General features: G+C 44.0%; 5 protein-coding genes across 13 annotated transcripts in view; 3 read left to right on the top strand and 2 right to left on the bottom strand.

The window, feature by feature from the left end:
* Window positions 1-9464, top strand: part of LOC119433031 (uncharacterized) — a 78923-nt gene extending 69459 nt beyond the window's left edge. For 4 of the 5 annotated variants that reach the window (XM_049658559.1, XM_049658558.1, XM_037700182.2 and 1 more), the window contains 2 exons: window positions 3187-3272; window positions 5827-9464. In XM_049658559.1, coding sequence (XP_049514516.1) covers window positions 3187-3272; window positions 5827-5869 — 129 coding nt within the window. In that variant the 3' untranslated portion in view covers window positions 5870-9464. The remainder of the gene's footprint in view (window positions 1-3186; window positions 3273-5826) is intronic. The other variant, XR_007464243.1, reaches the window with a different exon arrangement.
* A 6524-nt stretch (window positions 9465-15988) lies between these two features.
* On the bottom strand, window positions 15989-27389 carry LOC119432336 (uncharacterized). Its single transcript, XM_037699499.2, has 4 exons — window positions 27214-27389; window positions 24598-24999; window positions 23237-23603; window positions 15989-21242 (listed from the first exon to the last, which is right to left on the bottom strand). The coding sequence occupies exons 1-4, from the start codon at window positions 27216-27218 to the stop codon at window positions 20511-20513; spliced, it is 1506 nt and encodes a 501-aa protein (XP_037555427.1). The 5' UTR covers window positions 27219-27389; the 3' UTR covers window positions 15989-20510.
* Window positions 27390-30391: 3002 nt separating this feature from the next.
* Window positions 30392-41444, bottom strand: LOC119432920 (28S ribosomal protein S35, mitochondrial). The gene is made up of 6 exons (XM_037700068.2): window positions 41192-41444; window positions 36027-36166; window positions 34652-34761; window positions 33801-33870; window positions 32262-32387; window positions 30392-30787 (listed from the first exon to the last, which is right to left on the bottom strand). Exons 1-6 carry the CDS (start codon window positions 41391-41393, stop codon window positions 30563-30565), a joined length of 873 nt encoding a protein of 290 aa, XP_037555996.1. The 5' UTR covers window positions 41394-41444; the 3' UTR covers window positions 30392-30562.
* Window positions 41445-53212: 11768 nt separating this feature from the next.
* Window positions 53213-62458, top strand: LOC119432918 (isocitrate dehydrogenase [NAD] subunit gamma, mitochondrial). The gene is made up of 3 exons (XM_037700066.2): window positions 53213-53911; window positions 61203-61486; window positions 62029-62458. The coding sequence occupies exons 1-3, from the start codon at window positions 53428-53430 to the stop codon at window positions 62446-62448; spliced, it is 1188 nt and encodes a 395-aa protein (XP_037555994.1). The 5' UTR covers window positions 53213-53427; the 3' UTR covers window positions 62449-62458.
* Window positions 62459-66820: 4362 nt separating this feature from the next.
* Window positions 66821-70855, top strand: part of LOC119432919 (putative hydroxypyruvate isomerase) — a 45225-nt gene continuing 41190 nt past the window's right edge. The window contains exons 1-10 of one of the 5 annotated variants that reach the window (XM_049658584.1): window positions 67014-67052; window positions 67127-67202; window positions 67289-67509; window positions 68370-68481; window positions 69002-69101; window positions 69164-69239; window positions 69311-69360; window positions 69440-69509; window positions 69582-69716; window positions 69815-69962. In XM_049658584.1, the coding sequence (XP_049514541.1) occupies window positions 67049-67052; window positions 67127-67202; window positions 67289-67509; window positions 68370-68481; window positions 69002-69101; window positions 69164-69239; window positions 69311-69360; window positions 69440-69509; window positions 69582-69716; window positions 69815-69867 (897 nt within the window). In that variant the 5' untranslated portion in view covers window positions 67014-67048 and the 3' untranslated portion in view covers window positions 69868-69962. The other 4 variants (XM_037700067.2, XM_049658583.1, XM_049658580.1 and 1 more) reach the window with 4 other exon arrangements.

Here is a 70855-nt window from a genome sequence, read left to right as displayed (position 1 = left end):
GCACTGCGAAACGTGTGGAGCGGAATTTCTATGGCTGCATTACTTGTGTGGCATCTATAACATTGCCTGCTAAGTTTGAAACAGACTATAGATAACAGAAATGCAAATGAAGCAGTATGAGCATAGCACCAATAGTTTAAAAATGTTGTGTCTGACGTAGCTTAAATAACAGCTTGGATAATTTTAAATTCCCATCTGCAGCGAGGCCACTGTGCAAATGAAAACTAACCGTGGTATTGCTTGACCTGCCTCATTCATAATCTTATTTTGCACCTTGGATATCAGTCCGAGACAACAAATCGAAGAGGCCCAGTGTTTTTTAAGTATTTGATCTATTTGTGCTAGACTAGCACCACAGGTCCTAGCTATAGCATGTGTAGCCATTGTTTAAAGTAGCAAGTACTGACAATGTTTAACTGATTACAGAGTGCACTGTGACATTGCTACGAGGCGCTGCAGTAACGAACAATGATAACAGGACTGATGAAGACGACGATCGCCGTTAGTCGCGCGCACAGGCTTCATCTTGTATGCCTGTCTCCTGCCTGTTGTATATATTTTGTAAATATATTGTCAAGCGTCTTTTCTCCCCGTAACATTTTGGTGGAGGTGCGGGAAACTCTGAAACTTGCATCTTGAAAGCTGCTGAGATATTATGTGCTTATATAGTATTTGTTTTGTTTATGTCTGCATGCTGGCCATTTATTTAGCATGTTTCATTTAAAGTAGATACATACATTCTGTGTTTACTTTTAGCACTTCAGTTTCCTAACTTTTTTTTTATCAGTTCTTCCAATGTTTTGTAGGCATTCAAGGTAAATGGCAGATATTTAACATTACAGCAGCTTTTTATGGTATTTAAAATGTAGCTGAAAACTTTTTTTTTTTTTTCGGTGCACATTATGGTCTGGAAACTAAGTAATATATAGCAACAGAAGGAGGCTTTTTGTATCGCTTACTCATCAAGATTTAATTGTTTAAACTTAAACATTATAGGTATTTATTACTCTTTATTATAACCAAGGTTCTAACCTTGTTTATGTGTACCTTTTACAGTACAGTGTATTCCACGTAAGTAGGACTATATTTTGGAACATTATGGCATGTTTTATACGATCTAAGTTACACATTTGTCAGGCTTTTTCAAAACACTATACAGTCTAACCTCTATATAGCCAATGATCAGATATAACAAAGTAAATCTAAAAGCCTTTTTTGGCGATGTTGTCAGTGTAACTAATGTGTACAACAAATATTGGATACTATATAATGATTTTCGTGTCAATGCGACTTTATTATGAGGAGATTCGACTGTGCAGCATTTTTGTTTGCCATTTAGTAAATACCGTATAAACCGGAATAAAGGTCAACCCCTTACCTTGAAGTGAAAGAAAAAGAGAGAGAGAGAGAACAAAAGAAGGACAACAACAAAAAATTGCCGACACGCGTTTATTTTCGCAACGACACTGCAGTGTGGCAGTGAATTGACTGCACTGTCACCAGTAGCGAGCATGCGCGAAGCTCCATGCACAATGTCCGCAAGTGCGTCCACAAGCTGTGTATGCACTGCACAATGGCCACGAAATAACGCTTTACGAGGGTTGCACGCCATCAGCTTTCCTATTTCTGCTGGCCAATGTCGCCCGCTTTTTTCAGAAACTCCAAACTGGCGCTGAGCCGTCATGTTGCCGTTCACTTCGGCGAAGTCTACAACTTTATCTTGAATGCCGCTAAAGTGTCTCCGCATGGACGCTAGTCCGTGCTTACCAGACAAATACATAGTCACAAACAAGGTCGATTGGAAGCACACGAAGAAACAGCGACAAAAAAACAAAAATGCGAGCAACTACATTTGGATATTGATACAGTTTTGGCTATGCGTTCGCCAACATGCCTGACGACGACTCACATTCTGCTAAAGGCCATTATATAAGACGAGGGGTGATATTAGCCTGCTTTCTTCAAGAAAATATCTCTACTTATATTCCCGTTTATACGGTATTCAAAGGCAGCTGAAGGCAGCTGCAGTGGCCTGCTACTTACTAGCTACTGGTTGTGGGAACATCCAGTAAATGTGAATGATTTCTGCTAGTTCGGCTTAAATTAGGTAAATATTTCAAACTAAGTGATATTGTTTTTAATTACCACGAAAATAGTTCAGAATGCGCTTTAGTTTCTCAGCTTTAATACCGTGCCAAAAGGTGATGTCACAGTTGAAGGCAGTGAAGTTTCACTGCCTGTTTCATTGAAATTGTAAGAGTACAGTTTAAGAGGAAGCTTACTCTGAACCCAACTTTAGTTTTTCCATCTAAATGCATGAGGAACACAAAAGTAATACAAAGGTGCCGTACTAAACAACTGCTTCACCTATTTGAATTGGTCACTTTGTGATGTATGATGGAACTTGTATTATGCTCTCAAGTTATTAAACATGTAAGAAAGTAATGAAATTTAAATATTTAGATTGACCAAGTGTACAGCACTGTATTTATGCAATAAAAAATGTGTGTTGACATGATAAAATATACAGACTACGTTAATGTGTGCGGTGTATAAAATTTTGTTATCTGCTTCTGCTGAAGAGGCATAAAGTCGTCATAAACATGGTGTTTCACAATGTTAAACTTCTGTAATTTCCAGCAGTTCATATAGAAACACTAAATGTATATTGCCTAATCGAAAATTTTACTTGTATGAGTCGTTAGAATGTATCCAGTTCTCAGCTTGCTAAATTTCATCCAAGTATGTGTAGTGACTGCCAATGAGCACTTGTGCGTTTTTCATACATCTGGTCTGGAAAATATGAGTTGAGTCCCAGGCAAAGATTCGTCCCAAATTAACTTTTTACTTAAATGGTCTGCAAAAGCCACATTTAACTTCCTCTCTTTCCTTATTTTCATTCTCTTTTAGCTTCATGTGGTTTTTCCTGTACTTAGGTTGTAATTTATTTTTAGTCATATCTGCTGTATACTTCAAATGTTGCCAGTGGGCCTGATGGGCCACTGCTAATTAATGCAGTCTCGAGGTTGCAATTTAGAACAAAACCTGGCCACTTAGTCTTGGTGATAGTGTCACATTGTCTACAGAAGAAGCTTATACACTTATGTCTTCAGAAGAAGGCCATTGTGTTGCTTGGATTGCATGACATTAACTGCTGCTGATGCCCTGGTCCGGTTTTCTTCTCAGTACTCTTCTTTGAGAATGCGCAAACGCCCTTCGCCAAGGTCAACGCCTCCCCCAAGCCGCCCGTCCAGGACACCTCCTCCTCCTAGGTAAGCAATTGCAACTCCAGAATTTGTTGCCGGTGCTGGCAAGTACTGTCTGCATAAACAGAGAGGGCTGTGAAATGAAGGTTCACAGCAGCTCTTTCGCTTGGTGCTGTTGCTCACGTTTCTTATTCATGGCAGTGAATTGAGGTGTTTCGTGGAAGCCGAAAGGGTCTTTGAGATCGAATCGGTCTCAAGGATTTCAGCAACGAAACAGCAGAAATAGTTGCACTGTGCGTGCAAACGTCTGGCCTGCCTACTGAGCCGCATCAGTCTTTTGTATGTGCATATGTGTATCAGTGTATGTACGTAGCGGGCCTCCAAAAGGTGCAAGCACTTGTTCGCAGCGTTGCTCCGCTGCTACAGATAACATACTTGACTGTTTTTGACCTTCATATAAGAAACTCTACACTGCGACTTGTGTTGCAATATATCGCATAGCGTCTCACAATCTATCGGCAGTAACATCTGTCGTACCTTCAGAAGCTAAATACAGATATTATGCACTGATAGAACTAGGCTAAAAACTGTAAAGGTACCTTGTCAGTGTGTCTTGGGATAAAAACAAACAAGGGTTTAGTTTGTGAGTTGGGGTGCACCTTTCTCTTTCTAGTTAGCTGATCTGTGTGATAAAGTAGTACGCAGTGTTGAGATAAGGTCCAGGCTTGGGAACACAGTAGACACCTGCCACCCGTAGAAATTATCAAACCCCGGTAAAATGTGAGAAGTAAATAACAACCAATAGGACCAAGCTGTGGTTCTTCCAAAAGGTTTCAGAAATTTTGCGAGGGTTTTCTTTTGAGCAATGTCTCTTGTATTAGTGTAAATGCATGTTATGAAAACGAATTGAACCTAGTTGTAACGGAATTTAGCTGTGTGCACAGTGTCGAATAGCTCGCGGCGCTGTGGCCAGGCCGAATGCTCTAAATCTGGAACGAGCGCTGTTTGCAGTTGCTTCTAAATTTCTTGAGAGCAAATAAACTGGCAACTCACCACGCTGAGTGAGAAAACAGCATCTTCTGCTTACACCAGTAAACTAAAGCATGCTATCAGAACGATGTGTCGCCTCACGGCATAACATGTGTCATGATCAACTTCAGACATTCCAAGCTAGTTATCGTTCCTGCTACGCCTATGGACAAAAGTACATTAGCCAGAATATTTCTGCTGCTTTAGGCATTATAGTAACACTAATGCAGGGGCAGAAAAATAACAAAACCAAATAAAGCTTAAGCATACATCACTAATTTATTAAAGTGCCTGCCTAAACAAAGTACACTCCGTAATTTGAAACGCCAGCAACATACTTAAAATATATAAAAAGAAAGCAATGGTATACTTGTCGGGAATAAGAAATCGTCCCGAGTTAAGTGTTTAAAATAAACCAGCATAGTATGGATCACTTTTTCTCAATGCGTAAAATTCTTATCCATGTCAGTCTTCGATGCGCATCGTCTGCTTCTATAGGGAAACGATGAAATCATACATTGCTAGTCTTTCCACCATGATGACACACATAATAGTACCCAGCAAAATTCATTCGACATCCTTCTTTTTCTCTTCTTTCTTTTCTCCTTCGGGCTTGTGTGATTAACGCGCACAAGCCCTTGTTCTAAAATGAGCGTAGTTCTCAAATGACGCTTTGAGAACTGCGAGGCAACGTTGCAGCGTACGCTGTAATGCGAGAGCGTGAGGCTGAACCTAAATCGGCTGGTTCTCGGCTCGACCGCTAGGTAGCGATAATTTAGTTGTAGTCTTGTATACTTCCTGTGCTGTCAGTACGGTTAGCATAGTGTGAGTCATCACTGTTGATAACCATCGAGATCTATTACCACTGGCGCTTGTGAATGTGAATTCTGGCAGCCGAGACACCTACCAGATAGGCGGCCAAAGCTTACAGTGCAGTTAAAGGTTGCTACCAGTTGGTTCTTCACCATGAAAAGCAAGTCATGCTGTGCAGCATAAAAAAAAAAGAAATAAAAAGGCACCAAGCATACTATGTGTGGGGTCCTGTTTCCCAGCTCTGTGTCTTGTTAAAACTAAACAGCAAAATTTGCTTTTTGTCAACTTATAGTACAGTCACAGATGCTTACACTTCATACAAACTTCTGTGTTAATTGATAGCTTGATTATTTTGCAGTAGGACTGCTGCCCCTATTGGTGCCTGACACTGTGTCTCAAGAAAAAGCTTCCTATCCAGTCATCAAATTCAGAAATGGCAATACCCTGTTCGCAAACACTGCATTAATTCTTTAACTTTTTCAAGCTAAGCAGGCATTGTGTCAGATACGTACTTGCAGCGCAACACTCAGTCACAAACCAATTCAACTCCGTAACTAAACAAATATTATTGTAGACTAATTTCATGTTCAATTTGTAGGAGCAAGGTGGTGTAGGTAGGATGACACTTCTTACGGAACTTCATTCCATGTGCTTAAAGTTTCATACTTCGAATGACCTAATTGTTTCAAAGCTGCACTGTGTTCTGTGTTCTTTACATGATATGATAATTCTATTGGTCGACTTTTTTCTTTTTCCTTTGTTTTCTTTTTCCATGAAGCCCTGCACGGTCAAGACGAACGTCTACCTCTACTGTCAACTGACACCAAGATTGCAAGTCTTCAATCGAACCGTTGTCTCTTTAACTTCGGGTTTAGTGTGCACAATACAGCGCACAGTGTCATCAATGCTGCCAACAGAACCACAACATGAATCTCACCTTGAGCATGGCCCGAGATTCCATCGCACAGAAACCTTGGATCTTTTGTGCCTATTATTTCGCGTGTATTAGGTGGTCCTTATTTTTTTGCCCCCTGTCATTTGAAGGCGCACTTACTTCTATGATAACACTTTCGTTTGCTCATTTGATATACGCTGCAGCCATCTCGCCTGGTCTCGTTAGTACCCAGGTGCTAGTTGAGATGCTGGAAAGCGATTTCTTAGCTATGACCCAGAATATTACTTGAGAGCTATTTGATGCTTTGATGCTCTTTACATTGAGAATTAACGAACGGCGGATCCTTAAATTAATTTTTGGCATGCTGTTTTCATAGTGCACATTATAGGAAGTTGATGTTATTTTGCACGGAATTACTTTCTTTAATATATACATTCCAGCCTGCAGCTAGGCAACAGGAATGGGGTGTCAGACATGTCAGTTCCCTTGTGACAGCTTGTTTCTGGCTTTCAAGTAAACATCCTACGTGCATGATTGGCTGTTTACCAGGTTGTGATAGAACAAACTTCGTGCCTTAACAAACCAAGAGCCAGATTTCAAGGTCATATATTTTCGCTAACGAAATTTTCGAAAATATTTGGAAGGCTAAGCAGAGTTTAATAAATGTTGTACTACTCTTGTACTTGTCATTTTCCTAATGTGATGTGTTCAAAGCTGTTTAAAGGCATCTTAGACAAAATTTTCTGCTTGCAGTCTTCAGCATTGGATAGACTTTGATAGTGTTTGGCTTTTGAGCTTGTCACAAGCATCGTTTTTTGTATCCCGTTGATCAAGTGGCTGTTGTGAGGGTTGATGTCTCCAGGGCCGTTATTGTTACTGTGCAGCTTCCATGCATTTGACGTTCGTGCGTTGAGACATGAGCTCTGTGAAAACATGTATATTAAATGGGTTGTCATGTGATTTTAAAGAAGTACTGACTTGACATTTCTGGCTTATTATTATTATTATTTCAAACCCTCTAAACCCTAGACAAATATACTGGCAAGCAACAGAATGGCCTAAAAAATTTACCATAATACTTGTTTCTATGAGCAAGTTTCAACTTTCAATACTGAGGAGGTGTTTGTGTCATGACATCATGATTCATTATCTTGCTCTGTTCCTGCAGTAGCTGTGGCTACCACATGCAAATGCTGCTCGAACAAATGTGCGCAGTGTGCTGGTTGATTTTTTTTTACAAACAATGGCGTCGTACTTAGCCTTATCGCTATGCGACGTCAGCAAATTTCGCTCTGGGTCATGATGTCGTAATAATCTTGCTGACACCACGTACGGCGTTTCAATGCCAATTTTAATATCAAATCAAAATGTATGTGTTTGCCAACAGTCACACTAGCTAAATGTCATCCCCTTGCAAGCAAGAAGCACTTGATAGGGTTTTTATGAGGGCGATTCAGAAAGTAATGCCTCCAAGCCCACTACTTTTCCAATAGTACTGCAAACATTTTGAACTCTTTATCGTTGATGCACTGATGTTTAAACTATGGAATATCACTTGCCTCACCTTCCTATTTCTTCTCGTTCCAGAGTAATCGAGCAATCTATGGCATCCAGCGGTGACATCGCATAAACAGCGAGCTGTAATTGAATATCTGACTGTGGAAGGTTGTGGCTTGTGTGGAGATTTGATGCGACTGGATTTTGCTCTTTCACAGTCCTTGCCCACCTCCGCACAGTGCTGACTTCAACACAGGCATCCCCGTAAACTGCAGTCGGACTGCAATGAATATTGATCGGCGCACAACCTTCCGCAGTCAGAAATTCAATTACAGTCCGCTGTTTCAACTGGACGAGAATAGATAGGAAGGTGAGGCAAGTGACGTTCTATAGCTTAAACACCAGTGCATTAACGATAAAGAGTTTGAAATGTTTGCAATACTATTGGCAAAGTAGTGGGCTTGGAGGCATTACTTTCTGAATCACCCTCGTATAACTTGAAAAAAAAAAATGTCAGTAATCTTTTAAAAGGGGGAAAAAAGCAGATTGAACAATTATAGAAGGTGCTTTTTGATCAACCTAGAGTCGCCAAGTTAGCAGGGTGTAGAAGTGTTGTTTGTTGTATGATCCATGATTAATGTTAGAATGCCTCACAAATTTTAAGAAAGTCTGCTTGTGATTGGTGCAATTGGTGTCATAGGTGTTCCTTGTCCACAAACGCAAAGAATGATCCACCTGTGACATCATAATGTGTTAGCTGAGCATAGCAGTGTAGAAGTTCTGTGTCCAGGAAAGGAAAAAGAAGCATGTTGAGATGATTCGGTCGCTTATTGGGGCAGGCACATACATGTGTAACTTCAGGGTAATACAATGCACTTGAAATATATTAATGTTTGTGGTAAGGGCTGTATGATTGCTTCACGTAGAAGTTGTGCTTGAATGTCAACAATGCAGCTTAACGTTGAAAAACTGAGATAGCAGAAGATAAATGGATTGTGATAACAACTTATCTGTTTAGCAGCTGGCAAGATTTACCTTTTGTGCACTCGTGTTCTAATCATTAGTGAGCTCTAATCAAAATGCGGTTAGCAATTAGAGCAGTCTGTGTGTGGCATTGACTTTCTTTCTGCATGTTCATTGTGATTTCCGATCAGAAAGAAAGGTGCAAGTTGGTACACCACAGATGTCTACGCTAGTGAAATGTTTTTAAATCTCAATTTATCTACCATGGATGAGTAATATATTCATGATGCACATTGTTATCTGTGTGGAATTTAGACAAAGAAATCTACCCACACTGAGTTAAGCTCTTTTGCATTCCATTACTACATGAATGCACGCAAGAGTTTTGTTTTGAGGCGGGTGCTCTGCAGAACCGCAGCTTTTGCGACATGTGTAGCCGCTTGCTTGTTCTTTCCGTGTAATTTCCTTTTTTTTTCCTATGTGGTTCTAGCTATTCAAGTGTGTGTTCAAGATGCTGTAGAAAGCTTATCTTTTTTTTATATATAATTGTGTGATACGCATTAATGCTTATAAGCTATATTTATCATACACTACGATATGTACATGCACTGACTTCTTGATATGTTCAGTTGATGCACTGCAAAAGTTCCAACAGGGTGCTTTTGCTATTTTTGTGCAAGTTTCTAGTTGTTTTAGTCTGTTTACAATGCCACCAAGCGATTGTCTTTTATGGCCTTTGTAGCTTTTTATTGGTAATGTTGTGGGTGTATATGTTGCTAGCCTTATAGGCATGCCTGCATGTTGTAGTTTGAGGAAAGCATTTTAGTTAGCTCATTTTTGGTGTGCTAGAGGCTTTTTCCATGCCAGCTTTGCCATTCTTGGGCACATGTTCTCACCCATCACTGGTTGCATTGATTAGCTTGTTTTTATTTGTTCGTCAATGTGTAAACAATACTTAAGAGTGACCTGCTTGGAAACTGTTTAAACAAGGACACAAAAAACACCACTGTTCTGCATTTCGTCACCTTATTTTTTGAAATAAATGAGCTTTAACTTTTCTATTCGTGGCTTGATGCTTCTGTGTGTGTGCATGTGTAGCACTGACTTCTGGCCAGTTGAATGGAGTAATAAAAACTGATAGGCTGTTTCCAAAGTGCCTTCATTATACATGAGCTACGTATCCATTTCATACAACTCTACAGAGTGTTTCACTTAACTTGGGCCAAACTTTAAAAATATGCAAATGGCTACATAGCTGGGCAGAAACAAGGTAATGTTGTTTGCTGTCGCTTGGAAATACTCAGATTGTTTCTTGCATTCTGCCTAATTAGATAGTTAGTCTTAATTATTAACTTCTAAATTATTATAATCAGATGAAAAGTGTCAATGAGAAAACTGAAGAGCAACATGAAAAAAAAAAATCAACGCCCAAGCACTCCATACAGATGGTTAACCAGCGAAGCTGAAACGTGCGTCCCCGGTGTTTATCACTGGGTTAATCCCAACGGTTCATTAAAGTATTTCTCAATTATTGGCTACGTCTTTGTATTTCTTAATGAGGTTACAAACACGTTCGGCTGTGACGGAGAGAACGACGTCACTGACGGTTTGCCCGCAGTCCGCCATTGTCGCTTGCATCCGATGTCTCGGGGGTTTACTCGGCGGCCTGGTTAGCAGCATGCGCCTGCCATTGCCGCTTGCGATTCTTCAAAATTAAATTGCTTCAAAATTAAATCTGTTCTTTATATTAAGACAACTGAATGGCTCATACCCCCGTACGCGGCCTCTCCATTGCGATGACAGAAGAGAAGTGAAATTCTACGCTGGAATGATTAGCAGCAACAAAGCCAGCTGTGGAAGCAGACGACGACAACGATGAATGCGGGAGCAGTGGCACGAGCACACTGTAACGAGCACCTACCGAGCACGAGCACGAGCGCAACCCGAGGGGTGCCAACGAACCAGCTGCGGAAGAAGACGACGATGAACGATGCTGGAGCCAATGCTGATGATGATAGTTTTCTGTGGACAGGTGACGGACAGGCGCTTTCTTGTTTCGCCTAGCCATATAAAGCTTCGCTTTAAAACTCCCGATTCAGCTTTCTGTTGCTCAGTACGTGCTACATACAAGTGTTTTTCCGAGCGTGAAAGAAGCAACGTGCCTCGAGCGTCCAGTCGCACGGCAATTTTTGGCAATACCTCCAGTGGCACGTATTGAGCAACAGTAATTAGCTGTATCTGGAGTTTCTCATGTTGTTCTACAATTTTCTCATTGACACTTTTCTTCTAAATTACAATAATTGAGAAGTTGAAAGGTTAATAGGGTTAATTATGTGATTAGGTGAAATGGAAAAAGAAAATCTGAGTATATCCAAGCGACGGCAAACAACATTACCTTGGTTCTGTCCAGCTACGTAGCATTTGCATATTTTAAAAGTTTGGCCCAAGTGAAATACCCTGTGTAGTGAGAACATCAAGCACATTTTCTTCGTCACAACATTTTAGTATTTTCAGAAATGGTAGGTTACTCTCATTAAGCTGCTTGATGAAGATGTTCACTAGGCACAAATTCAGTGTAAGTCCAGTTAAACAGCTGCTCAATTGTTGCAAGCAGTAACACTGCATGCATCCACTTTTCCTGATAAGGAGTCTTGATGCTATGTAGATATTGGAATGCTGTATGTCACACTATCTATGGTGTGCGCAAATCGCAGTACTACAAGTGATACTACTTTCATGATCTTGCAGCAGATCCAGATTTTTCTAAATTTTTTTAATGCTTTGAGCAGTCGTACTCTCAAGATAGCACTATTCTGTGGATTTAAATTAAGTACATTCGACTTACGTTATTAATTCGAGCCTGAAGGGAGCGACGAAATTGTTCAAATTATCAGACTGCTCGAATTAAACAAAATGCAGAAAAAACGCCAAGACACACTGCTGATTAATTTGGAAGTATTTGCTCAAATATTCTAACACGCCCCCGAATCGAACGCGCACTTACCATATGTAAGTTCAAAGTAGAAAACTAATATAGAAATATCAATAAAGCTTCTAATCAGAGTAGAAATGTAACGTGCAGCCGATAATTTTTTTTTTTCCCTTTTTGACTAAAAATGGGTAAGAAGCAAAAATGGCGGCCGGCTACCTAAAGCAATGCCTCCTTTACTAGCTTCACCGCAATACTTACGTGTTAAGCGGTATACGAATGCCACGAAGACGGTTTTGGTTTCGTATCCGTCACCGTGCCGACAATTTTCGGCCCAATTTCCGTGGGGGGGGGGGGGGGGGGGGGGGTTAGAATCGAGAAATACCGCAATCAGACATTGGTACCTACGGTTATTACTTAAAAATCTTCCCAGGGCTGGCCGAAATAGGCGTCTTTGGCGAGAGATTACGTGTAGTCGAGGCCGGGTTCTGACGAAGGAAGAGCACAGTAGAAAGAAGCGTGTACTGGCCAGTTAAAAGAAAACCAAATAAATGCACAGCAACAGCGATTACGCATTCGTTTTGTGATCAAGGCACCCACTACGGGCTCTGAAATACCTGTAGATGTTTTATACACGGTGTAAGAACAATTAATCCGGCCGTGGTTTTATATGATTTCACGATCGAGTGTACGTACGTACGTGCGCTTCCTTCTACTAAGATGGCGTGTGTTCAAAATATTCACTGTCCTCTAAGCTGATCATGTTCGAATTATCGGACGAAGGCCAATGTTAGAATCGAAATAACGAGTACCGAGCATGCACCCATGCAAGTCCCACGGGCACTTTCGATCGGGCTCGATCGCGATCAAAAATGCCTCGTGTAAAAAACAGCAAAGATATCAAGCGCCCACTCCCGTATCTTAGGCAAACTGAAAGAAAGTTCTGCGCGTGTGGAGGCCAGTAACAACGTTTATCCATGCTAGCAGGTTCAATAAACGTTGGCCGGTAGGTCGTGGTGGAGGCAAAGGTCGTGGTGGAAGCATATATGTGGAATATATTCTGTGGTACAATCCTACGACACAAAGCAGCCGCGAAAGAGTGGCTTACATTTAACTGTAATTACGTTACAGTGTCAATGTACAGTACATACTAAATTTTACTAATACACATTCACGACGATCTGCGAAGACGGGCTGGCCAAGAGCGCGAAACTGCCGCCATTTTCATTTCTGTTGTCGGACCGAGCAATAACCACAACAATCAGATGCTCCTGAATTTTCTCCTTCTAGCCGAACAAGCGCCAACCTCTTAATTACTTTCTTTTTCGCGTTTATCTCCAAATTTTCATTGGCCTCTTGCTCAGTAAATTACCGGACGTATATGCTGGCAGCACTGGTCAGGTTAACAAATATCTACATGTTGCCGGTGGCGGGAGCAGAGCAGGCGGGAGTTTCGCTTGGTGGAGCACAAGCGAAACTATTCCGCCACTGTCCGCGTGTTCTTGCTCTGAAGTTGTGGTGCTGTGTTGTGGTGCTGTGCCGCTGTAACCATTTCGTCGAAGCCGAAATGGCTACCGCGGACGCGAGTTGTGATACCACGCAAGACGCGCTTGACATGGAAACATCGAGGTTGGCGCACCAGACGTTGCTGAGCGGCATCTCCAACCAGCCCGAGGTGGAAGAAGGTGAGTGCACGTTAGTTGCAGACGTTCAAGAAAGAAAGAAAACATGCAAGCAGCTTTGCACAGTGGCGATTCACTATGCTTTAGTACTTCTGGCCTAACGAACTGACACAAACGGCCTTCGCCCGTTTGTGTTGCGTTGTGCTGCTGAAGTTTGCAGCTGGTAAATTTAATGGCACTGAAATCATAACTCGAGATTAGTCGGACTGGCTACGCAAACTGTAGACACAGAAGTAGTGAATGACGGCTGTATCGCGGAGATCGCACAACTCCTTTATAGCTGCTTTGTGTCTTAGAATTGTACCGCAGAATATATTCCACATATTATGAGAAATGCAGAGTCAATATTTTAAGAAATTTAAACGTGCCAAATGAATTGACTTCGTGAATGTCTGTCATTGCCGTGTGGCCACTCCACGCTTAAAGCAAGACCTAGAGCAGTTGCACACTATCGACACACGATGAGTGGCGTGTCGAATAAACAGCGAATGTCACCGTTAAAGTTCATTTCTTGAGGAGTGAATAGAGCAGAATGAACCGGTGGTCGGCTTGTAGTGGTGCATCTCTTGGTGCCGTTAATGCGAGAGCGCAGTAGTGTGCTTATTTAGACCTTGTGTACAGAGCTTAAACAGACTGGGATGCGAACTCGCGATGCGGAGCAAACTAAGCGCAGCTGCAAACGTGTGAAAACAAACAAAAGAAAAGGCAGTGCAAGAAAGCAAGCTAGCAGAGCTGCTGTAGCTTATAAACTGAAACCAGTTAGAGACATCACAGCTGTGATGTCTACTTCATACTGTGTGCTGTTTTCTGCTTTCGTAGGTTCCGGTCATTCAATGTGCGAACAAAATTACACAGCTATGATATTACACAGCTTCCACTGCATATTGCCTAGCAATTCACACTCCAATTTTGTAGCAGATTGTAGTAGCCTAGTTAAGGATTATATTTGTTTCATACACAGTACGCAACACTAAAAGAAAAGGCTGGAGAGACTGCTCCCACTGCTTGCATTCAGGACTAAAAATAGTGCGCCACATTTGAAAGAAAGATGCAGGTATGCATTATGTAATTTGATGTAACATTGTCTCATACTGTTATGTCGCAGTATGTGACCTATTTATTACATGGAAAGCATTATAGATTTTACTAGTGAATGAGCGGAGTAACATGCCTCTGCAACCAGCAGCCGCAGCCTACTGCTTGCTACCGAAACATAGTTTTCACATATTGGAAGCAAGAAGGTGTGGAAACAATATATCATTTGCGACAACCTTTTGTCCACAAGTTGTAGTTGCAATATGTGAAGTGGTTATAAAGAGTCGCAGATTTAAAAAACTGAACTAGCAAAACATTACAGAGGGAGACTGAGCTACTCTGCCTTCTTTTTTCACTCTCCAAGCATGCAGCAACTATGGGGAGGGGGGGGGGGACTTATTGTTTGCCGCTGTTACAACATGGAATAGCACATCGGCTCTTGGAACAACTTCATGAAACAAAAGGTGCTCACATGGTGGCAGGACATTACAGTGTTATGGTACTCACTCTGGGTAGCTCGTTTGCCTGCTGTGCTGCTACTCTTGTTTTTTTTCCCCCTTTATTCGGGAAGATTTGCCACAAGGCATAAAAATATAAGAAAGTTAAATAACAGCTACCAACCCTGCATCGTGCAAGAACTGCAGCAGTGTCTTTGCAAACTTGTCCATCACCCAACGGTCATAGTTATCAGGTAGGTGTGGCTTCAGTCCAGCTTTTATTTAATTCTCAAGTCTGATCGTCCGCCGTTTCAGGACACATTCAAAACTGGTGTTGAGCATTAACCAAGTACTGACATTAACCAAGTACTTGGGACACGTTCCTTGCCTCTAGCACAGCTGACCTACTAATCGCATTGCGACCAAATGTAGTCGCATGACAGACAACCTGGCAAGTCAAGCAGTGAGTGCCAAAAGGTCGCAATGTCCTGCTCTCACGTGATCACTTTCTGTGTCATGACGTCATAACACACACAGCTCCTGGGATTGGCACTGAAAGTGGTTCAAAGAAAGCTATTATAGTAAATTATTTGGGGCACTTCAAGCCTTGCCAGTATTTTTCTAGGGTTTAGAAGTCCAGAACCTTCATTGAACACATACTTAAAATATTAAATGTTGATTGCTTTGATAGCATGTAGTGTGCACATGGAACAAATTTATTTAAGTGAAATTCCTTTGCAGTTAGCCTTTAACATGCACACTGTGTGTTTTTACAGCCCAATGTTTTTACGTACTTCCTTCGGTCAGTACTACAACCTTACAATGTAAGCAGTGCAATAGGCACTGGTCAATGCAGATGCGAAGAAAGTGCTTAAATGGTAACATGGAACTCGACACAAAAATGCTTTTTGCTGTTGAGGCCGTGCTATTCCTTTAGCAGAGAAAATGGTTTATCCTAAACTTCAGTATTACTGGCAAGTAATCGGTGCCACTGTGGTGCCTGGTACTGATCAGTAAAATAGTAAAAACGAGTAACACAGTAGAAGTGGAGGCAAATTTTTACAGCAACCTTAACTAATAAATATTCCATGCAGATAAACGGTCACCCTTAACTCTTTTTTTCATTACCACGCCTATTCAAATCAAATGCCGATGATCGATGGTTTGGTTCCCAAGTTTCAAGATGTTGCAATTGTTGCTCAGATGCATAGTGCTACCCAGTAGGTAGCCCAGGATGTCAGCTTCGCAAATGTTTAAAAATTATTTATTAAAGATTTTATTTTGCAACTTATGCACCCAGAAACACCAATTAGTTTTCTACAATTTATAGAGCTGCATTTTGTGCTAAAGCATTGTTTATAGTGAAACAGTTTTTTTTCTTAAACCCCTGAAATATCGTCATTTTCCTGTGCTAACAAAGAATTAAACTTAAGTGCATGGTTGGTGCTGCAGTAAAATCCTTGACAATCGGTTCCAAAACAACAACAAAACAACAGCACAAGTGTGTAAACACGTACGTCTATTCAAAAGGTGCATAAATTTTTACATACACTGCTTGTTTCAACAAGAACCAAAAAGGCAACATAAATCACTTTTGCTAAAAGTGCATTAAAAGGCGATTACAACTACACATATGAGATTCATTCGCCATGAGATACACACAAGCATGAAAAGGCATGCCATTAAAAAAGTAAAAAACATGGCCAAGTAAACAGATACAATACACATCATGACATAGACTTGGTTGTAGATCTATACTTACTCTCTACACAAACACTGGTATTAACACTGCTCCCATACATCAGTAAGGCACTTCATAGAGCTCCATGGCCATGGGTAAAAAATATTTGCACTGTAGAAGAGATTTAAAATAGCTGCCCAGGGCATCCACACAATTATGACTTAACAATCATAAAGTCCATTGTAAAAATCATTTCTGCTAGTGCGAGCGAATAATGGCACATGTCAGATGGAGTTTGTTCATGATATTATCACTCTGACAGTTACAGTAAAAAATAAACTAATATGCCAAATTTTAGATTCTGACTCAATGCTGAGCCTGTATAGAGTCACCGGGATGAGTCTGCTGATGTATACAGGTGACTTTGCATTCTTTAACATGATGGAGAACTCGGAAGCAAGAAAAGACAAAGGTACACAGGGAGAACTACAGGAGTGGGTTGAACAAGTGATGTCTCTGGAACCAAAGTTTCAGCAAGGGGACTTGTTGGTACTTGAGCATATTCAGACAAGGGAACATAGTTTTCTGTGGGAGCAAACAAGCCCACCGGGTTGACGGCAGTTTACGTGTGAAGATTGTTTTCTGTGTTGTTCACCCCTACTCCTCGAAGGAATCAGCCCCCCCCCCCCCCCCCCTTTATTTTTAATTCTTTAATTGTGAAAGCGTCGAATGGCCAATGAGCAAAAAAGCCGCCGTCTGTCATCTGTAGGAGCAAAACGGTGCCTTATTTCCCATTGGCTGTGACACCATGCACGAGTGCGCCTCGACGGAACAGAACGAGCAAAAAGGAAGCACCTGCTGCTCTGGTAGCACACCAGGTGTTGCGTGAGGGGGAGGGCATTGCTATAATTCCACGTCACCCTCGCTCTCGTCTGCATTCTGACTGTGCCTCGGAAAGGCCAAATCAAAACACACCAAGCATCTCAGTGTGCTTGCTTGCCCACGAGGAGTTCACAACTCAAAGGACTGCTGAGCGGCGTTCAGCTGGACATTAATGCTTTTGCATTCACAACTCATAAGAAATCCTTAGGTGTTCTTGGATTTTTTGAACATTTGTACACCATTCACACGAGACACTTTCAATCATGATCGCATTTCTCAATCATGATTGGTTCCTTTGTGCAAGCTGTGGAAGGGGGCGAATTGCGGTTGACGATGGCAGTTTATATGTTAAGATTATTTTCCGTATTGTTCACTCCTTCACCCCCTTTCTTTTTTTTTTTTGAACATTTGTACCCTATTCACACAGGGCATTTTTCAACAGTGATCACATTTCAACAGTGATCGGCCACCTTGGAGCCAATCATGATTGGCTCTTGAGAAAATTGTTCTTGATCGGGCTCGATCACAATCTTAAGTGTCCAGTGTGACCGGGGTATTAGATTTCCCTCACCCTACTCGATGCTACCGCTTATCCTTCCCCATTGAGGGTTGGGGAGAGCAAGCTGTGCAACCGCTGTCAAAGAAAAGCAGTTGTTGTCATGATGATGACAAATCCCCTTGTCAAAAGGTTGGGGCCTAAGGCATCTCTTCCTTGTCAACCACTGTTGATGAATTCAGAAAGAAATAAAGCATCTGAACAATTTACCCAAGCCAAGAAAGGCCTGGGTGAATTCATGTCACTCAAGTTGTAGAAACGTGAGTGCAGAATGCGAGACACTGCAGTGACTGATAAACTGCTATCTTGGTTGAGGTTGTAGCCATCGCTGTGGCATGAACTTGAAGCTCTGTCTTGAACCTAACTCTGGTTTTCCTGTCTGAACACATGGAGAATGTAGGACTTCTCCCCTTGCACAGCTGGCTTTACATGAAAATGATGAAAAACTTGGCATTTTACTTTTATATCAGTCTCTAGAATTCAATTGCAACTAGGGTTTTTTTGAATTAGCGTTGTTTGTCTAATGAGAGGCTCTTATTACTTTTTCTATGTATTGGCATGAACTGGCAATATATTCTTGCTTTTTCTTACAAATTATGCACTATGCTAGTGTTCTGTTGTGATGACTTCTTTCTCACAAACTTGCATTCTCACATGCATGGAGCACTGAAATTAGCACCTATGAAAATGGAATTAAGAACTAAGCTCACTGTTATGACTGAGATATCATAAGTGGAGTGTGTATTTAAGAAAAGCTTGATGCCTTGTCACTGCCTCAAGTCTTTAGCTGCACCAGGACTATCAAATCTGCAATTCACTATCACAGAAAGTCTGACTCCTAATTCTGTGACTCGGATAACATTGCAAAAAAAATTTCAAGCTTCTGTCACAAAGCCGGATTGGATGAAAAGCAAACTTTGTGACAGAGCTTTTAGGCACCATTTTTGAAGTGCTACCCTAATGATAAGTTGCCGTTAACAAAGTGACAAGAGCAAAACATTCCCCGTTTTTTAAAGGCCAACTGGCAACAAAATTTTGGACTGCGTAAGAAAAGCCTAATTTGAGATAGCATTGGTTTAAAGCAGCCTATGTGCAAAATTGTACATTTGGAACACAAGTGGATGCGTCACAATAAAGCTAGTGAAAATATACATTTTTGATGCCGAAACTAAGAAAAATGCCACCAACCCTGAACGTTGAGAACAAGCGTGGCTAACTGGCATGACCTTCAAGATTGTGTGGCATTTGCGGTATGCTGAACATCCTTGAGGCCTTGGTCTTGGATTTGTGTCATATCTGCTAATCATTAAGCGCACGTCTGCTTAGGTGCTTTTTGATGGCTGTTAATAAGGAAATTATACAGCTACCAGCCCTTCAGCTTTGCCAAAATTGCTTTATATAGTAGTGACTCAATTATAACCAATTTAGCCTAAGTGAAATTTCATTGCAGTTGGCCTTTGAATAAAAAGCGTGGTCATTGACCAAGTTAAATTATGACTCTGGTGTTTCAGATTCCTCGTGGGACCTTTGTTCACAATCTTGCTAACGTGGGTACAATACTGAAACGGACACACCAAAAGCATAAAATGGCTTTTTCTGCTGTTTCAGGTTCTGTGCAGAACTTTTGCTTGTAATCTTGTGAACAAGGGTTTTCTATGGAAGTTGGAAACGCAGTGTTGGAACAGCTGCGCCTATTGTGCCAAGTGCGGTCCTTTGGGCCTTCCTGCTCCAAAACGCAATTCTAGCGGAAATTGCACCAAATGGAGCATAAGAATGAGAGCCTCCTTCCATTGATGCTGCCTCCGCAGTAAAACTGAATTCAAAACCTAAAGCACGCTGTCATTGGTCATCATTATCGCCATCCTGGAATTCAGCGGAGCGTAGGTTCTCCATTCGCAGTTTCCGTGCTTTTGTTCGAATGCACTGCTGCTGTGCGGTCTTTTTGTCTGCGTTGTAGATCAGTATTTCTTCTACCAGTGTGGCCCAGAGCATGCTCAAGGAGGTTGTATCAAAAGGAGCCTCAGATAATATCCAGTAGCACATTCTTTAGCAACTAGTGGTGCAATTTTAAAAATATCTTGTAATACTTCTTTTAAACTGCTGACATATGCATAATGTGCTTATGAGTCAAGACCTTTGCAACTCTGCAGGATTGGAAGGGCAGATTTCGTGGTTATAATTTTAGCTTTCACATGTTCCATGGCACTGCTATACTTGGTGTCTCAGCTAACGTTAGCCAAGCTGTTACAAGAGAGGAAAAAAAAAAAAAGAGCACGGTGCAAGATACGATTATAACACCGTAGGTCTTATAATCGTATCTTACATTGTGCTTTTTTTACCCTTTAATTAACATCTTCGCTTATGTTAGCTGGGACACTCTATAGATGTATGCTGGAGAGATTTGGCACATTAGAAAAACCTGTACAAGTCTTCACTGTAACTTCGGTTTAGTTGCACGCATACTAGGGCATGGTCTTGTTGCTTGTTTGAAGCGTGCTAAATGAATGCACATCTGATGTAAGTCTAAATCGTGGAAGCAGCGTTATAACGCAATATATGCACATGGAAAGCCATGCTATTGAAAATAGTGGAACCTCTTCGGTAATTTTCAGTCCGAATGCCTCCATGATGCGCATAACATTGGTTCCGCTATATCTACTCACTACTATTTCGGTTAAAATTGAGACAATATCTGGTATATAGGTGCATTTTGAACACTGTATCAAGATGCTTGTTGTTGCTCTAAATCTGATTTTTGCCTGTGCCAAAAGGTCAAGTAGCTGTCCCACCACTGGAAACGTCGAGAGTATAATTTGACTTGGTTAGTGCCCAACTTTTTGACAAATGCTTAATTACACCACTTCTGCATTGCAGAAGTTAAGCTAACCAGTACCTTTCGATGGCATCACGTGCCCTCTTTTCCAACGTGAACAAGAAACTTTGTTCTCAGACCTTCCTTTGTTTCTCGCACTTTACTCATAAACTTGCTCTCCAGCTTCCACAACATCTTGTCCTTCACAGTAAAACGGAAATAGTCATCCTTACAAAAAACTTCCATTTCAAAAGGGCACTTAGCCCTGTAGTGGTTTAACTGAACATCCTTCTTGTTCAAGAGGACAGTTCGCTGGAGCTTCCCATAGAGCGGGACCAGAGTGTAGTGGTTAAACACGGCCAGGGAAGAGTTTGTGGTGAAGAAACTTTTCACCGCAAACCCTGGTCGTGTGAAGTTGGCTGACCTTGTAACACGACTCAGGAACCAAGACCAGCTCTTCTCACGCTCAAAGTGGTCAAAAAAGTAAACGTTGGGCACTGCCAAGGAGGCGTATGTTGCCAGCATGTTGGGCGATGCAGAGACAATGTCGTCAAGCAGCTCCTGCCACGTTGCATGTCGGCGCGGCAAAACAACTTCGTCTATGTCAACAAGTAGGACAAACTCGTGGGTTGGGATGTGCCGGTAATAGCAGTCGTTGTAAGGGACCAGTTCATGTCGGCGCTTCTGCCACGTGTTGTTGGCAAGGTACTGCCTCCGCTTGGCTGGAATGTGCGGCTCATCCAAACCTGGCAGCTGGATCCTTTCGAATTGGACCCGACGAAACCGGCGGTAGTAACGTAAGATAAGGTCAACTTTAGGATGGACCTGCAATGTAAAGTCCCAATTTAGCTCTTACCTTTCAAACGCTTAGATGCATGAAAATTTGGATTGTGAATTATTTGTGCACATCACAAGGCAGCTGCAGGAATCCTATAAAATACTTAACACTGATTACAATATTGTTTCATAAATAATTAGTCGATCATCACAACATTCAGTGCTATTTGAAATAACAATTAAGCAGCCTTCAAATTCCGTAATGAGAATAGTAATACAGTTAAACCTGGATAAAACGAAATTGACAAATTCCCGAAAAACTTCGTTATAAAAAGGATTTCGTTATATGCAGGTTTGGCACGAAAATTCGAAAAAGAAACACTTATTGTATTTACTCGATTCTAACGCACCCTCGATTGGAACGCGCACCTGTTTTCCGTGACCAAAAGAGAGGAAAAAAATCCTATACAGTACCGCGCACCTCATGCTTTCATACAGAAATACAACTATCGCTCAAGATTTACTCCCAATACACTAAAGTTGCGATGAACAAAAAAGTCCCAGTTTCGCCGAAAAGGCGAAGCATCGATTGTGACAGCAAATTAGCAGACCGCTATACAAGGGACTATGGCTATACGAAGTAAGGATAGTAGTTTTATCGGCCGTATAAACATATAAAATTGGTAGACTAATGCCTAAGCACACGTACTACAGCACATGGTCGAAGCTACGGGAGCTAGGCTCGAAGTACGTAGGAGGCGGCCATATTGAAATGCCGATGGCGATATGGTAGCGCAAATTTAGGGCCGTACTCGAGCTGCAGCAAGTGGCAGGATCAGGTTTGAATGAAGGGAGGGGAAAAGGTAACGCCGGCGGCGGCAAGATCGCCTTGCAGTCGCCGTGAATTCGTGCACGCCAAGCGCGCCGCCGCCGCTTCGCATTCCGTCGCGGCGGAGAAGGTGCTTCCGGTTGCTGCTAGCGCAAAAATGAAAAAATTTGGGGCGAAATCTCTAGGTTGTCGGCTGGGAAAATTCGTTATTTCGAGGGGGTCTCCCGCTGCCACTTAGTTACGTAGAGGTCTCAAATACATGTGCTTCTATGGAGTAACGGCGGGGAATAGAAAAACTTCGTTATATCCAGGAATTCGTTATATGGAGGTTCGTTATAAGCAGGTTTAACTCTACAAGCTTTTTAACCAAACCTCCTGGAGCACTCAAAAGAGACCCACCTCCAATTGACATCTTCACTTACACTCTATGTGAAACTGCCATGTTGAGGATTATGAACATTAAAAAGGTTGTATTCTTGAACTAGGATTGAATCAATCATACACTGAAATGGGGGATATTATTTCTGCCATTTTGTGTACTCGATAGCTCTCATTTATAAAATGTTGATAGTTGTAAATGTGTTTTTTTGCAGTCTCAAACTGTCGTGTTCTTCAACATTCTTGTACAAAATATTGCAGAACGAAATAAACACTTCACTTCGTCAGTCGCTACAATTTTGTTTTCGTTTAGTTGCTATAAATTCAATTCTAAACTGTTCAGTGATTATCCAATGATAGCACTTCTGTATTACCTAAGTATTTGAAAAAAGATATTGTAGTTAAGACACGAGGTATAAAGCTTTGTCAATACTCTTAAAAATGTATGAGGTCTATTTGAACACACAAGATGAGCCATTTGTGTGAAGCACTAGAAAAGTTCTGTGTTAACAAGTAGACAGCTGACTTTCTTTAAAGAATGTTTTCAGAAGCAAAGTGAAAAAGAAAAAAAAGTTGCCTTATTGTTGCCGTATCACCCACATGTTGCATACTATTGGCTTTCAAGGTTTACAAGGGACAGGATTTGTGCAAAGGATTAATTTATCAAAACCTTGGCATGTAGCCCGGAATGCAATGTTGCAACCAGCAGCAGTATGTGTGACAAAACGTTGGATTTCATTCACTTTGATGCTACATGCCCGAACCAAGCATAACAGCCTTATTTACAGAATCTGCACCCCTGTAAAATTCTAAATAGAGAGGTGGCACATGTTACCTGAAAGATGTAGAAGAACACAGTGTCAGCGCCTAAGAGGAACTGGAGCTCGAGCCATTCCACCAGTCTGGCAGAGATGTCTTCTGGAAAGTCCAGTCCCTTCACACACACCGCGATACCACGTTTTGGGTCTTTTTCGGGAGTTTTTGGAAGAGCCAAAGAATTGGGTGGACAGGCACACGGCTCGGCAACAAGTGACACGTTGGCTGGACCACTGCCGAGAGGACTAGAGACATTGAACGGCACGGGACAGGAAAAGATGAAAGGCCGGTAGTAGCGGCCAGGCGGTGCACGCCCGTCCCACGCTGGAAGCCATATCTCTGTGCGATCGGACTCAACCACTATAGGATGTGGCAGCTCCTGGTACCTGCAGGCAAGTCACAAGCACAGAAATGGCATTCACTGAATGCACCACCACGGCTACAAGACAAATCTCTCCACGTTCGTAATATGATGCTTTCAGCAGTGGTTAAGTTGTTGCTATGGGCCAATACCCAAGAAAGTTGATGGCAGAATGGGTGCTAGAGTAGCTTAAAGGGGCCCCGAACCACCCCTTGGGCTTGGTGAAAAAAGACAGTCTGCGGATAGCATACGCTGCCGTGAACATCACAGCCAAATTTTGCAGTCGTGCGCAGCATGTGGAGCTCGCAAGCGGGGCGCGAAGTCACATATCTCTCAAACACTCTCTTTTCAACAGAAGCCTTCTCCTCACTTTTTTACGGTTGCTATATTTCGTCATATAGCATATTCCTATACCCAGCTGCTATTGGCCAATCGCTGCCATCAGTCAAGAAGGGTGTTTAGATTAGTCCACTTCTTTCTACTTATTACTGTCTATATTTATTGACTCAGTTTAATAAACAGGCTGAAGTAAGCAAACATCTGCGGTTCGAAATTCGATATAAATTGCATACTTCCGGAAGAAGCCGACCATCGTTTGCTCACGCTCGACCGCGGCCACCTGCGTAAGAATTAAACTCTGACTGCCTTGTTTATTGCTGTCGTAGCCGTTTGGTCTTGCTAATTTCAACTAGTTTTGAGAACTCAACTAGCCTAAAACCACGTGAAAGTTAAAGTCAGACAAAAAAAAAAAAAAAATCTAGCCCTTGGTTACCCTTATTCTTCTCACTCTTTTCTAAATTTCGTCCTGTAACCATGAAAAAGGTCTTGTCAGTTTCACAGCCACCAAACATTAAGTAGAGGGCAACTGCATAAAAATCAAGCGACGTACGACTGATAGGCATCTAATGTAAAGGCTGGTATTGTAAGTTTACGTTTCATTCAATATAGCAACTCGTCTTGGAGCTAGGGGTCAACACTGCTTGTTGCACAAACACAAAAATGGCAGTAAAAGTGCTCACCACATCTGGCAGAAGAAGCGAAGAGAGTCTGCGTCCTCCGATTTGATGACACCGAGGAGCCTGACATGGTGCCGATTCTTTCCGCCATGCACCCACACCCGGGTGTCATAGTGTGCCGAGAGCAGGTGCAGGTCGGGCACGCCTGGGATTCCTCCCTGCCATCCAGAAGCAGGTGTGAACTCGATGCGTGGGCATTGTGTTGTGTGTGTGTCGCAGAAGAATGTGTGCACTTCGGCTTCGCCTTCGTAGGCTAGCAGCACTGGAATTCTTCGGCGTGGTGATCGAACCAGGCGTTGCTCAAACGATCGTGGCAGATAGATGAACAGCACTAGTCCGAAGCCAAGCAGTACCAGAAAGAGGGTGAGGGTGCGCGGTGTTGGCACGACCCTCCGCCAGCTGCCACTGGAAGACATTATCAAGTCACACTGCGTATGTGATCAAGCCTATGTGAGCTACTTACATGTTACCATTTCATAATGTAGCACCTTGCCTATCTGCTTTACCTTGAAAAGTTCGATCCTGCCCCCATCTCTTCCATGTTTTTTTTTTTTTTTTCCACTGATACTCTAGACATACCTTGCTTATCTCAATTGCTGATTAGGTAACGGGCCCATCATCTTTGAACTTCAGGGCATCTGGAAGGCCGAGGTTCCCTACAGTTCTGACTGGCTGAATATTGGCATTCCTTTAAAATGCGCTGTGTCAGCACTGTGGAGTCCTGCACAGTCCCCCCTCGCTTTTTTTTTTTTTTTTTTCGAAGACGTCGAAAAAAGATGCTGACATCATGACAGGAATGCAAAGAATGGCCAGAGCTAACAGATTGGGGAGCGTGCACATAAATGTTTGAAATTTATCTGTTAAAAATAAAACTGCACAACTATGTCATGCCATTTGGTGCACATAAACAAACCACCCAGTAGAATGTACATTACAAATCTTGTGGAAATAAATAAAGGTCGTCGAAAAACTGCTGCCAGATGCGTTTCGCTGATAAAACTTCAGCGTCCATGACTTTGTGATCGGCCGCGTCACAGTTTCATGAGCCAAACTGGAACCGAACCAGAAAAGTTGTTTTTTCGTGAACCAGAACATTGTTTTTTCCAGCGCGGAACAAACACGGAAGGAAAAAGAAAAAAAATTTTGGGGGCTCAGGTGGCTCACCTTCTCTGGAACTTTTCATGCATGCATTGTATGTTGCCTGCACTTGTATCTTGATCGTACTATTTAATTTGTGAGCGCACAAGGGCTTGTTGTCACTTTAGAAGTGGCACCACATTTATTGCGGTTTTTAACATGGTTTGTCGGAAGGCAGGTATCGCGAGTGTTTGAAATGTCCTAGCTAGGCGGCCGCTTTTTATCACATCTAGTGCACAACTAAGTGCGGTAGAAATTATGTATTGCTTTATAAGTGTGCATCTGCAATGTGTTTTTGCAGCGTAGCTGCAAGAGGAGTTCTGCAATGGATTTCGTGGGGCATGCTGGTCATTATCAAATGTAAATTCAACGCAGTTTGAAATATGAAATGAAATATGAAAAAAAGAAAAGTTGGCTTGTGTATATTGCACTTGAATAGATAACTTATGCGCGCATTTTTAATTTTTTCTTAACAAGCAATCCGTAATTTTCGTTTCTCACGTCGCATAATACCGTGTCTGGAGTTTGTACGACAGTGGATGGCAGACACCGCGGTGCTGCAACGCAGCCTGTGTGGGAGCCGTCACCAAGAAGAACCAACCGCGGCCGCGCTTGAACTGCTGCTGCTTTGAGCGTAGCCGTGAGTCGGCCAACACACTCCTCTTACTTCAGGAGGGTGTGGGAACTCGCTTATAGAGCTTTGCTGTCTTTAATGTATCGGTTGTCAGATGGGCATACTTCTGTGTAACTACTTGCTACTTGCGGCATGAAGACCTGCAGCACGCGTTTCGTAGTTCAATCTTTTCGTACAGACCAGGTGCGCTGTCGGGTTTTTGTAGAAAAGAAACTTATGGCTGTATTATGAAATTCAAATATTCAGATGAACAGAAACGGGTTCGACGCGGTACGAACCGCTAGTTTCTCACTCCAGAGAACTTAAACGAAAACCGAAACAAAAGAAAATTCGGTTCGGCATTCTGATTATGAGTGGCAGGCTCTCGAAATCAGGATAATGAGAAAACGCTCGTACATTAGACAAGTTTCGTGGACCCGGACTCTGTTATTCAGGCGATTTCACAAGGAGCACGCGCTCGAATTCACTCTCGAGCTGCAATCGCACGTGCGTAATATTAACGCATAACATTTGTACAAATAGACACTTTACCACATGGGTGCTGGGGATATTTAAATTCAGCCGTACATTTTACCAACAGAAAATGGCTCTACGGCGTCAGCTTACTAAAGCTTCTCTCGAAAAAACTTCTCCGAAACATCTCTCGCATTTGGGCTTCCCTCCTCGCTCGAGCGAGTTACTTTGATTGGTACTGTTAAGTCATCCCCAAGCAAATGCGTGAAATATAGCGCCAGTGCAAACGCTGCTAGACTCCCTGCGACCTACTAAACGCTGGCAGGAGTGCGACCCTGCGGTACCTCGCAGTCTGTTTCGAGAAGTACAAATCGAGATCTGGAGTTTGTACTAACCTCATCTCGGTTCCATCAAGTTCCGTTGACAATATTTCACGCCGCTGCGACTTTTGGCATTCACATCACGCCTGCCACCGTCTGGTGCAAAGCTAGCAAGGCCATGAAGCGATCTAGACAAGAATTTTGACTTAAGGGCGCGGCCATGACGGTCGCCCCGGTTGCCTGAACAAATTTTGTACCACGCCAACAAAAGGTTCTCCCACACCATGAGTATTTTTACGTAAGAAGTAACAACGAAACTACCCTAGCTCGATATCTTGTGTGCGCTTTTCTCATCTACTTTTTTTAAGGTTGTGTTATTCAGCAAGTTAGCTTACAAACCGCGGCATGGGCGGCGCACTACTGGACGCACAGTCTTTAGAAATGTCCTTTTTTATTTATTTATTCATTCATTCGTTCATTCATTCTGCGTTAAATGGAGCTACAAACTACAATTAAAAAAAAAAATACAGCAGTTGGCAGCAAAGGCACACTGACCGCGCGGGGTTGTGTTACTCCGCCAGCCAATCACAGCAGCAAACAAAATCGTCGTCATGCGACCTTTTCAAAATGGCGTCGTACTTGATACGACTGTACTTGTCGTTTGTACGTTCCACTTTAACAGATGAGTTCAAACGTATAAAATTACGCGCTTATAATCTTATTTTTGTGGTTACCGCTTTATTTAGGTAACAGGGAAAGTTTGAAGTACGAACTATTTGCAGCCTCGCGGAGGAACAGTGGCTAGCGGTTATGAGGACGTGGGCGGGGCTTCACTGCAGACTTAATTAAGGTGTATCCGACTATAACAAAAGTACTGGCAAGCGTCAGATCATAGCTTCAGGAGGCTATGGTCAGATCGACCTAAAAATGGTACTATGATGTCTGTTTCTACGAATCAGTTTTGGGTTTGTTATCTAGGCGGTGGACTAGTGATGCAGAACTATCGATAGTTGAGTCACTATCAGACTATCGATGATAAAAAAAACTATAGTAATTTCGATAGTACTATCGATAGTATAAAATCAACCGCGCGAACTCATTGCATCATAAACTTGGTTCCCCGCGTGCGTGGTATATGGTGGTGGTGGTGGTAACTATCACAGGACTTTTCGTTATCGCAGTCTACCCGTCACTAAGCTCTGCAGGTGCACCCTACATACAGTTGCTAGATAAAGCGTTAGTGTCACATATGTCCCAGTTGAACCATCTAGACAGCAGGCGGTTCGAAACGAAGCTGCGGCAGGAAGCCGAATTCTGCAGTTCCTTGAGGGACAGCAACAGGAGCGCTCAACCGCAACCTTGAACGCAGAGCTAATGGTTCACTAGAATCTGGAGTCACATCCGGTGGAAAGGAAGAGCAACCCTTTAGCATTCTGGAAGTCTTGGCAATGCTCCACAACGCTGCTCTCTGAAGTGGCTAAGAAGTACTTGTGCATTCCAGCAATGTCGGCACCCGCGGAGAGCGTATTCTCAGCGGCTGGACAGATAATTTCAGATAGGAGGAGCAGGCTGAAGGGCAAGAAAGTGTACATGCTTGTGTTCCTTCACCAGAATGCTCGACTGACAATTAAGTTGGACTGTTCAGCTGTAGCTGAAAGGAAGCTGTTACATATGGCGGAACTGCGCTGCTTCAAATTTATATTGCATTTTGTGATTTAAAAATAAAAATATCAGAACTAAGTTCAGAACTAAGCGGCTGCTACACGCAAGCTCAGCCATAGAAAAGCAAGCAGCACTTGTGTTTATCATTTTTTATAAGCAATGTCATACTTCGTAATTGTTACACAACCATCAAATTTTGCTGTCGTGACAGTATCAGTGACCCGAGGTCCGACATATTGAGACCAACTTTAGTAACATATTAAGATATCTTATGTTTCCCAACCTTCGCACTTGCTTGAGTGTCATCATTTTAGGCGCAAGAAGTCTGTGGTAGTTCCTACAACTTCAAAAATTATGTCATTGCTCCTTTGAAAGGGTTGCATGTGTCCTGTGGCTAAAAACATGCGGTTAAAATATTTTCTACATGGACTCTGACCCATGTCTGAGTCATTTGTGTTGTTTTGGACAAAAGAAAGTAATGAGCAGTGATGTTTGAAAAGATTTGCAGTACATGTGCTGCATATGCCATAGAGAGCGCCCGTGTTTAAAATTTTTCTCTTAAACATTGTTTGAATGGCGCGCACAGGTATCTTGCAGCACAGTTTTTAACTATATATGTGCATAGGGGTGAATGCATGTTTCTTCCCAATAAGCGAGATACACATGAACTTGTCGCTAATCATTCAACTTTGCAGGCTACACAGCATCCTAGCTATTAGTGGCGCCGGTGCAGACTTGTATGAAGCCGAAGTCTGAATTTTATTCAGTGCTTCTAAAGTCTGCATATTGGTGCCTTGGAGTTGATACGCACATTCTGTAGTGTGTACTTGTGAGCAAACATTTATGCAGTTTAATAATTAGTTGTAGACTTGACATATTGAACATACGGAACTTAGGGAAGATGACAAAAGGGGCACTGTGTGGGTGCAGGAAAGGAAAGAACAGAGGCCATGTTGTCATCTTCCGTAAGTCCCATTTATCTGCACTGTTTGTTCAATATGTCGATGTTCGACCAACTAGCCCAAATTAGCACTCTTGTAGACCTGAGTTTGCTTCTGGGTGCAGCTTTAAAAAAAGTAGAGTGAAAGTGGTAGCATCAGCAAAAGACAAATGACCTTTCCACCTTTTTGGCTATTAATTTTTTGCATTAAATGAAGGTCCCGGACATTGAAACCCTTGAAAATATGACAAGCATTACTACTATTACTAATTACTGCTTACTTACTGTTATTAATTACTAATTACTACTATTATACTGCTACATATGAGCCATGCAGTGAGTGGCACCATAGCACACTACCAAGCGAGCAGGAGCAAGTGTCAAAACATGGCAACGCCCTGCTCCCACATGTCCGTCTCCTGCGTCATGACACATGTACTTCATGAGAAACGAAACCAAAACTGGTTTGTTGAATAGCTATCATAGAAAATTATTTAAGATGCTCCGAGGCATGCAAGTATTTTTTCTAGGGTCTCGAGTGTGCATGGCCTTTATTTAATGGCATAATGAAAAGTTGAAAATGTCATTTTTAGTCCTCCTGTAAGGACATGCAAGTGTTTAAGAAAACCAGCCAACTCTTGACAACATACGTAACAACTCAAGATATTTTATTATTCTACAGTGACAAGCAGCAGTGTCCATACGATTTTTGAGAGCTGACCTCGGATACCGAGCACTGGCTTTTTTACAGTGCAGCTCCTTTACTATGCCATTCAAAAGCCTTGCAGCCACATTTAATTGCAATGTCCACACACACACAGCTCATGATGCGTGCACTTCTCCCGCCAGTGGACTGAGCTCGGTGTGCTTTAAGCCTAACAGCGAGCACACTGAGCGTTTGTATTTGTCCCACGACTGCAGGCTTTCTCCTCCGTTGTGAATCTCACACACGGCCTCTGCATAGTCCTTCACTTGAGTGACACCCTTTACATCGTCATCTGTGCATTCTGGAGGCAGGTGCTGCACATGGGGGTGAGTAATTTCCTCCTGTAAAAGAGAAACACGGCTCTGCTGCAGGTCTGAAACATTTATGAGGAAGGTTTAGCTCACGGCCAACTCCAATTTCCCCATTCAAAAACAGTATGTGTAAAATGCAGAAATGCTTTTACAAGACAACCACATGAATGATTTGAATGAAATTTGTTCTATTTGAGAAAGTTAAATTATAGTGAGTATAGGAAGCAGATTTTGTATATAGGGCGTGGAATATTGCGATAAGAATTAATATAATTGAAGCACAAAGTTTACAAACCCATAACTCAGCACCAAAACAGATATTGCAGTTCTGTAAACTGCATCTATTAGAGTACCTAAAGGGGACAAATTTGGTACATGAATTTACAGCTTGTGTGAAACAGTGTTTACGAGGATTCTTCAAAAGTGGTACTTCAGTGGTACCACGGCTGCTGATGTATCAATAGATCTATTGATATATAAAATTTTCTGCTGATTCAGTGATAAGGCATTTGAATCTACTGATTTTTTGCCTTTTCTACAGAAGCGAAAGCAATAGCTGCTACTTTTCCAGCACTGAGTTTATTTTAATGCAGTGCCACTTGGTGAACGAAGAAAAAAAAAAGAAAGGTCTCAGAGATGAGCATGTTTTTGCATTTCCAGATTCTCAAACCCTGGAGCTACCTATGTTTCATGAGCAAAGATGGGGAAAGGGCAAGAGGGTGAATCGGTGGAATTTGTGCACTACCGTGCCCCACACCTATGAAACCACAACCAATGACTCTTTTTCCTGTGGCGCTATAAGCGCCTGCCCTGTGCTAAAAGGAATAGGAACCCGCACTTGCTTACTCACTTACTTACTTCAGGTAGTCAGTTGCTGCTCGTGCACTGCACGTGCCACATGTGACAGGGCACATCACCCTTTGCATCGCATCAATTCACACATTAACCGGAAAACTTCAGCATGCGCGCTTCATTTATAGCTCACCAACACTAAAGCTTTCAGGTGCTAACTACCATCTGACGCCTTTGAATAGGCCATTGTGAGGTAGTGAACATTTTTTTAAATCCGTGCTTCATTATGGCTTTCGGGAACCCCGGGTTTCTCAAGAGCATCACCAAAAATCTCGAGGTCATTTTCGTACAATGTCTTATAAGCTACAACACTACAATAAAGTACTAATGTCAGCGCTGAGGGTCCAAAAACTGGCTAACACAAGTATGCATATATACTTCTGTACCTGGGAGATATGAGGGTCCACAGACCATGCTCAGTTTATCCGCTGAACTCAGCGGCCAGGTTGAGTACATAACAAACGTAATGAATATATGCTTATAATAAATACTGTATATAATGAAGGTATTTTCATGTTGGACGCAACTTTATTAAACAAGGTGCAGCTGTAATAGGAATATAAAACTAAGTTCCCACTGTTTTGCTGCCCCACATGACAAGTGACATACTAAGGTTGCATGCTCTGGCTAATGATCCTGACGAGAGCCTTACCTGGCCAGCCAGTGACTGCTGCATACGTCTGACAAAACCAACTGCATTGGTTTCTGACCGGCTCTTCTCCCAAAAGAAGCACTCCATGTCGGACTCGGCCTTGTCTGCTTCCCAAGGCTCTGTTTTCTGGGTTTGCAAAAGAATGAGCTTTTGAGTTAATCTCATGTGAGCAAGTAACATAGTCGCTGGTGTGAGCATCAAAGTCTCTGTTAAATTTTCACATTTCATAGGCTGTGAAAGATTCCACATTACTTGAACAACTTCACAGAGAAGCCTTTGCATTTGTGTTACATTTGTGTCACGTTTCTTCCTCTCGGCATGAAGCAAACAATTGAAAACTGAGATGCAAGGCAGCTTGCTCACCTGTGCAGTTTGGTATCTGAACGCAATACACAGGTACTTCATGTGTATAAAAATGCATACAAATATCAATGATTTGTTCAAAGAAAAAATTTGCACAAAACCGCACTAAACTCGCGGACAACTTTCTGTGGCAATGAAGGGAAAGCTACGGGCGCGTGGCTGCTGCACATGTGTTACCGTGCCAAATAGTCCGGCAGCATTGGACAGTGCATTTGGTTGCTCGTAGCACACACTGAATCGACGCAGCTTCCACGTGCGACGGTTTCGCGTTTTCCCAGAAGCGGAAGGGAAAAGCCGCAAAATAAGTAAACTTTTACACTCGGTGGTGCATTCTGTCATATTTAACTGTTGCTAATAAGGTGTTTATGTTTTCTCTTCCCCAGCCTAAACTAACGTGGATTAAAATGCGGGACTCTTTTCAGAAGCGCTCTCACTTGTGCGCGCTTTGGCTCCGTAGCTTTCCCTTCATTGCCACAGAAAGTTGTCCGCGAGTATAGAAGTGCGTCAATGCAGTTATGTCCTATGCTGATGCCACAACTATATTTGTACCAATATTAAAACAAGGCTGTGCTTCCATTTTGGCAGTTAAACAATTTAAAGATTTAAGTAAAACCTAAATTGGCATTATTTAAGCGAGTTGAAACATGATCTAACAAAGGTCAGGCACAAAGTTGATTCCTTTTAGGGCTGCAGAGACAGTGCTGCCAGTAGGCAGTGTTGCTCACATGCTCCATAGCTAGTCTACCATGTGATGACTTATCTTAAAACACCAGAGGTTTGGCTTACCCCTAAACATATTACCATTTCAAGAGCATCAAATTACCGGAGAAGTGTGTGGCAGGAACATATTGCGACACACAATTTAACCAGAGAGCATACAAAGCTAATACTGCACTGAGCTATCATATTCGGATGTAAAGCGTCAGTAGTGACGTAATCATTAACACACAGCCCTTATATGATTTTCCTTCGACAATAACACTCAAACACAAAAATGTTTCGAATACATTGCAGCTGGACAAAGTGTCACGAGTTATCGCTACCAGCGTTGCTAATGCCATTCATGGCTCCGGTAACCTAGAAATCTATAAACAGTAACAAGCTTAAGGACAAGCTAAAACTCTATGTATTTGAATAATAATGGACATGACAAATCACAAGATTATATACACTCACCCAAGATTCATGGTACACAGCAGTAAGAAGGTAATGGGCGTAGTCATAGTTCTGTTTCTTCAGCGGACACCTAGGGCACAGAAGAAAGGATGGTAAAAAAAAAAAAAGAAGAAAAAAACAACAAACAACACAAGCCACATGAGTCTCAAAGGTACAATGGAACAACTGTGTTGCACATAATATAGTATACACATATTCAAAAGTGGCTATGCAAAATATAGATATCACAATTTGCCATGCAATAATAATTTTAGCTGCAGTGTAAAAGCACAGCAAATCTGCAAGACATCTGCAGATTTGCTTTCCTCTTGCGCATATGTCTGTTGCATGTCTGCAGTTGTAGGCACATAAGTGCTGCACACTGGCAATGCATTAAAACTCGGACAGCCAATTTCTGTGTGCTCTTCCTCGGTACGAGCATGTCAATGTGAAACTGTCAATGTGAAACTGTCAATCTGAAACGTATCAACAATACGTTAGATGATGGCAAAGTGAAAAGTAGCTAATGGCATATTTGGCTAGTCATTTCAGACTACTTTGCCACTGCTAATCAGACCACAAAAGACTGCTTTAGGCATGTATTAAAAGAACAAGTGGGTGAAATAGTGTTAGTCATGCTTTATCATTGCCATTTCTGCCCACTTATGTACACAGTAAAGCTTAGTTGCTGTTTTACATGATCCTCGAAGCACTGCTGGAGTGCTCTGCAACTTCCAGCTTAATGTACCTTTAGTAAATTGAAACAGCTTGTCACTATGATAGCAGATAGAAAAAGAGTAATGTTGCCGTTGACACATCAAGAAATGTGTACCATGTAAGAAATGAAGCAGTTTTCAGCCTATATGACTTACCTGTCGGTGACAATAGTGAGGACGTCAGTTGCAGGGTCATAACGGTCACCAGCCAACCGAAGGAGCTTATCCCTCGCATGGTAGTCAAGCTCCAAGTCTGACAGTTTTACCTGTAGAGGCATAATAGATGTAAAGAAGGTGCAGAATGGATGTCCAGAAGCATGCCATGCGTGCAATCAGATATGCTACTTTGCAATGCCTGTAATAAAGCCAGATTTCAAATACACCTTTCGTTACGAAGGTGATGGTTCGTAGCGCAAGTACACGGGGAAGAAAAAGGAACAGTCAAGACAGTGCGCTAGCTTCCACCAGCATCTTAAGTACACATTTCAGCGACCACCTGCCACATGCATGCTTGCATCAGCTTCTAGGGAATTCAAACTATTTATCACTAAAAACACTCTGACCGAAGTCCTGAAATCATATCACCTTCAATGATTTCGCGTATTAGCCTGTTGTGGTCCTTGCTTACAAAATACAAGCATTGAATGATGGGGCTTACAACCACAGCTGTCACAATGATGCGCAAACCAGCCATCACATGCATTTTTAAAATTATCTGCACGTTCATTGATGCAGTGACTTGTGTGACCTATGTACTGCTTCCCACATGATAGATATCTTATACATAGTGTTACAGAAACAGCCAACGAACTACACTTTGTTCTGCGCATCTCCTTAATAATCGCTTACCAACAAGCCCAAATTTTAACGATGGTCATCTTTAATTAGCAACCAGCAACTCCTCTCATTGGAAAGGTAATATGGCCTGTCATGTTCTTGCTTATGCCACTTTATGTGCTAAAAGATATGTACACCCGTGAGCAAAAGTATACGGACCAGGGGTTACGCGACGAAAAAGCAGATTTCTTCCTCTGCCTATGAACGCAGCTTGAAATTGAGGACTGCACTCCAAACTTGGCATTGCGAACTTTTCAGCGTACTCATCAATTTCAGTTTATGCTTGGTAAATACGAAGAAATTCACTTTTTTCGGCGATCCTGTGGCCCGTATACTTTTGCTCACGGGTGTACATGTTTGAGATGGCCATTATAGCATACTCAGCAAAATTTGTGTTTTTCGCTGTATATGCTCTGAAATTACAGTAAATTTTTTGGTAGAGTGTCCAGCATGACATGTGATAGTAATGCACCAAATGTCTTCCCCCCCCCCCCCCCCCACCCCTTTTCTTTGTCAGCTTACCCAGGAAACTTCATAAATCCAATTCTCCGAATCAAAAGCGCTGCAACTTCCTCTATTCGTATCTGACTGAAAATTTTCCATGCAAAATGTGCAACAGCACATTACATGCCAAAATCCAAACATACTAAAAGAAAGGGGGGAACATGACAGTTAAATACACGCTGTGTCATACCCTCAGCGTAACAATCCGGGACCTGGGGTCTCTGATTGATGGGCTGGCATGGCAGTAGTCACTGTCAATCACTTCCACTGGAAAATGCTCTTCGCACTTTTCGTCAGTCTCCAGACCAGCTGGCCATGGGGTGCAAAATTCTGTGCATAGAGAATTTATGATAACTAAATAAGGACACCGACCACAGAAGAAAATGAAGGAAACACATTTTGGTTTCTCTGATTGGAAAGGCTCACAATGAAATCGAGAGCACAATAAACAAAGCCATATGGGTTTCAAGATATGGCATAAATGATGAGCGTACATGTGGGTAAAAGTTCTGTCATTCCAACTGAAGCGTGCATTCTGTAGTTTAGATGATAAGTGATTCCAGGTGATGTCACGAGGCCAAGTTATTTCCCTTTTCAGCACCTTCGTGTTATCCGCATTAATGTGGCGCCGTGTGTTCTGCAAGAGTATTCAATGCGATTGTTTTCTTTTTTAGATAATTTATATGCTGCTTTAGCCATTGCTCAAAATTTTTTGTTTTTCTAGTTATACGCAATTGCAGTCCTGGCAGGAAATATGGTATACATATACCAGGAATCTTTTTTGGGGTATTGGCACTCTTTGGCCATACTTGGCCCTTGCGCCAGTAAACACTATACATCATCATTTTTTGGGGGTAGCTTTCAAAAGAAATTTTATCAGCTAAGACCGTTTCATCACACTGAAAAACGAACTTGTTCCGTACTTGAAACACGTGCCCTATTTGCACAAATATGACATCATCATCATCAGCCTATATTTATGTCCACTGCAGGACGAAAACCTCTCTCTGTGCTCTCCAATTACCCCTGTCTTGCGCTAGCTGATTCCAACTTGCGCCTGCAAATTTCCTAACTTCATCACCCCACCTAGTTGACATATATGACAAATATATGACATAGCCCCCCCCCCCCCCCCTCCAAATGTATCATGGTGACATACTTTTTGTGGCTGGGTTGGAAGAATTATTGAAGGGACACCAGAGGAACACATTCAAACTTCAATATAATGATAAGAGATATAACAAGGTTCAATTTATACTAAGATCAGTTCGTAATTAATACACAATTATAGCAAAGACACTGTTGTGTCCTATGTGACTTCGTTATAACAAGGTTTGATGCGACTCTGTTATAACAAAGTTTTACTTTGTTAAGCAAAGTAAAGCTTTGCACTTATGCAAAGCATAAGTGCAAAGTGCAAATATTAGACTTATGCAATAGCAATGCAGCCACTCTTAATGCGAGAGGAGGCTTGCTAAGCCAAAAAAATAAACGAAACATGGGTCGTGACGCCAGTGAAGCTCCAGCATTGTTCGCCCTGACGTCACAGTTTTTGACAGTTCTTGGGTCTAGTTGACTGTCTAGTGGTAAAGAAGGAATACGTTGCATTCTGGAGCATGCACATACTACTCAACCTAGCAAGTTTCTTTAACTTTTCCTGCACCACACTGGCCCATAGACGAGAAGATACATTGAAATGAGTGATGTCACTTGACATGCTGGCAGTGAATTAATGGTGCGAAATTAAAAATATAAGACAAACTTTGGCCTTCATTTTCTTGAATAGTAATGAACAGTTTTCTGCCTAATAATTGAAAAACACTGTTTTGACAGAATGCAATACCAGTCTAAACTGACTTAGTGTGGTTTTTTTGTATCTCTTTAAGATTACATGTGCTGGTACAACATAAAACCAAGAAATGCTGGCTCTCCCTTAATCGAGAGTAGATGTAAGCATGAAATGACTACCATATGACGTCTCTGGCTGCCTGTGGTGCCGCCGCCTTCAACTGCTGTTCATCTTCCAACAGTGCAGCGCGCTCAGCGTCTGCCTGTCGCTACTTTCCCTTCTTGTCGCAAACCGCTCACGACTCACGGACCACTGGTGTTCAAAAGAGCACAGGCAACCTTTCTATCTAACTTTTGAACGCCGCTACTGGAAATGCCAAATAAAACTTCGGCATACTAGAAGTTACAGCTTGAGTGATATTGTGAACAAACATTAGGAAGAAATCGGAAGCAATATTTTTTGTAACTTGTTTGGGGAGTACCTAGCGTATGTAATGCGGTTCTGTGCAGAGGGTTTGGGGCCAGGGACCTCATTTTCTTAACCTTTGACTGGTTCCCCGGATGATCTCATTTTGTTTGCGATCTTGTTTGAGTGCCCGGATAACTGCTCTGGCTTTTGGCTCAAGGTCACTTAAAGGTCGCCAACAACGGGAGCTAAAAGCATTTAATGCTTATAAACAGAGCCAAGAAAAGTGTAGGTTTGAGTGAGTTGGTAACTTGTAAAAAAGTTAACAACACAAATAAAAGACAAAGACAAAGAAGGAGATAACAGCGCCGTGCACCATTAACTGAGTAGCTACAATTTAACGAAATTTTACACATAGAAGCTATATCACCTAACTGATGGTATCATGTTTCTTCATAAGTTTATTATTTTTTATTCTTGTATATCATCGTTCCTGCCATTATTGATGCAATTAGATTATATATCACATCATCCTCGGGAACAAATTAGGCAGTTGAAAGTCAATGCTGTTTTTTTGTTCTTGTCCGTTGCTCTCACTGTTAATTTGTTACCAGAGACAAGGAATTCGATAAATGAAAAATATGCTTGCAATTACAACTTGTGAATAATAGGTGCTTGTAAGCCCTCCAATCTACACTTTGCTAAAACAGGTAAGTTGCAATTAGAAGTAATCACAGTCGATAGGGGGCAAAATCAGCACATAACAAAAATCACACTTTTAACATTTAGCAGATCAGTTCTACAATCCATAAATTCAAAGTCTATTTTAGACACTGGAACGCTAACTCAAAGTGTGTATGCATATGTGCCTGTTGGAGCTCGTTAGTATATGTCACTTTGTTTAAAAGCTAGCTAGAACAAACAAAACTTGTAACTCAGCAACAGTCATAACAGAAGTGCCTGCAATCCAAGTATCAAATTTCAATTAAATCTGCTAATAAACAATTTGTTGCTTTAAAAAAACCTTTAGCTATACTCTGTTTCTAACTTGGCAGGACAATGTTACAGCGGCTACTTAATTAGTGCCGTTGTTTTTCATGTGGGACACTTTCTATGGAATAACTATATCATACGAGATGTGTTCGAAAAGAAACCAAACTTTTGAAATAGCGCGCCAACCGGCAGAGGGAGCGCGCTGCGGCTACTGAACGCATGTAGTGGCAGGTTTAGACAACAAACTGCCATTTGTCGCGTTTCGCTCTGACCGTTAGTTGGCGAGCTACAGCCGCTGAAGTGAGCACATGAACAAGCTGTTCTTCGGATTGGTGCCAAAGTGACAATGAAGGAATTGGAAGAACAGCGTGTGAGTGTGAAGTTCTGCTACAAACTTGGGAAAACTGTTATGATGTCTTAAGAAAGTTTTCGTCATTGGCAGCGGCGAGCAGTTCCTGGCTGATTTCAACACAGGTCTGCTTCTGTTCGTCAGTCAACAAACGCGGCACGAATTTTGCACTGACACGACGCATCTCAAGTTTATCACTCAAAATTTCATGACATGATCCTACGCTGATACCCACTTCGTCAGCGACTTCTCGAACAGTCAAATGACGATTTCCACGAATCACAGTTCAAACTCTCTCGACGTAGGTCATCATCTGTGGATGTGGAAGGTCGTCCAGGCTTGGGATCGTCACCGACCGACATTCTTTCGTTTTGAAAACGCTTGAACTAATCATAGCATTGCGTGCGACTCATACAGTCCTCCCCGTATGCTTGGCTAAGCAACTGAAATGTCTCTGTGAAAGTTTTCCGAAGTTTGTAGCAGAACTTCACACACACACGCTGTTCATTGTCACTTTGGCATCAATCCGAAGAACAACTTGTTCATGTGCTCACTTCAGCGGCTGTAGCTCGCCAACTAACGGTCAGAGCGAAACGCGGCAAATGGCAGTTTGTTGTCTAAACCTGCTGCTACATGCGCTCAGTAGCCGCAGCGTGCTCGCTCTGCCGGTTGGCGCGCTATTTCAAAAGTTCGGTTTCATTTTGAACACACTTCGTATATCAACCTTTTAACCTCCGAAATCATTCCATAAAAACGTACTAAGTTTTCCCTTTTTTTTTATGTAGCCATGGATTTTTCCATGTCATTTCGATTCTGAAAATATATCACTTAATTCTTGATGCTTGATTACATTCCTCCCCACCCCCAGTTTCTAGCACCCTCTAGTGTTGAAAACTGAACCCAAAGCCAATTACCAGCATCGCACGTGCACTTCTTATCTCGATCAGGGCTGAACCGGATTGAGCTTGATCTGGATTGAGTGTTGCTACACAGTTATTTGTGATCGCAATCACAGGCCGACGTCTGAGCCCTCCACCTCTAGCACAGTACGATAAAAACAAAAAATGAAGGCACCTCAATAAAAAACGTTTAAGAACCTTTATATCAGCAATAGTAACCAGTAAAATTCAAATATTGTCCTAATTTAACTATATTTTGCAAATCTCACTTTGTAACCAAGGCATTATGCAGTTCTGAGAGTTGCCGACGATCGGCAGATGACAATAACTTGATCGGCATCGTTGGACTGTGTAGCAGCGACCATTGTTGATCGCGATCAAGAAATCCAATCCGGATTGGCCCCAATCGCAATCAGAAATGTAAGTGTGACACCGGTATAACTCGTCTTTGGCAGCGGCAGCAGCACAACATCGCACTGAACGAGTATGACTTGTCATTGGTGATATTGGTACAACCTCCCATGACGAGTACAGCTCGGGATTGGGGGTTAAACTACAACTTGTGGACTCAAGGCTGCAATGAAATCACATATTATTTGTGCATCTCTGTGCTTTCAGTATACAACATGCTATGTTTTGGTCACAAGAAAAAACTGCGTTATGGCGGCTGGTCGGAGAATGCGCCACTCAGGCTCGTTTGGCGGACAGGTTCATACCGGCGACATCTTCCATGTAATAAATACATCATATTTTAGCGACATATAGAAGTTTGAGACAATGTTACATGACTATATCTTGCTTCGATATGTGACGCACTATTTTTTGGTCACGAATGCGAGCAGTTAGAGAAGTCTCTGTCGCCTGCTACATATGAAACGTGGCCCTGAGAAGGTTCGGACTGTCTGGTGAGGCATACTCACGCCGGAGGACCTTGGCATGCTTGGAGAGGTGAGCAGGTGTCAGGTGAAGGAAATTGGGCACCTTCATGAGCTCCAAGTTGGCATACTTGCCCGGCGGCGCCCCCTTCTCACGGTAGCCCTGGCGCAGCGGCAGTGGCACCACTGAAGGGCGAAAGGACTGCGCTGTGGGCCACACGCTGGGCCAGTCTTGGTCCACGGGCATGCGCTCGCTACGTGGTTGCGGAACCTGTTCCAAGAGCGTGTTCCAATGAACTGAGCACACGAGCAGCAGGAGCCACGTATGTGTATGTGCAATTTTTCTAGCTACAGTTGAAGGCGTACAGTGCCTCACAGTGGCACATGCTTATGCTGCTGTCTGGTGTTGTCGTATTGCAACAGCACCAAACCATGTCAGCAACTTGATAGAAGTCACGATTAGTAAATGTACGTAGTGAAAGTAATGATCAGCATTGGCATTCTATTTGTTAATGTCAATGTTAGACGGGCTTACTCCATGTAGTACAAATACTGAATTTCTGCAGAGTCGCATGCTTCTGCACTTTGTAATTTCATGCAATTAACTGGCACACTTCAGTTATGCTTTGACACACCGTGAACAGTTGGAATATGTGGAACTGGTGCAAGGAATTTTACATTAAACTCTCGTGAATCGCACAACATTTATTATTATAATAAGCAACATTCTTCCTTTCCATAACAATGATTTTGACTTTTGGCTGTTCCAGTTCCTTAATTTGTGACTAGTAGATTAAAGATTTGTGAAGTACACTAAATAATATGGCAAATTGGGAAAATGAGTCTAGAATTCCTTTACAAAAGCCAGATGCACAGTTTTAAATTTGTACTTCAATACATTTCCATACGAATGTTGAGTGTGACTAGTTTGCTGAAGCTCATGAACCGATGTGAACAAAAACTGTGGAGTGTGACATCACGAAGATGTGCAGTGCTGCTGTTACATACAATGTAAGCAAAACAACAACAAGCAGTATCTGTGCCATTTTGTTTAGGAACACACGATTAACAATGCTTAACTTGTCAATTATTGGTGAAGTAAGGACGAGCTCACATCAAACTTGATTCTGGTCGTTTTTGTTTCGGCGGTTCTTTTGCCTTGTAGAGATCCAGCTTTCGAAACTTCTGATCTGCAAGAACAGCGCAACAATAAATGTACACAGTGCAGATGCATATCACACGAGTTCCTCTGCAATAACTAGAATGCAAATTGCACTGTAGGGCGCCCTACAGCTGCATATAAGACCTGTAATTCAGGTAGCTGGCCATGTATGAAATTTTGCCAGGCAAACTATTGTGTGGCATTGTTATGGCAAAGTGCATTGTTGGGAAAGTTGGTACGTGTTTGGAAGTTAAAAAAAATATATACAAGCACAGAATAACAAGGAGGACAGGTTGCTCACTGACTACTGATCTTTATTGAGAAAGCATCACATGACAATACACCCAGACCACAGCTACACAGTATGTGAGCACAATAAAGGACTAACGATCAACCAAATGTAATCAATGAGGCATCTCGATCACACATCGATATGTTTCACTTTGACGTATTGCGATCAATATTCTTTACTGTATACATTCGGTAGACGTTGGTCATCACTTTGCGCAAGCAGAGAGTGAAGTGTGCACATATTTTGAAGTGATGTTTTCCAATAAATATCAGTTGAGTATATGAGGGCTTGTCCTGTTGCTTTCCGCGTCTCTTATTTTCTGGTAGTTCGGTGTAAAGTAGATTTAAACTCCTGCCTAGGTGTTCGTATATTACAAGAGTGACATGACCACTCACGGCGAGGCAGGCTTCCACACGAAGTGAGGAGTAACTTAGTGTAACGTAAACGTTAAAGCTGTAATTTGTGAGGAATCCAAAGAAACCAAGACGAATAATACAAAGAAGATAACCAAATAAGAATACTTTTGACCGGTTGCCTCAGAGCAAGCTTCACCGTTCGCTCTACCAACGCGAGCGAAAGCAACGACTCCTGCTATGTAATCCGCCCTGATGTATTTCGTAAAAGCATGAAAAGTTTTCTCTGGCAGCAGCCTTGTGTAATCAAACGCCGGTCATATTGGCGATCGAAGGCAACGGCCAGTAGAAAGCATATACAGTCTGCTCACCTTCTTCTAGGTTCGTCGCGTCCGATTTGTCTTCAGCAGACACGAAGGATGACATCCTTCGGGCTACCACCCTGTTTGATGTGGACGGAATTATTCTAACGCAGTAATGCACATCGCGAAGCATTGCGATGCTACGTGCCGGCGGCATATCGACTGCAAAAACTAACCACAGGAGAAAGTCGCACACAAGCGCTATGCCACCACACACGCGCGAAGCACGCCGAAACTACAAATCCCACTATGCTATTGGAATTGCCCAGCGAAAAGTCGCCAATGCGGTTGTTACGCCGCTGCGATTAAAGCAGCGCTAGTTGTCTGCTACAATAAATTTATCAACAAAGGGGGCGCTGGCGTCTGTAGCGATATGGCTGAGGTGGGTGTTCGCAGGATTAGCAGGGTGCTTGCGCCGTTATTATCTGCTACAGTTCAGTGCGGTGATCGCGTCTTTGGGCCGTTTCTGAAACGTTCCACTTCGGCGATATTTCTCTTTTCGCTTTCAGGCGCGCGCTGATTGGCTGGTTGAGCAAAATTGAATGACGTCGGGCTCAACCAGCCAATCAGCTCATCCAATTTTGCTAAAACAGCCAATCAGCGCGCGCCTGAAAGCGAAATATCGCCGAAGTGGAACGTTTCAGAATACGTCCCTTGCTTACCTACGATGCGGAATGTGTAGCTGGTTAGCGTCAAACGTTGTAACATCAAAACATGATGCATAATTTTCATTATTCGCACGCTTCTTTACATTAGGGATTTTGGTGAAAGACAAAGGGAACGGCAACAGAGGAGAAGCTACTTTCACGAGTATCACCTGGAGCTAAGACAGGAACGTCTGGAGCCAGCTTTTGGGGACAAGAAAATTTTCAAATATTCTTTATATTAGCATCACATACGGATGCAACACTCCAAAAGTAGTTTCCTTCATTGGGCAGCGTTAATTGAAACAGCTAGCCGGTGGCAGCGTTAGGGCGACGGATGCATCCGGCTGCACTCCGCTACGCCTCTCCGCTCGCGACGGCAAACGTACACGATGGGCGCACGACACGCTTGCAACAGTACGAAGAAATCGCACTACAGAACTCCTGAGAGCGAACTTCTAGAAATGTCCGCGTCGAGAAAAGAATATTTTGATGTCGACAACGTGAACGATCGAGACAAACAAGGCGAGCAGTTACTGCTTGTGAACAGTTTCTGCATCTAGCGCACAACGCAAGGCCAAACTTAACGTTATTTCAACTTGTGAGCAGGTTTTGTTCGCGGGGAATATGTGCACTGCTTCGATAGTGCATCAACGTGCAAGAACGGAACATGTTCGTGGCTGTGCGTATTCAGTGCACGTTGGATATTACGCTGTCGCTTCCTTCCTTTTAACAGCGGAGCTGTTAAAGCCGGCCGTTATTCCGTTAGTCGTCCACATATAAAATGTGGGCCGATCCTGGCGGTTGTGCAGGAAGGGTCCAAGCGCAATGGCACATACCCCTGTGAACTAGCGAAGGTGAGCCTGGCTGTCTAGCTAAGCATGGTTGGGACTACTTAAGCTTAGTCAGTTATCGATAACCAATCAATAGGTAATCGATAATCGATCAATAATTAACAAATCTCGGAAAATGCTGGGATGACTTGGTAGTGCTTATCCTAGCCCAAATACGTGGCCAATACCTTGTGATAGCCAATCAAAAGCTAATCGATAATCGATCAATAAATTCCGGAAAATGCTGGGGATGACTTGGTAGTGCTTAGCCTAGCCCAAAAGCCAGGACTAGCTATAGGTGCCCATCAGCTCCGCTGTCTCTTTAGCATTGCGCCTCCAGTGTAAGCTACGCTATTTTTTTTTTTTTTTAAGTAAACATTTTGCATTGTCTCACCTGTGATTACCGTATGCTCGGCGAGCCAAGTTCATTCAATTTCCCTTGCTAGTTTCTTCCGTCATACGATTTAGCCAACGTTTCCGTTGCTGTGTCTCCGGTAACGTCCATTTACTGTGTCAGCGCCTTCGTGTGGATTTGCAAAAACGTCTACGTATGTATCGACGAAGTACAAACTCGACATCTGGTTCACTGGCACGATGGAGTTTTGTAAAAACAGCTTTGAGTAAGATTGTTTTCACAATGCATGGTGTGCGCGTGTAATGTCATGCTCTGTGTATAAAAAAAATACCGGCAATTTTAAGTGATTGTTATTTTTCTTTTTGTGCAACCTAAAGTCGTTATGTCGCGTGCTACGCTCCGCTATATTGTACGCGCGACTGCCTGCTGATAATTTCCCAAATCGGTTGCGTTAACGATTTTCCATAAGTTGTTTGGACATGCACTGGTCAGCTGTTGGCAAAATGCATGCATTGATTGGTCATTGTTAAAATAAATAAGGCGCCTCTGAAGTGCTTGTCAACTGGCACTTCAATGAGGTGGACGCATTGAGGGCATTCATGCCGCTACACCTGTGTTTTGAAAGTATAACGGGTTTGAAATGACTGTTGCTTGTTTTGCGAACTCTTCTGATATGTAAAAGGCACTTCCGTACGAAATGCACACTTCATAACTGTGTTGTGTAATTAGAAATTAAATTGGAAATTTCTTCGTCACATGAATTCCTATCATTATCATCAGCCTATATTTCTGTCCACTGCAGTACGAAGGCCTCTCCCTGCGATCTCCAATTACCCCTGTCAGCGCCAGCCGCATACTGCCTACGTCAGCAACTGCAGTGCGTGTATAAGGCCATTGTTCTTGTTAAAAATGAATCTTTGCCCAAACTATTTATTTTGACCTTATAATACCATCGAATTAGCCTATATTCTCTTGTCAGCTAGGAGTTTCTTCGGTTTGGCGTTGAAGTGTCTTCCCACCGCGTCGCATGCCGACCTGAATCGCTTGCCACTAGCGTCAATTTTCGTTATATTCTTGGTAATGTAGCTTTGGCCTGTCGTCACTACGTAGTCAAGCCATCCCTCTTGACAGCTGCAGTGTCATAATCCACCTAATATCCCTTCGATCCAACCTTTGATAACATTTTTCTCATCGTAAGCATAGTTATTGGGCTGAAAAAGTTATTTGATCCTCATACCATGCAACGTTGTCAAAGCAACCCCCCTAGCGAATGTATCAGTAACACATTTTTTTCTCTTAAGAAGCGCCACCGTTACCATTTCTCTATTTCGTTCATAACTTTACTTGTACATGCTTTTATTCAACATAACCTGTTGCAATTCTCTAGTAGAAAACACGAAGAGGACAGTACTTTGAATACATTTCCTCTTCTATAAGTTCTGTATACAGCGTGTTTCAGCGAACACTTTCAAACATTTTTAAAGGGACTGACAACCGATATTTATGGACCCAGTTTTTTATGGCGCAACGAAAAGCTCACCCTCGGTAGTGTTTACACCAGCAGCGGTTACTTCCAAAAGTGCGTGGATATTTTGTAAGCAGAATTTTTCGATCTGAACAGCCTCTAAAAAAATAAGAGTCCCTCCTCCAGAAACGCTGAGAAGTGATCGCGATGCCGACAGCCCGCCTCGCAAATTGTGAAAGCCGCCCATCGTCCTGCTTTCACTGGAGGAAGTGCAACTGTGGTTAACCACCTATATTGTCACCTTTCCAGCCACTTTTAAAGGTAAATAGACTGGTACAATAAGTTTGCGTTGCTGTACAGACCTTTCTTATAGCTGCACCGAGTTTTTTTCCCAAGTACATGCCTACGTCATGGCTGGCTGGCCCCCGTCATCGTTATTCAGTCGATAGACGAGCCAAGCCAAGTCATCAAAAACGAAGGCGAAGGCTGCGACACTTTTCTACTCACTACAAACGAAGGCTTATCTGCACATTGTAAGTTAGAAAAATCTTATAGTAGAAAGAATGTTACTGCATTTCAATATTGATAAAAAGACCAGGAACAGCATACACTGTAGACGGTCACGTCGTGGACCTCTTAAATAGGTTCATGTTTTTGCCGCATGGTGCGCCAAAGGTCATTTTTCACTACCTTTAGTAAAGAATTAAAAATATAAATCCACGTTTAATGAGAAAAACAGGACCCGTTCTAGCCAATACTATAGACGATCTTTCCATCCGCGGGGTTACCTCAATTCATGTTCTGAGCGGTTGTCTGTCCCTTTAAAGGTTGGCAGATAGCACCATTCTAGTTCATGAGCTGGTCTACTCAAAGAGGTGGGCATTATTGGCACAAAAAATTGGAATGCATTATCGACTAGTTAACAAAAGATCATTCGGTTCTTAACTAATTAACTTATGGCCCATGTTGCAATTTACAAATTCTAGCCGTGGAGTTCGCAAGGCGGATCCACCTGGAACGAATTCTCGGGATGACACCAGTTTCGAGATATAAATTACCGAACTTTGCGGAGAAATGCATTGGCTTTTTGGCGTTATAGGCTCTCGAGTTTTGTTTTCGGCTCCGATTCTTTGTCAAGGCCGTTGGTGCCGCAAGTGGGAAGACGTTGCGGCGCGAATGCAAAACGACACAGTTTACGGCGAGCGCAGCGACCTTGTCAGCAGCGACGCCGGTTTTGCGTTGGAAACTTGACCCAAATTGACCGCTACCCGCTGTCGATAAACGATCGAGGTATAGCCCGTGCCGGGCGCATCTTCCTCGTAATGATAGCGGCGGCGCGCGCCCGGTCAACACTTCCCAGATAAGAGCTTTCTAGGAGGTGTGACCCGGTTTAGCCTGTGGAAACGCCGGCTCATATACACGAGATAACGCACTCGACGCGGGTGCAGTGGAAATAAGGGGTATTTTGTATGCAGTCCGGCTACAAAAGTTTATGGGTCACGGCTTAAGCGACAATTGTGTGATTTGTGCCCCGTTAATTAATGACTGGCGCTTCTAATTTAACGGATCACTGTGTAGGCCGGAAGGACTACTAAAGCTTAGGCAAACCACACGGCCTTCGAGAGTGCCGGCTAATCTCTGAGGCCGTGGGCAAAAGAAATGATCTGCAAAGGCGGAGGAAGCTTCATGAAGCGAAATATTGTCATCAGCCCGATAGTGGCATGAAGTATAAAGGAAACCCACGAAGAAAGCATCACATTTGAAGAATAGTTCGTTCTAGTCTGGGGGTCGAGCCAGCGACCAACGGATTTCGGGGCGGTCGCTCCACCATTTAATTCTCTTGTATTGTTATACTCCTTCGTGACACTGAAACCTTAAATTCGAGGCTATGCATGTGCCAAGGCGTCACGGGAATTTAGCAGTTTCATTTTTCTCGCAAATCCCGTGTAGCTGTACACTTTAATGGCCGAATGTACGTAACCGCTTCACAGATTGCCGACAGTGTCGCCTAGAGCGAGATGGAGCTGCTTCATCCTCTTAATACAATTTTACCTTCACTCACTCGACCCTCACCCCGCCTCTCCAGCACGTTTCGCCAGCGGGTCACATACAACGCTGGATTCCGTTGGATGCAAATTGGATTCCATCTTGCTTGTTTATCCCCTCTCTCCTTTGTGGTTGATTGTGTTCTCAAAACAATAAACCGGTACCCGAAAATCCGTGCCCTAACTTTTTCCCGTTACAATTACTAATGCCTGACAAAGTAACCTTTAAAGCTTTTAATGTGATACACCTTAAATTTAGTTCTAAAGTGGAAAGGGGCGTAATAACTTTACTTTGCCTGGGCGGCAAAATGCCTTGAAAAGATAGCTTGTGCTTGGGCTATTTGGTTGATACCCGATGAAGCCATTATAGCGCAAATAAAATGAATTCTAAGAATACAAGACCGCACACCACGGGAGCACGAACTTTCAATTAGGAACAAAGGCAATGTGCATCGGCGCCTGCATGCTCATTGCATGGCTTGCAAGCAAAGCACGATCGAACCTCGGTTTTCTGGAATCAAAGAAAACTACTGCACGCCAACTTTTGGACGCCTTTCGTATCAGGAAAAGAGGCACGGATTGCGTCAACGATACTTCTGTGCGTTTATTTGGAAGCGAGATGTGTTTTTTAAATGACTTTTCTTTGCCGTGGTGAACCTTATGCACATGCGCATTTTATTGTATACGCTTTTTCTTTTGGTCTTCTAAGGGACTGTAATAAAGTTGTGAGGTAGCGCCCGTAGCGACGGCTCTTTTGTTTTTGTGTTCGTTTTATTTGCGCTATATTGACTTCACCAAGTGCCTTGAAAAGATTGCGCGCGCAGCATAGCCAATCAGACGGCCGTCTGGTTAAAATGACACTAAGGAGAAACAGTAATTCAGTTTACACTGATATAACATTGTTTCAAAACCCTGTTTTAGTTAATTTCGCGCTACGAGGATGATTATACTACAAATAGCAAAATGAGGGTCAAAGTTTCATTTTTCGAATTTCGCGCCGAAACCCCAGCGCCGCTACGTCAGCGTGACGTCACGAATGTCAAAAGAAGTATTTTCCTTTTGGGCCGTCGGGCCGCATTTGGACGGGAGCGAAGTAGGAAAAAAAAAAAAAAAAAGCGCCCGTGCACTCAGATTTAGGTGCTTGTTAAAGAACACTAGGGTGTGAAAATTAATCCGGAGTTCGCCACTATATGGCGTGCCTCATAATCCGATTGTGGTTCTGACACGTATACAGCCCCATAATTTCTGCCAACACCCTTGCCACGATGCGATGTGCCTTGTGAGGAAATGACAATGCTCAACCTTCTGATAGGCTATGAGCAATGGCGCACAACAACGCCTCAAACAAACACGCCTCTCTGTGTGTTTTGTGTACTACGCAGACAAACAGCAGTGGTGCACTTAACATCAACTCACGTCTCGGATTGTACTACTAAACGTTGAAAAAATTAAACATTCGCCGGTCAACATCACCCCTAATTATCGTCAATCAAAGCAAAGAGCACAGACAGGTTCGCACATGGATTCCCACAGCTAGTGCATGGGGGATCCGCATAATATTGTTTTCTTCTTTTATTTTTTTTAATTGAAGCAGCGTAATTTACAAAAGCAGCTCAATATATATATATATATATATATATATATATATATATATATATATATATATATTTTTTTTTTAAAGTTTCCCTTTAACCCTACTGACTACTTTGTTTTCTCACTCTCTTTCTATCTCTGGGCGTTTTGGGTGTCAGACGTCTTCATCGGAACTGTTTCAGTCCCTTGCACTACTGCTGGTCGTACTTGTGCAATCTTGCCCTTTTACATTGGCGGGAATCCCGTACAGATAGCCGCTGAAACGTCACTACGATCTTTTCTGTCTTGCCTCTGTTCTGCCAGCCACTTCGCCTCCCAAGTTGGTTCATGATTGCTTCTGTACGTCTGAAAACGATACAAATTGCCTTCAAGAGGCTCTGTAGTGGCTTAAATCACGTGCTCCGCATAAAAAGGGATTAGTGAGACTAAATTTTCGATGGAGAAGCTATTTGTTACGCATTAAGATGTTAAGATTCAGATTCATACATCGGGAGTAATCCGCGTAAAAAGTGATTAGTGAGACTAAATGTTCATGGAGAAGCTATTTGTTACGCATTAAGATGCCAAGATTCAGATTCACACATCGGGAGTAATCGTTGCCTGAACATAATAGAATTGGGTGTTCCCCTCGTATACGCGTATTGTTCACGACTGTACTTAATTGCGGCGTTTAACGCTGCCCTCTTAATTGATTGTTGTCGCGTCGCCGAATCGGAGGCCGTCGGATACTTTTAATTCCTGTGTTGCGGGGGTTCATTTACTCCTCTTGGCGTGCTGCTGCCGATCTTATCAGCAAGTCTGCCAGCACAGCTTTCACGAAGAAATCGTATCCAAGACCGGTGCCCTATAACTTGCTAAAAGATTCACATAACTGGTTGTATTCGATGTCTTCGATGTCAACGCTGCATGATGGATGATGATGTTTACAAGTATCTGCTCTTCGCCTCGCTATCTTACTGCACCTGTCTGTACTATTTTCATATATCACCTGTTATGTTTTTTTTTTAACATATTACAAAAAATTGCCTGTGACAGATAGCGTTGTTCCGCTTTTTTAGGTGCATTTGTGGAACAGGTGGACGTTAGGTGCACAACAAATCACAATGTCTAGGCAGCTAATTAAAAAGATTACCTAACTACGCATTCCTTTTTAGGACGCATGTTGCCATTGCGAAATTTAAGCCGAACCGCAGTGAAGTCATGTTTCTTTAGCAGAAATCTTAAGTCTAGCACTACTTTTTAAGTGTTCTAAAAATACATGGGCGTCTCAGTTCAGTTTCCCAAAAGTTAAGGACCTACCTGGAACGCTAATGTATATTTTCTGGCATTTTGGGGACGGACATGTCGAACGTGGTACAAAAAAAAAAGAAAAAAAAAAAAAAAGAAGCCTTGGGATTTCTGCTAAGCATGACACGACTTCACTGCTGCTGTCCGGCTTTAATTTCTCAGGAAAGTTGTAGCATGCATACGTCGTTGAAGTGAATAACAGTTGTTTAGTGAATCTTTTTAATTAGCGACCTGGACATTGCGATTTGCGGACTAAGTAATGTCCACCTCTGCAGGCATTCCACCTAAACAGACGTAATTGCGTCATATGCTCCATGCGATAAACCCGCCCCGGTAGCTTATATAGTGGATATATACGGTGTTGCGCCGCTGAGCTCGAGGCTGTGGGTTCGATCCCGGTCGCATTCCGATGGGGGCGGAATTCATAAACGCTCGTGTACATTTAGTGCGAAAGCATTCACGAGGCAGAAAAGCAGGCGTTGTCCGCAACGAGTGGTACCAAAAGTGAAAGTGACGTCATCAGCGTCCTGTACGACGTCAGTAGTAATACGGAAGATAGTAAATCGTACAAGAACGTTAATTAATACAAATTATGGGTAATTAATTTGAATTAGAGTGAGGTATTGTTAGGACAAGTTAGAGTAAGGTGACTTAAGGGGGGGGGGGGGGTTACAGTGAATTAAAGGGAAGTGAATGAAGGTGAATTAGAGTGGATTAAGGTTGGTACAAATTAGAGCAAGGTGGATTAAGGTAGCGAAGTTGTGAATGGCACGTGACAATGTATGACGTCACGTATCATGGACGTAACCATTTAATTAGAGAAGTCATGATGCGTTCGCATTCAAATCACGTAAGGATACTTAAGTGACTGTAATTATTTAGGTGCTCGTTAAAGAACTCTATAGGGTCAAAATTTATCCAGAGTCCACCACTACCGCGTGCCTCATAATCAGATCGTTGCATCGGCAAGTAGAACCCCAGAATTTTTTTGCACGCGGTAACAAAAGAAAAAAAGAAAACTTATACATTTAGTCTCTGCGTAACCTTTTATTTGTTCCAGTTATCACATTACACAGGGAGTGGGAAGAGCGAAGAGGCATGGCGTCTATCAGATGTCATCAAAACGCTTCACCCGCCCCCAATCCACTCCCGTTAATTGTCGACCCTAGGACTTCCTGCATAGAAATCTGTGACAAATTACACAGGCATAGCAGCTGCGCGCGACATTTAGCGCGAAGAGGTCTACGCACTTTACATCAGGGAGCTGACAGGCTAACGAAGAAACGAGACCCGGCTTGCGCATTGCGGCTGCGCATTTCTCGCACCTGCATATTTAGGGACCATATGCGTATTACGCCGAGCACTTGCGTCCGCGACCTCTTCCCGCTCAAGGGGCAGCAGACGTCTGGAGCGGCAGGGCGGTGGATCGGGCGCCGCTTCGACGTGAGTCACGTGTACCGAGAAATACGAATAGCGAACCCGCCCGGAACGAACGGAGCAAAGGTAAACAATAAAACAAAATGGTGGGAAGCAACTGAGAGGAGGAAAGGCACACGCGGCTGCTATCACAATGCGCGACAAGTTCGTCCGGCCGGTCGTTTCACTCGTTGCCTGCTGCTGCTGCCAACATCGCGAGTCTTGAGGCAGCCAACTCTCCGCCTTTCCTCCTCCTCCATTCGCCCGCAAAAAAGGCTGTTTCGCACGCTTGCCGTGTAGACTCGCAAAACGCTGCCAACAGCGCTCGCTTCTCCTCTCACTACGCAGCAAAAGAAAAAGATACGCAGATACGCCGCAGAGCGGCGTAGTAGTAGGTTGTTCCGTCGGTTCAGTTCCGAGCAGGGATTCTCGTCTGCTTTCTCTTCTGCTTGTCGTCAGCGCGCCGCTTCAAACATGTCCGGCTGCCGTCTGCTCCCGCCTTCCTACGTCTGCCGTCGTCTGCTGTTGGGTGTCCGAGCCGGGTCCAATGCGAGGTCCTCGGACCCCGCTTCCAGGACCGGCGCCAGGCGGACTCTCAAGTCCATGTACGGCGGCCGGTACCTGGTCACCATGCTACCGGGTCACGGTATCGGGCCCGAGATGATGTCGCACGTGGAGAGCGTGTTCACGCGGGCCAACGTTCCGGTCGACTTCGAGCGCATCGAGGTCGACGACACGCCGGAGTCCCTGGAGAGCGCGCTTCTGTCCATACGACGCAACGGCGTTGCCCTCAAGGGCAACGTTGAGACGGAGAACCCGCTGAACGTGGAACCGCGCAACCTGGCGCTCCGGAACGGACTGCAGCTGGACGTGAACGTCGTGCACTGTCGCAACCACCCGGGAATCCGCACCAGGCATAAGGACATTGACATTGTGGTCATTCGGCAGAACACCGAAGGTGCGTCCGTACGGTGCTTTTTTGGCGGGTTCGGTGACTTATTCGCTCAATTGCTTTCTTTAATAACATGCCTTATTGTATACATCCGAGCTGTTAGGAACGGGGAGCGAATGCTGACGAAGCGGAGGCATGCTGTACAATTTCTGCCGTAAGCTCTCTGGTTTTTAACAAGCACCACAGCTCAAAGCCAGGAGTCGAATACGCGACATGGTGTTCAGCTGCGAAATCGTTAACGTTGACTCAATGCGGCGAATGTCGGGCACTGCGTTGTCAGTAATCTATAAATTTGTGTTCCTTGAAATATTAAGTTCATTTATGGAAACGCTTGACCACAACATGCATGTAGGGTACATATAAAAACGAGGGGAAAAAAACAAAAACAAAAAACAAATGTCATACGGCATATGAGAGTGGCTGAAAAAAAATTGAGCATGCCGTCGTGGGGGGGGGGGGGGGGGGGGGGGGTAAAAATTGTAGCGTTAACTTGTAGAACGATAGTGTGCTCTAATATAACTTATCAAAAGCCAATGTCTGTAACACGAGTTCATCAGTTCGTGGGCTGACAGCTCTTAGAATATTGCGTATTGTTCTCGTTCCCAGGAATATATCCACAGCAGATGCTCCTCTGTCATCTATAATACAGGCTACTTCTGTGCGTGTGATTGTGTAGAACGCCCTGTCACTGATAAAACAAAGCTCGTCAATGAAATTACAGCCATCGACGCAACTGAATGCTATCGACTCCGACTTCAGTCATTTCAATTGAGATTAACGACTTAAAATTGACGCACGTTTCTAAATTTGGCTTTTGCCAGCTACTGCGTTGTTTGTTCTGAGACACGTGTGTGGGCTTTCCCTTGATGCCATTTCAAAATTTTATGCCTGCTACAGTAAAAGAAAGCCATACACGTGTCCGCATGAAAAGTTTTCAGAATTAGGAAACCGCGAATAACTCCTGACTTAAGCAACAATTGTTAAGTGAAGTCCGCTCACGTGAAGGACACGCACTTCGCTCTTAAGCATATTATTATCCTGCGTCTTTCGCAGTTATCGAATACCTAAAAATTTTAAGAGCGCGAGTACACATTTACAGGCCGAATTCTGTTGCAGCTGATTGTTTCATGAATGTAATCATTTTACGCCAATACACCGTGCACTGCGCAGCGCAGATATGTTCAACAGTGATGCGTAATGCAGATAATAATGCTTCGGACATTGCCTGGATCTGACCCTATCGAGTAATCCTCGCGCTTATCTTTCCTTGCGATATGTGCTGTTGACACACATACGAAAAAGGTCGTTGCAACCGGGCACTTCCAGCGTGGTCGCGTATGTAAAATACCTATATACGTATGATACGTTCCGAATTGTAAATGGAAATTACATATCATAATAACCTTTCGGTGGAAACGTTATTCGAGGCTATAGAAATTCAAGAAGAAATCAACTGAATCGCAACAAGAATGGGATGGTCGGCCACGATGTGGATGGGTGCACATTACTTAACCGAAGCAGGGTGCTGGCGATTGTCACCTGTACAGCAAGCATTATTACTTTACTTTTTCTGTCTGTTCAGCGTTACGTCATTGCATTTCGCTATGGGGGGGGGGGGGGGGGGGGGGTGCGACGTAGTGTAGAAGGGTGTCAAGCCAACGCCTCCTAGGCAGCACAACGCCGGTGCACTTCGATCCGTGACGTCATGCTACCTTGCCCTACTGCCATGGAATCTAATGGGGACGCGCCCGAGTAAGCCGCGGTGATTATGACGTCACCGCTTTCGTCACGTCGGGCTTCGCAATGGAAATTTCGGTCCAAGTAGCATGATGTCATAAAGCAGAGTGCGCAGTCCTATCTATATAGGAGGCGCTGGTTCTAGCTGTGTACTGATGGTGCAGGAGTATAAATTACCCTCTCCATAAAACCGCTTTCAAATCAGCCCATATCTTAGGGCTGTAGATCATCTCCGCTGTGTACTTTGCTGTCCACCGTTTTGGAGGATTATCTGCGGCAACAGCTATCCGCCGCGGTATCGTAGTGGCTAGTTACGCCATCAGATCGTGATATATAAAATCTACGGTGATAATCAAAACTGTTAACGCTTAACGCCCCAAAACTGCGCTGCAGTTGGCACAGAGGTGCGATAAAGACGTGCGCCTAAATCTAAGTACATTAGCGTTCTTCCAGCAGCCGTGGTGGGGATTTTGTGCAACACTTTTCAACACTACTCAAGCCAGTAAAAGTTCATCGTAACTTAGTCAGGCCCACCGAGCTTCTGAGTGCACGTGTCTCTATGAGCTCTCACGCATCATCGTGACGTCATACTCTGCAATCACTTGTACTGTACCATGACTATAACCTATTCCATTTCTTGCCTTAATTCCTCGCACCCTTGGACCTTTTCTTAATACTTCTACTTTAGGCAGATTAATTTCTTCCTGCGTAAGAAGACATTAGTTTGCCTATAAATTTAGGCCACATCTTTTCGAAGCCTGAAACATTCTGAACTTCCTTGCGACCTATCAGAGCTAGCGTCGACTTTCAGGCGTGTAGGGGGGCCTCAAGTGACGCGACGATCTACAGCGCCCAGCACAACTTTAGACCACCCGACTCTATATAGCACGAAGCTACAGTGGAATATCCCATACGGGTTTATCAGAAAGGAAAGCTTCCGCAGCACCGTTTTGCCATGTTTTAGGCCACGCGTGCGCTCCGCTGGAAGGTGGAGAAAGGGATGCCTTATGCAGCTGTTGTGTGTTTCGGCGGCAGTGCTTGAGCAATCGCGTGCAGGCATTGTTTCTGACAGCCAACGGCTTACGCAGCCAGGCGTGCGATCGGGTTACGCAGACGGAGGCACGCGTACACCTTGAACTTGACATCTGTACGGTCGGATGTCGCGTTCTTTGCTCCGCGAGGCAATGCCTTCTATGCAAGTGTGCTGACGCATCACTGTATACAATCCTTGAGAATGCCACTTCACGAGTGAGGAGACGTGTGTCGCTGGGCGCACTTGGAATGCACTACGAATTTCGGGACAGTGAGGGGCGTCGTGTGTATCAACGTCCGGAGCTTTGAAGCAACGAGAGTTTTTATGCATACCTCGAGTATTGGATTGCCGACGGTAGGATCGAAGTGCAGTGGCTATGAAATTTTTCGCAAAGACTTCATAACGTAGGTGAAGTACCGAATGCGGCGCCCATTATGGTGACGCCTATACGCGTTCTGGCTACACCGTCACGCTTACAAAAGTAATGAAAACGATGTAATTAGTTTTTGTTTAAATTACTCATCTCGCCACTCGGGGATGGCTTCGGATGTATTTCGGATGACTTCGGAGGGGCGGGAGGAAATTTCGGGGGTCTTAAATATAGAACTTGAATACTATAAAACTTGAATATGACACTTGGATATAGAATTGTTGCATCGTTTAGATAGTTTCATTGTAATATGGGATACTCCGCGTGCAATATACGTATATCCATGGTTTGCATCGACGTCAACGTGACCTCCATTTTGGGGTATACTATAGCACGCCGAGAAGCTGCGTAAACAAGAAACACGACAGCACGATAGGCGTGTATGGTGCCGAATGACAAACAGATAACTGTAGTAATCAGATGAAAAACGGAATATGGTGCACTGACGTCATCGTGGCCACCATCTTCGGGTTCTAGCACGGTGAGAAGCTGCGTCCGTGGCGTCATGGGAACGCTTTAATAATGTGACCACGTAACACAACGCGGAGAATCCGCCGACGCCCGGAGATTATTGGGGAACGCTTGTACGGCGCAATTTCTATTAGTTTCTGTTAATTTCAGTCAACACCGGTGCGGCATGGTCTTGTTCCGCAAACGTCATTACGCTTTCGGAATGGTGTCTGTGACGTGCGTAGCATGAAGGCTAAGATCAACGCCCCCTCACACCCTCCGTAACGCGAAGCGTGGAATCTCGGAGTCGTGACATCACGCTCGGGGGCTGAAGAACCTTCTGCTGATTAAACAATTTTTTTTCTATTGTCACTTGACAGGCAGGAGTGAAAAGTTTAAAGCCAGGCCACATCGCTCCTCCGGCAAATGTGATCTCATTACGCAATTGATAGCTTTCACGTGACGTCACGCACCCACCTTATCACCGTTTTGGGGCACCAACATGTCGACTACGAGCACTTCAGTCCAATCCATCTTATTGAAAGCTTTCACGTGACCTTATGGACCCAGCTTATCATCGTGTCGGTGCACCAACATGGCGGCTACAATGACGTCAGTGCAAGCCATCTATATAAATATGCGAAATTTGTCTCGCTTCACCTTGTACCGGGTTTCTTTGCTTATAGCGCACATGCTGTATAGTGAGGTTCATTAGAAAACGCAGCTTAAGCGTGCAAAAAAGGAAAAGAAAACAAATCAAAACTGTGTCAAGCATGTGGAAGTGTTCTCTAATGGAGTCGCTAGGTGATATCTGCTTTTCAGTTTATCGGGAAAGCGGTGACACCCCTCTTCCGTCTATCAGTTGCCGAGACGGAACAGTTGTCTGCCCAGCATCGCTAGCGTGTCAGGACAACGCTTTCTATATAGCACAAGACCTCTGCACTTCGATCCATGACGTCATGTTGCATTGCCCGACTGCCATAGGATCTAATGGGAATGTTTCTGAGTAAGCCGTGGTACGTGATTTTGGTGTCACCGCTTTCGTCACGCCGGGCTTGACAGTGGAAATTTGTCAAAGTGGCATGACGTCATAAAGCCGAGTGCACAGGCCTGCTATCTAGGAGGTGTTGGCCAGTATCGATAACCCAGCATATAATGCCATCGCCGCTATACAGCGCAGCGGCGCATGCGCAGACATCGGTGGCGGCGTACGTCCTCCATGATTTAAATATCTCGCGACGCTTCTTTAAGCGCAGAGAGTGGTATTAGCGTGCGCTGAACTGTGATTTTAACAAGTTGTACATGGCGACAATCTCCGCGGCACTTGTTTTCGCCGTGCCCTGCCGACCATGTCATCGTGAACACCTCAGCTTTCTCAGAGCTGGGGCGCTATAACGTAAAGTGATTCCAAACTGTTTTGATTCCAAACTCCTGACGTCAAATTTACGTAACCACCGATGCAAGCAACGGGCGGAGACCCGCAGCGTTGTCTGAACAACCCAATAAAACACTCTCCTCGAATAGGAAGTCACCTTTTTTCGCTTTCAAAACCAATAACATTGCCTAGACTCAGCGGTTTTTCTTATCTAATTGGCTGACAAGAGACGAGGAGCACGCTCTAGTGGAGAATGTTTCGATGGGGCCGAGCCAGCATAGTGTAATAGATAACCGCATGAAGAGGGTGGTGCCGGCTTCTCCGATTGGTCCGCTTCGCCTTACTTGCGGTGGCTGGTCGTAAATCGCGGCGGCGTGCGACGGAAGAATGCCGCTAAAACGGATCCTCAGCAAGGAAGAGTTGGCAGAGCGATGTCGTATACGTGCCAAAAGGGCTCGATAACGTTTTACTGCCACGCAAAAAGGTTTATCATGCGCAAATAAATACATGCTCACCGGCAGGTGCGAGTACCGAGGGCCTGAGCGATCGGCGGGCAGCCATCGTTTATTCCTTTCGGAACGGGGCAGTCTCTGGCTATTCAGAAACATTCAGTTTTGTTCGGCATATTAATGCATTTTTTTTTTCGCGTACACGTCACTTTGACGCGGTCAGTTTTCGCGGTTTTGTGAGGTCACGTGACAGGCGAAGTGGGCGTAGCCCGAAAACATTGGACCGATAACAGAGGGCTAATGGTGAAAAGGCGTCCAATCAGGAACAGTAACTTTTCTTTTCAGTGATTTAATCATGCATAATCAGTGTGTACACGTTATATCAGATGGGGAGCCTATCGCGGTTTTCGTGACGTCGCGTGACAGACAGGCGATGTTGGGAGTGGCCTGAAAATGTGGGAAATCGTGGTGGGGGCTGATTGCAGAATTGGAATCAAAACAGTTTGGAATCATTTTACTGTTATAGCGCCCCTGTGTACACGATTTTCGCGTTGCTCTCGAACGCAAGTGCTCGCGCGTTCAAGGCGAGGCGACGTTCTGCAGGTCACGTACGTGCGATGTGGCCCGCTGTCGGTATATGCGTCGAGAAATGTTTGTTTGTTTGGTTGTTTGTTTGTTTGTTTGTTTGTTTGTTTGTTTGTTTGTTTACCCACAGCGCTTAGTGGCATTTTGGTTGAACGCCAGATGTACAACTATCGCCGTAGGAAATATTACCCCCCTAAAAACACGCTATAAAATTCTGTTCTATAGTCAATAGGGGGCGAACAAGGGGACACGTCCCTTTGCGAAGGCTTCGGCTCCGGCCGCCAACTGTCATCACTTCGGGTCTTTATCTTCGCACTTCGACTTGTTCAGTTCCGTTCTCGCTTAAAGGCTGTACTAATCTCTCACGCAGGTAATTTAGCGAATGCGCTGGCTCGAAAGCACAACATGAAGAACAATCTGTTTATTTTTCCACGTGCTCTCATCTTTACGCAACAGTTCTAAAAAAGATGGAAAGAAATAAACACTGTCATGGGACTTCACCATAGATGCAAAAAAGTGTGTGCGCCATCGGTCGGCTTGTAATCTGTAGATATTGGTTTTATTGCGGGGGCGCAAAAGGAATAATGTGGCAGCGTGCACGGTGCTTATCTTTCTTTCCCGTACTTCTTACACATGTATAATTGTAACAACGTATGGAAAATTAAACAGTTGCTAGTCGCGCTTTGTCCTGTATACCGTGTATATACTGGATGTTTTCTGCTTCTCTTATTCGTGTTTGTGTTTTCGCGTCAGCGCACTCAGAATAATCATGGAAAACAATTCACGCAGAAACTTCTCTGGGAGTTGTCTAAGTATGCGTAAGCATTGTGCCACTTGCTCATCTCCACGCAGCCCGGTGTCATTATCAGTGTTATGAAACTTGATCCGACCAGCATAAACCATTATCAACTTTTATCGGTCCTTATCAACCTGTATGTCCAGCGAAGCTGTTGCAAAACCATACCACTACAATGAATCATGATGGTTATTCTAGGTTCGGATGCTTGTTTTGAGCTGGTTATTTATTGAAACCTATGCTGTTCTGTGTGTTGTTGGGCAGGGGCTCCGGAAGTGTATCTGGTGTGTGGGGGCGACGTCTGGGGGTTCATGTCATATGTGGCGTGGACGGACAGGTTTCCTCGTTGGGTATACGCGTAGAAGTGCTTACGCAATGAGAAACTGTCGCCGACACAGCCCACACGTGTCTAATGGTGCACGCGCGCCGCTCTCCTCCGCAGGCGAGTACAGCCGGCTGGAGCACGCCAGCGCGCCGGGCGTGGTGGAGAGCCTGAAGATCATCACGCGCCAGAAGTCCACCGAGATCGCTCGCTACGCCTTCAACTACGCGCGCGCGCACAAGCGCAAGAAGGTCACCGTGGTGCACAAGGCGAACATCATGAAGCTCTCGGACGGCCTCTTCCTGCAGAGCTGCCTGGACGTGGCCAGCGAGTACCCGGACGTCGCCGTCGAGGACATGATCATCGACAACTGCTGCATGCAGCTGGTGCGACGACCCTCCCAGGTATAGGCATACATATACTGTACGCACATCCTCTATTATACACTGTATACACTGTAAACGAAACAAAGGCTGTGACTGCCCGGTTTCGGAATTGAAGTGTATAAGTGAGCGCAACTCGACGAGGACTGGCGCATGCAGCTTGGTATGGCCGATAAATATGTTGCACTTGATAAGCCTTATTTAGAACTCGTAGACGTGATTTGTTGGGCGTTGTGGAAAAAAAGCCCGCCTCAAATGAGTGCTTTGCCGATTTTATTAGATGTGTAATCAAATATATAGCTACGCCTTATTGTACCCTGCTTTGTAAAAGGGGATGAGGGGAAATACAGCCATAGTCACAAAGCTGTATAGTCACTGAACAAGACCGCTTTCCATGGCATTCGCCAGGGAGGAAAGAAGGACCACGACGGTGGTACGCCGCCGGTCGGATTCATCGCTCGTAGGGTGCGAATATTGTTAACTTCTTCTTCTTTTCTTTTTTTTAGATGCTATGAGCGAAACTATAGTCGTAAATGTTCGTGCTGCTCTGACACAATTCGCAGTTCGACGTCATGCTCGTGCCAAACCTGTACGGCAACATCCTGGTCAACATGGCGTGCGGCCTCACCGGCGGACCCGGTATCACGTCCGGCCGGAACTACGGCCGCGAGTACGCGGTCTTCGAGACGGCCACTAGGAACACCGGAAGTTACCTGGTGGGCAAGAACCTGGCCAACCCCGCGGCGAGCTTTTTCGCCGCGGTGGACATGCTGAAGCACTTGGGGCTGCGTGACCACGCCTACCTGATCAAGGACGCCGTCGAGAAGACGCTCAACGAGGACCGCGTCCACACCCAGGACCTGGGAGGCATGGCGACCACGAGGGACGTGGTGGACAACGTGCTGCAGGAAGTGTCGCGACACACGACGGTGCCGCTGGACAACAGGCCGCACTTCGAGGAGGCGCAGCGCACACACGCGTGACCCGGATATATAGGAATTAAAGAAAAAAAAAAGACTTCGATTTGTTTCCGCGACTTGAGTGCGCGTGTGTCATGCAGTGCGTGCGACCGTTGTGACATTGCAAGTGCATTCAGCGTGAGCAGATGAGGGGCAGGGGCGACAACGAGACGTGACGCGGGCGCTGACCAACAGCTGTAACTGTGTTACATCGCGTTCCTGCCCTAAAGAAACTAGGGCTGTGTGAATGTTCGAAACTTTCTAATGACGAATCGAGTATTGCCGTATTATATTCGGTCTTCGAAACGAATATTTATCGACATCATCATCAGCCTCTTTTAAAGTCTACTGCAGGACGAAGGCCTCTCCCAGAGATCTTCAGTTATTCCTGTCTATGTGCTAGCTGATTCCAACTTGCACCTGCAGATTTCCCAATTTCATCACCCCACCTAATTTCCTGCGCTTCCCTTCACTTTGCGCCCATTCTGTAACTAACGGTCCACTGGTTATCTGCCCTACGCATTACATGGCCTGCACAGCTCCATTTTTTTCTCTAAATGTCAATTATAGAATATCTGCTATCCCCGGACCTAATATTAACTATTCGTAAATAGGATTATTTTTCTGATAGTTTCAGAATGTTTCAGAATCTTCAACTGTGCTCCCAATCAGAGTTGGAGCGAAAGTACGATCAATTTCATCCCCGCGGTCGTAGTAAGCATAAAACATGAGAAGTTATGTAGTCTACATTGCTCAGAGAGCCGGACTTTACCGGCTAAACCGCAATCATTCGCACTTTCTGATTAGTCCTGAGTATACGAACAAGCAGCATATTTGTTCCTAAAGCTACATTTGTTATATAACGTGATCAAGCTTATCAGCGCGGAAACAATAGACGTGACGGCAGTAGCGCACCCAGGATCTCGGCCAGGGGGGGGGGGGGGGGGGGGGGGGGAGGTGACAGTTTGCCAATACCATCTAAACAGCACTAATTTCGATTTCTTCACGGGAAATTGTCAAAAAATGCGCTTTTTGCGAGTGTGCAGACGATTGCGCGTCTTACATGTTAGTTGCAGTACTCGAATGCGCAAGGAAAGAAAAGGGGTTAAACAAAAGGGGGGTTAGGTCGGCCTCAGGGGGGGGGGGGGTTACAACCCCCGAATCCCCCCCCCCCCCCCCCGCCCCCGTCGGTGCGCCACTGCGTGACGGAGGGCAAATGACATACATAAGAACGTGCAATGTAATAACAGAAGTTAGCTAGCGTTAGTAGTAGTGATTTTATTGAAGAAGAAAGTAACGCTTATTTCTGCTGCCCAATAGGGAGCACGGCGCAGGAGCTAGCGTTATTAATACTAGGATGCGAACATTCGTTTGTATTACGATAGAGAGAGAGAGAGAGAGAGAGAGAACAACTTTATTAAAAAAAAAATAGACCCCAGTCCGGGTCCACTGTATTACGATAAGGATGAAAACATGTTCATTATTTGAAAAAAAAAAAGTATTCGATTCGCTTCTGGCACTGTTTGATGCGTATTAGATTTGGTCTCAAAATTTACTTTTCGCATAGCTCTAAGAAAAAAAAAAAAAGTAAACGTGTGGTGATTCCTTAAAAAAAAATTTTCCCGCATATCATATGGGGTATGTGCGATTTGATTATACGAATATAAGGAGATCCCAAGTGAAAGCTCATATGTGGCATATACTCGTATGGCAGATCTGACGTGCCTTTGCAGCGTTTTCTGTTGTATGCTTTTGTAGCGATGGGTTCATCCGGTGTCTGTCGTCATAAATACTTGGGATTCCGCCGTGGTGGAGCAGTGGATAGTGTTGCGCTACAAAGACCAGGGGTGCGGAATCGAACACCGGCCGCGGTGGGCGCATTTCGATGGGGGTGAAATGCAATAACGACCGTGTACCGTGCATTGGGTGCACGTTAAGGAACCCCGGGGGGTCAAAATTGATCCGGAGTCCCTCACTACGGCATGCCTCATAATCAAATTGTGGTTTTGGCGCATAACATCCCGGATTATGAAGTTAGAAATACTTGGGACAGACTGGCGGCCGACTCGCTGTGTCTTAAAGAATGATTCAATTGCGGGAAGCTTGTCGGGGGCGGTTTTGTTCTCAACTAGCCGTACGTCAGAAGCACGTGGATCCGTATCGTGTGTGCTGTACCGGCCCCCTTCCCATTTCGATCGCGCTCGATCACGGTACGGCGCGCTCACCTCGCCATTTGCCCCGCCTTAATTGCGCGCTTTATCACGTGACCTCCAACATTGGGCGTCCACAAAGCCACCCTTGCACGCTTTCCCTCGCATCCACAACATACGGCGCGCGGGGCGCGTGAGGATGTTATCCCACTTATATAGAACTTTATAACAATAAAGAAATTCAGCAGAGCAGGGGCAACACAAACAGCGGCGGCTTACATCAGAAACCGACATCGTGGAAATCGTCCAATAAACGTCAGCTTCGTGGTAAGCTACATATTTGATAATCACTGGGTTCATATAATTGCTAGACTGCAAAACGGAAGACATGCCTCTGTAGAAGGCATGCCGTTTTACTAAATATGTTTGGTCTAGCAGCAGTCCCAAAAGTCTGCGGCGAAGTACAGTGTCGATCCACGTTTTCCATAAATGCCTTCCGCGAGCACCTGGAGGCATTGCTCTGTGCAAAGTGAAAATATTGCTCCACATAACATACTTGCTCCACATAACATAGTACGGTTTTAAGTAGCTTACAGCGTTTGGAGGGTCTGGAGTCGTGGCGAATAGACGTTCCTTGAATAGGCTTGCTTGAATTTCAGCGGCTTATCAAAGGAGTCATCTCTAGACAGGCCCTGGCAATTCTCGACGGAAAAGTCAAACCCCACACGATCATCTGGTTTCCTGCTCATATGGGAGAAATCAATGGTGCTCCCGTGAACCTCAACGAATCTGCTCACAACGCAAGAAGCCACAAGGCAAGAAGATGCTGATGTTCCTGATTGCAAGGACCACCTCCTCACGTACAACGAGCTAACCAAGCACTTCTACCTAGAACGCAGGGTCTACCCCCCCCCCCCCCCCCCTCCGCACAGTAAACTAAATGGAGCTCAGGCCATTACGCTAAGGCTCTTACAAACAAGAACTTATCCGAACCCGCTATTAATCAAGATCTATCCGGAGATCTCTACTCCTACAACATGCGATAAATGTAACGACACCATAGATCTTAGTCATATGCTCTGGCGTTGCTCCGCGTTACGCAGCGACAAGGACAACACTGAAGAGCGGTGGGACGCAGCTCTACGCAGTCTCAAATTATATGAACAGCTATGGGCAGTCCAACGGGCCCGCGAAGCGGTCCCAACGTGGGAGCGGCCCGCTTCGGGCCAGGAAACTAGCGCGACCCAATAGACCATAATAAAGATTTTCCATCCATCCATCATGTGAGCGTCTAAAGCTACATAATTTTGGAGTTTAGTCAATTTAGGGAATATACCGAGTTTCACGCATGTCGCCGCTAATTCATCCGTTGTGAAAAGGCCATCTCGTTTTAACGAGGTCTCTTGAGAAGGTGATCAATACGAGTATGTGCCCATTGTTGGGAATTTGAATGCTCTACAAGCAATTAATGAATGAATAAAGCCTTTATTTTAAGGAAGGGGCGGCTCTAGGCCGCTGTTGCGGATTAGGTGGGAAAGAATGTGGGTTCCCGGATCAAAACGGGGATCTATTGGTAGGAGCACTACGGGAAAGCAAGCCTTCCAAGCCAACACAGAGTAGCATGCGGTGGACTGTCATAACCAGATCTGTCACCTTTAGCTCCAGGAAACGGAAGGGATGGGGGGTTTACACGCGTACAGTCTGCTCGTATGTATGTTTGTGTGTGTGTGTCTTGATGGCTGATCGCAAGGCTGAAGGGGGCCCGCCCCCCTCCGCCCACCGCAAATTTCGGTGGGAAGGCCAGGTCCCCCATCCCCCGCCTCCCATCCCCCGCCTTTTGACTTTAGGTCCTCGGGATGGCGGACTGCTGCGTCGCCCGGGCTATGGACCATGCCCCGGTTTACGGAACTGCGAGTCCTTAAGACCACTTGTTGAGTGATTAGGGCACATGCCCATGTAGGCGGATCCTCCCCACGAGAAAGTAAGAGAAGGTCGGTTGCAAACAAACGTTGGTTACAAACAGGCTTTATATTAAAATGAAGATAATTGTTAAGGAGTCGCAAGTAAAATAAGCAATAAAGAAAAGATCGCGTTATATTAATAGCTTTTTCCATTTTTCTATTTCGCGTCTTGGCGCACCCGAAAGATACAAACCAAAACTGCCTCTCTCGCCACAATGCAACTGGGAGTTAGGCCGCCTGAGTGGCCGCGTAACTACGCTCCGTATGTTTCGGGTTTGTTGTCCTCTTGATCATGCTGTGCACATTCTCATCACTGAATTTGCCATTAAAGCCCATACGAAGTTAGAATCACGGTGACAGCTAGAATTTGCACAAATTTACTGCTTTAAATATTGCGGCTCTAGGTCACGTGAGCGTAATAGCGCCACTCGGTCCAATCGCAGATTGCTGAAGGCAAGGAAACGTCTCCCGAGAAGTTGTCGTTGCTCTGCTCAGAGAGACGTTGTTCCAAACATGTGTAAGCGGCGCGGCATGTGTTTGTCTACCGCTTTTCGTCGCTATCAGATTAACCGGGGCATATTATGCGCTTAGGCTGCCTTTTCAGGTGGAATCGATCTCTCCTGACTGCTCTCAACAGCACGGCGAGCGGAAGACTGCGTACAGCTAGGTAGGAACAGGAGTATCGCCACTTGCTGCACAGAGATGTCGGCGAGTGAGATATGTGATCTCACTTTCGGACTTCTTGAAATGCAGGTGTTTCTCCACCGGTTTGGCCTTAAAGATGCCGCTGAAGTTCGCTGCCAACATCTCGACCATGTTCACACAGGCTCCTCTGCTGACGCGCTACCGCGTGGCGCAGTCGCTCGGGTTCAAAGCCGTCGAATGCCAATTTCCCTACGACGTCGGCGTCGACAACATCCGTAGTGAAAGAGAGACCTGCGGTCTGGAGCAGGTGCTCATTAACTCATATCCAGGTAGTCTGCGGAACGTAATACTTTCGCTTGTTAGCCAGTCATTGAGTAATGGAAATCGATGAGCCTGGTAATCGCCTATGAAGCAGGCAGTTGTCATCTCTGCTTAAAGGGAATGATTTTAAAGCGAGGCCTCTTTCCTCCGCTTTGCGGGGGATGCTGTCTTGCCGAGTAGACAACTTGCGCCGCCGGTTATGTACCACTGTGTATATGTGCCCGAATAGATCACGAACTTAGAGCCACTCGGTATGAGCCCTTTCTTGGCCTGTCTCGTAGGATTGGTATGTGGCATTGTGACATGGAGTATAGAAACCTAAATTAAATTTAGATATATGTACCTCTTTGTGCCATTCTCCTCTCATCAACATTCTTCCCTGGATAAGCATCATACATCGTCTTCCTGCTCGTGACGAAGACAGCCAACAGATACAGGTGGCAGGGCTGTGCATGTGTGACCCACTACTGCTGCTACCTCACTAGCTCAAGCAAGCAAGGGCGTCATTAAGTTCCCACAGTAACACGTTCAAAAAAACACTTGCCATTAGCTGTTTGTACTTTCTTCAGCAAGAACTTCTCCAAGAACTTGTTCCTAGGTATGCTACTTCAACATGTTTTAGAAAACACACCGCTAGAGTTTGTCATAGTCATGCAAATTACAACTACAAATTTCTACATTTCTGTCGCACAATGCGAGCCTACACCGAAACTTTTGGTGATGCTGTTGCCATTTTCCAGCCATCACACTCTACATCTTAGCGATAGGAATTACGATTATGCCCTCTGTTTTGTCAAGTGTAGTTCTGATTTGATACGTTTGTTATACCAGAACATGCTGTAACCACCTAACACCTCGTGACTTCCAGGTGACCTGACTAAAGGTGAAATGGGCTTCGCTGCAAAGCCAGGTTGTGAATCCGAATTCCTCAGCAGCTTGGAGACTACGATAAAATACGCCAAGGCCTTGAACTGCAAGAAGTATGCTTTTCACATGCATGGCTTTTACGGCTTATCTAGTCACTCTATCACATTAGGCATTTGTTGAACTGATAAGCAATCAGGACACTCGTAAATAACAGCAAAGCTGAAAGCTGATGAAACATGCTTGGTCAGACTGAATGGCACACTAAAATTTATATTCATCTGTATCTGTGCTGCTCTTAACTGTTATGCTCTTCATTGTCATGTGTGTGTTCTGTGGTCTTAGGTAATGTTTTATGCAGTACCAAGTGATGCTTAATTCTCATTAACCAATTTCCAGTGATGTCCTAGTACATGGTCTCTGGAAGTGTTCCTTGAGTGCAAGAACTGGGGCTCATTTTGCCAATGCACGCTTTTTTTTCGTTATTGTGAAACCCAGCCTTAATATGATCTAAAGAGAGGCTGGCTCACAGGGCTGGAGGGGAGGGTACTGCTGTGGATGTTGTGGTGGTTCCACAGCTTCTGTCTTCAAATCGGTGATCTCTCCATGACCATTTTGCATCTTTTTTTTTTGAAGGGTACATATCATGGCAGGAATCACGGGCACAGATTGTAGCAGTGTTATAGAGGAAACATACCTCACGAACTTGAGGAAAGCTGCAGAATTACTTGAAAAGGTAACATATTGATTTTTCGTGTTCATCTGCTCTCACTCATAAATCTGCATTGCCCTTTTCAGGAAGGAATTGTAGGTGTTATAGAGCCCTTGTGCAAGCAAGTTAAAGCAGGATATTTTCTCAGTAACTATGAACAAGGTATATATACTGAACATTGCATATGTGCGTCATACACTGCATTTGAGAAAAGCTGCGTGTTTTCTTTTCAGCTGCACGTTATGTCACACAGCTAAACCACAAGAACTTGCGGCTACTCCTGGTAAAGGCAGCATTTATATGCCTTTGGTGATATTTGCACGTGGTGTGCTAAATAATTGGACTATTTTTTTTTTTTTCAGGACATATTTCACCTTCAGATGAGCTCAGGCAATTTGACCAACACTATCACAAGTGTGTACCCACTTGTAGGTATGTGAAATGCTTGTGGGTACTTTGAACTTTAGTATCCATGGTTGTAACAAAAATCTGTTTTTGGTGCAGGTCACATACAAGTTTCTCAGGCTCCACGTAGGGATGAGCTTAATGCACCCGGTGAAATAAATTATAAATATATCCTCCACCTATTTGAAGAGCTTGGCTACACTGACTGGATAGGCCTTGAGTACAAGCCATCTGGTGAGGAATTGTTCTTACCTAGGCTCTAGTGTCTCTTAGAACATTGGCAAGATATTGTGCTGTCTTTAACTTAAGTTGTCTTATTTATTTTTTTTCAGGACAAAGCGGTGATGGAATTTCATGGATAAAAGAATATGGCTATGACCTTTGAGGAATGGCAGACATGTCGTAGTTAAGGGAATTAAATATTTTTCTGCAATTGAAATGCACGTACACCTCTATTAAAGCAAAAGTGATGCAATATGATTTATGTTGGTGCCAAAGACTGCCTCACAATAAGCTTCAAACTGCCATTTGTATGGTTGCAATTTGATAAGTACATTAGAATGGTACCCAAGTCAAATCAGTGGGAACTGTTCATTATCATGTTTTTTGTATGCAGTGGTATAGGCATGAGACTTAAAGTCTCATGCCTTTGCTTCATTTTATTTGTCAGCCAGCATCACGAGAACACGATTGTTCTCTTCAGGCTGGCTACAAATAAAATGGCAGCTCTGCAGTAGCAGTGCTGCCACTTTGTGCTGTTAACAATGCTATTGGTCAGGAGAGCCAGGTGGTTCCCCTGACCAGTAGCATTGCTTAACTCTACGATCTGGCAGTATTTTGTCTTCTTGCTTGCTTAACCCGTCGGTTACAATCCTCCCTTAGTATCGACCATATGGATGAAAAAGAAAGGCAGTGGGGTGTAAGGATTAAGGGTCTTGGAGATTGTCAACCAAGTTGTGCTGATGGGTACATGCAGAAGCGCACTGGGCCAGGTGAAGGCTAGCTGCATGGGTCTGAGTGTTGCGCTTAGCATAACGATGGCTTTGTGTCAGTTCTTTTGTAGACCAGTACAGGCAGTAGCGCACCCAGGATCTCTGCCAGGGGGGGGTTGACAGTTTGCCAATACCATCTAAACAGCACTAATTTCGATTTCTTCACGGGAAATTGTCCAAAAATGCGCTTTTTGCGAGTGCGCAGACGATTGCGTGTCTTACATTTTAATTACAGTACTCAAACGCGTAAGGAAAGAAAAGGGGTTAAACAAAAGGGGGGGTTAAGTCGGCCTCAGGGGGGGGGGGGGGGTTACAACCCCCGAATCCCCCCCCCCCCCCCCCGTCGGTGCGCCACTGAGTACAGGTCCAGAGTAGGCAGTT

This window comes from Dermacentor silvarum, chromosome 11, assembly GCF_013339745.2.
Source record: "Dermacentor silvarum isolate Dsil-2018 chromosome 11, BIME_Dsil_1.4, whole genome shotgun sequence".
In the NCBI taxonomy this organism is placed as follows: Eukaryota; Metazoa; Arthropoda; class Arachnida; order Ixodida; family Ixodidae; genus Dermacentor; species Dermacentor silvarum.
This window is presented reverse-complemented; position numbering and strand designations above follow the sequence as displayed.

What these genes read in the sequence shown, in the direction of transcription:
- LOC119432336 (XM_037699499.2), bottom strand. An exon ending in CGCTTCTTCTGCCAGATGTG is followed by an intron (nt 23,604 to 24,597) that starts GTGAGCACTTTT and finishes ACTTGCCTGCAG; the next exon opens with GTACCAGGAGCTGCCACATC. An exon ending in TGTTCTTCTACATCTTTCAG is followed by an intron (nt 21,243 to 23,236) that starts GTAACATGTGCC and finishes TTTACATTGCAG; the next exon opens with GTCCATCCTAAAGTTGACCT.
- LOC119432920 (XM_037700068.2), bottom strand. Translation starts at nt 41,393, where the DNA reads ATGCCCGTGGACCAAGACTGGCCCAGCGTGTGGCCCACAGCGCAGTCC. An exon ending in CTCACTATTGTCACCGACAG is followed by an intron (nt 33,871 to 34,651) that starts GTAAGTCATATA and finishes TCTGTGCCCTAG; the next exon opens with GTGTCCGCTGAAGAAACAGA. An exon ending in CTGTGTACCATGAATCTTGG is followed by an intron (nt 32,388 to 33,800) that starts GTGAGTGTATAT and finishes TTGCAAACCCAG; the next exon opens with AAAACAGAGCCTTGGGAAGC.
- LOC119432918 (XM_037700066.2), top strand. Translation starts at nt 53,428, where the DNA reads ATGTCCGGCTGCCGTCTGCTCCCGCCTTCCTACGTCTGCCGTCGTCTG. An exon ending in CATTCGGCAGAACACCGAAG is followed by an intron (nt 53,912 to 61,202) that starts GTGCGTCCGTAC and finishes TCTCCTCCGCAG; the next exon opens with GCGAGTACAGCCGGCTGGAG. An exon ending in TGGTGCGACGACCCTCCCAG is followed by an intron (nt 61,487 to 62,028) that starts GTATAGGCATAC and finishes CACAATTCGCAG; the next exon opens with TTCGACGTCATGCTCGTGCC.